Below are 72,089 nucleotides of genomic sequence, written 5' to 3' on the forward strand. Positions count from 1 at the left end.
TATTAATTGATATAACATTCAATGACTCTATTTTGTATCTTGGTGAGATTGGCATTGTAATTACTAACTTGCAATATCTCACTTGGTGACCCCACTTGAACAAAACATAAAAGGGTACAATTCAAGAAGTAACTTACCAAAGGTAAGGATTAAGGTAAGGATAAAGTATGGGTTGTATAAGAATTTATATCCTGACTATATTTTTGTTCCTCTAGATTTATTAACCATTCTGAGACATCCACATTTTCCCATAGTTAATTTTCATATTCACATCCCTAATGGAAATGCATGGTTAGATACAGATTTCCAAAATTATTTTATGAATTATTTAATTAATATTAATGTTTTATTTGAAGGTGACTTAATGAAAGCATTTACATGCTCACTACATGGAAATGACGCCTAGAAATGGCACTACAACTTTGATCCCAAAGAGATAAAATCATTCTTGCAATTTGTAAAAAGTTTTTGAAGGTGTTGGATATATGGGTATGAAGAGGTTAATGATATTTATGTGTTTGATGACATACAAGGAGGAATGCAAGAAAGGATTAGTGACTTGGTTATAGAATTTGATAAGAATCCCCCCAATTACGTCATTATAGAAATAAAAGAGAAAGAAAATGTACTTAGTTTCTTATCATACTATGTTAAAACAAAATATAATGATCCTTGTATGCATAAGCTAGAAGAAGTAGTTATTGAAGTGGTTTTTCCAAATCTGATAACTTTATTAGCAGAACAAATTAAATAATTACAAGTGACCATAATCCACCCAAAAAAAAAATGTAAGGATCTTGGAGGTAGAAAAAAATTATGAAGAAGAAATGTATCTCTATGAAGAGGTTCATCCTTCTTCACCTTCCCATGACTCACCATTGCATGATTGTTAAAATTTATAAAACAACGATGGATGGCCTATTTGAAATGGATGACACAAGTGGTAAATAAAATCTTATTGAAGAAAGAAACCAAGAGATCATAGGTATCCATCTTGATAGTGAATAATTTAGTAATTAAGAAAAAATTGCAATAGATTTGAGTGTATCACCTCAAGAGGAGAATAGTGGTGAAGAGTATCACTCATTTAGGAGGACATAGTGGTAGAATTTAAAGAACATTATTCTACTCGTATAGATAAAGAAGATGAAGATACTAAGGTGGAGAGTAGTGAAGAATAACCTCCTTCTTCTCCCATTGAGAATCAAAAATTTATTGAAGCATAAGACTATGAGGAAAGCCTTAAGGTCAATATTATTCAATAAGCCTCCCTCCCTCCTTCAAATTAAAGCCCAAGTTTAGCAATCTACACTCCTTTCCAAGGAATTGATAGTCAATAAACATTCCTAGTGATTTGGAAGATGAGGATTCAATAAACAAGCATACCCTTAAAGAGGATGGGAACCATAAACAAATTGGGATTTTAACTATTCTTTTTGCATCGATGATCTTATATATGACACAAACAATGTGGGATGTTAGATTGCAATATTTTGGCCTGATATGCAACCAAGTTATTCCATGGATTATGAGTGCCCGTATCAACTCATACAGGATTAGGCATATTTCCAAGTGTATAAAGGAGACTTCTACATTTAGGATACAAGAGAGTTTTTTTATAAATTAATTTCTTTGACATGTGTTTCTCATTTCTATAAATATCCATTGTAAACCTTGTAGTAGTGGGAAATCCACAACATCTTTATTTCAAAGGTATTTTCTTCCTTTTTTCTTGTGAATGTTAATCCATCCCAAGAATTTGTTGGGAGAATATGATATGGAGACAATGACTACATTTCCTTCAGGCATTTCCATTTCTGGAGCATCTACAGTAATGGTTTCTTCATTGTTATTATCTGAGTGATTCAATTTGTGAAGATGTTTATGTCAACCCATGGAAAAAGCTAAGATCATGGTTTTATGTCTCTCTTCTCCCTCTAATAGATCTATATGAGAGTGGGGAGATTGTGTTAGACCCCTATAATACTAGTGTAACCCCTTATTGTTATTAGTATAACCCACTTATTATATTGATGTACCCATGTAGTGCCCATATTGTTACTATTATGCCACATAGAAGCCCACCATTGTTACTGTTGTGCCCTACAATATTATTGTTATGTAGGCTTTGATTGTATTGGGACCACTTAGACTCCTATATATAGAAAGGAGGTATTTTCATTTGTATCATCCAAGAATTTTTCATTTATGTAATGTAAAGGAGGTTTCCCCCTCGAAGAGGCTGAATTCTAAGGCGTGGATCTCTCTTTTCTATCTTTTTGTGAGCTGGTTTCATAACATTTGGTATCAGAGCTTTGGATTCTAGGGTTTCGCTGCTCCAAACAGGTCATCGTGGCATTTTCGCTATAAATTTTTTTCTGTGACGTTTCAGAAGTCGCAAAAAAAAACCCATTTGAGAAGAATTGGCTCTGAACCTTGGGTCTGAATTTCAGATATTTTCGCGCGATATTTTCGGAGATATTATCTGCGGAAGTTGGTCTTTTTGGAGACTCCTGAATTACACTCAAAACAGGTGACCTGGGGAAAATCGTCATAACTTTCTTTCTGAGCATTGGATTGAAATTTCGTAAGAAGGTACAGAAAGAGGACGAACTGTAGTTTCTTTTTATATATTTTTCAGAGTCAAAGGTTGAAACAGTGACACGTGGCACTTCATACAAGTTCACTCTACTGAACTAGTCTATAATCAGGTCACTGAGGAAGATTGTGCATAACTGTTTCTTGGAGAATCCAATTTGGATCATACTTGTGGCATTGGAAAGAGGACACATAGAGCTACTACAGATCACAAGTTCATAACTTAAAGATCCTAAAGGACAGAGTTACAGTCGTTTCAAGGTAGAGCTCCTAAAATCAAGAAAAAGCAAGATGAGGAAGTTTGATGGCAAGGATCCGGTAAATTGGATACTTCAGATGGAGCAATATTTTGATATACATGGTGTACAACTGTTACAAAAGGTATGTATTGCATCTTCATATTTAGAACCAGATCAATTTTTATGGTACAAAGGGCTTTGTTCTCGTAAAAAACTTGTTACGTGGTCAATTTTCACGGAGGAAATGATAGCACATTATGAGGATATAAAGAGCAACACCTTCTTTAGAGCAACACCACAAAAATTGGAAAGAGTAAAAGGGATTTGTGACATAATGGAAAGCAAAATTATGGAAACCAGGAAGCATACCCCTCACAACTATAAAGATGGAAGTGTTGTTTCTCCCAGCCTTCCACAACCTACAAGGGTTACACCACAACAATTGGAAGAAAAAAGAGAAAAAGGGCTTTGTTACAATTGTGATAGCAAATGCACTAAAGGTCATAGGTGTGTTGAGAAGAAATTATTTTACATAGAATATGAAGAGGAGGAAGAAAAGGATCAAGAAACATCAAAAGAAGAGGATATACGTCAGGACACCACCCCAGAGAAAGAAGAAATGAATCAGACCATATGTTGTAAAGCATTGGCAAGAATTACCACTCCTCAAACTCTCAAGATAGAAGGACATATCAAGAAGAAAAAGGTGCAAGAAGTGAAAGATCACATCGAGAAAGAAGAAATGAATCCAACCATATCTTGTAATTCAATGGATAAAATTACCACTCCTCAAACTATCAAGATAGAAGGACACATCAAGAAGAAAAATGTTCAAGAAGTGAAAGATCACATCGAGCATCAAGAAATGAATCCGACCATATCTTGTAAAGGACTGGAAGAAATTACCGCTCCTCAAAAGATAGAAGGACATATCAAGAAGAAAAAGGTTCAAGTAGAGAAAGATCATATCGAGCATCAACAACAAGTTCTCCAACTTTTAAAGGATAACGCCACTTCGGTGCAAAATCAAATGAAACAACAGGTAGATCAACATCGTAGTGAAAAATGTTTTGATGTGAGTGATTGGGTATTTTTACTCCTACATCTCAAGCAAGCTGTTTATGAGAAGGAAATGTTGGCAATACTACATGCACTTAAAAAATGGCGACCTTACCGAATGGGAAGATGCTTCAAGGATGAGGATGTGGAAGCATTGTTTTGTGCTATTTATATTATCCAACCAAATTGGATAAACGAAGCAACGGATGAATGGAAGAAGAACGAAGAAGTATGGCCACTTATTCAAAAGTTGCAAAGGATCCCAATTCAAGCAATATTGCCAGAAATTGAAGAGGAAGGAAAAATCATATTGGAACCTGGAGCAGTCACAGAAACAAGAACCCGACAGCTACGAATCGATCAATTTTAGAGTATCTCATCAAGTGGAAGAACTTACTCGCTGAATATTCCACATGGGAGGACAAGAATTTTATATAGAAGCATCAAGAACTACTCAAGCGTTGAGGACAACGCTTTTTGAAGGAGAGGGGCATGTTAGACCCCTATAATACTAGTGTAACCCCTTATTGTTATTAGTATAACCCACTTATTATATTGATGTACCCATGTAGTGCCCATATTGTTACTATTATGCCACATAGAAGCCCACCATTTTTACTGTTGTGCCCTACAATATTATTGTTATGTAGGCTTTGATTGTATTGGGACCACTTAGACTCCTATATATAGAAAGGAGGTATTTTCATTTGTATCATCCAAGAATTGTTCATTTATGTAATGTAAAGGAGGTTGCCCCCTCGAAGAGGCTGAATTCTAAGGCGTGGATCTCTCTTTTCTATCTTTTTGTGAGCTGGTTTCATAACAGATTGAAAAGGAGGTGGAGGGATTTCAAAGTCTATGTGATGAGTTGAAACTATAGGGGGTTGAGTTGAGGCCAAAGGACTATATTTGGTTGCAGTTCCTTTTTGTTGTTGTTGGGTCCCTATAATACTAGTGATTACCCCATTACTATTGTAGTTATACCCCTTATTTATATTGTTGTGCCCCCATTGCCCCGATATTGTTATTAATGTGCCCATAGAATCCCTCTATTGTTATTTTTGTGGCTTTATATTATTATTGTTAGGTCGGCTGGATTATATTGTGACTCCTTAGACTCCTATATATAGAAAGGAGGTTTTGTCATTTGAATCATCCAAGAATTGTTCATTTATGTAATGTAAAGGAGGTTCCCCCTCGAAGAGGCTGAATTCTAAGGCGTTGATCTATCTTTTCTATCTTTTCTTGAGCTGGTTTCATAACATTTGGTATCAGAGCTTTGGATTCTAGGGTTTCGCTGCTCCAAACAGGTCATCGTGGCATTTTCGCTATAACTTTTTTTCTGTGACGTTTCAGAAGTCGCAAAAAAAACCCATTTGAGAAGAAATCGCGCTGAACCTTGGGTCCGAATTTCAGAGCTTTTCGCGCGATATTTTCGGAGATATGATCTGAGGAAGTTGGTCTTTTTGCAGACTCCTGAATTACATTCAAAACAGGTGACCTGGGGAAAATCGTCATAACTTTCTCTCTGAGGATCGGATTGAAATTTCGTAAGAAGGTACAGAAAGAGGACGGACTGTAGTTTCTTTATATATTTTTCAGAGTCAAAGGTTGAAACAGTGACTCGTGGCACTTCGTACAAGTTCGCTCTACTGAACTAGTCTATAATCAAGTCACTGTGGGAGATTTGCATAACTCTTTCTTGGAGAATCCAATTTGGATCAGACTTGTGGCATTGGAAAGAGGACATAGAAGGCTACTACAGGTAACAATTTCAGAACTGGATGATTCGAAATTACAGAGATACATCAGATTCAATATCAGGCTTCTACAAAGTGAAAAAAGGTGTGTAGTTTTTTTTTAAATTTTTGCATAAGCTTGGTTTGAAGGAATTCAAAGGGCATAGTAAAGCATTATTATCGGTAACTGATGCCCCGAGGAAAGAAAATGCAAACACCTAGTAAGGAACCTGAAAGCTCTAGCATGACTCATGAAGAAGAGGAAGAAATGCTACATGATATATCAAAATTACAAGAACAAGTGCAACAAATGTCACGCTCACAAAAGCTAACAGATGCTAAGATAAATGGCGTGGAATCTAAGATAAAGGGCATGGAAGCTAAGATGGATGATCTGAAGACAGATTTGAGGATAGATTTGAAGACAGACATGGCAGATTTGAAGACAGATTTGACAAATTTTCTACAAGAAATACTTACTAATGGTGAAAAGGTAGTAAAGGAAACTCATGATGAGAACAAAAGAAATGTTAATCATGATTCCATAGACTCTAATGTTGGATCGAAGACCCACCATATTCCAAAAATCGATATGAGGAAGTTTGATGGCAAGGATCCCGCCACATGGATATTACAGATGGAGCAATTCTTCGATCTCAATAATGTGCAAAACACACAAAAGGTACGTATGGCAACTTTATATTTGGAACCAAATCAGTTTGTATGGTATCAATGGCTTTGCTCTCGTAAACAATTTATCACTTGGGCAATTTTTACGGAAGAATTGATAGCACATTATGAGGATACAAAAAGCAACACTTTTTTTAGCCAATTGATAAGTCTCAAACAAAAGGGTTCAATAATGGAGCACATTGAGGAGTTCCAAAAATTGAACATAAGGGTAAAAGATATTCCAGAGGAGCATAGGATTGATGTGTTCATAGGGTCTTTAAAGGATAATATCCAACATGATGTTCGCCTTTGGGAACCTGATTCATTAGAGAAGGCATTCAGGTTAGCAAGAAAAATGGAAAGCAAAATTATGGCAACCAGGAAGCATACCACTCACAACTATAAAGACGGAAGTGTTGTTGCCCTAGTCTTCCACAACCTATAAGGTTGACACCACAACAATTGGAAGAAAAAAGAGCAAAAGGGCTTTGTTACAGTTGTGATAGCAAATACACTAAAGGTCATAAGTGTGCTGAGAAGAAATTATTCTACATAGATTGTGAAGAGGAAGAAGAAAAGGAGCAAGAAAGGTCAAAAGAAGAGGATATACTCCAGGAACAAAGCCTAGATGAAGAACAAATAAATCCGACCATATCTTGTAATGCATTGGCGGGAATTACCACTCCTCAAACCATCAAGATAGAAGGACAAATCAAGAAGAAAAAGGTAATAGTGTTGATTGATTCAGGAAGCACCCACAATTTTATTCATTGTAGGGTAGCAAAAGAATTGAATTGCTTCCTATATCCAGCACCAGAGTGTCAAGTGATGATTGCAAATGGAGGAACAATAAATTGCTCTGGAAAGTGCCATAATATCAAGCTATCCATGGGAGAATATGTATTGACTAGCCCAATGCTTTCCATTCCAATGGGAGGTGCTGATGTTGTACTAGGAGTCCAATGGCTACAATCCTTGGGTACAATAGCTTTTAATTTTCAAGAACTTTTCATCAAATTTTCTACGGAAGGAAAGGAAGTTGAATTAAGGGGTATTGCAGGGAAACCAGGAAAGATAATCAGCTCTAATGGTATGACAAAGCTTCTAAAAAAGGAGCAAAGAGGTGTAATTGCACAATTATGTTCGCTAGATGTTTCCACATTGGAATCATCTATTTCTCCAGATCTCCAAAAAGTCCTGGACAATCATTCCAAGGTATTTGAGACTCCCAAAGGTCTCCCACCTATGCGTGATCATGATCATGCTATTCATCTGATTCCAGGAAGTGTTCCTCCAAACATCAGGCCGTACAGATATCCCTATGTCCAAAAAAGTGAAATTGAACGTATGGTTGCAGAAATGCTAGAGGCTGGTATAATTCAACCGAGTCAAAGTTCTTTCTCTGCTCCAGTAGTATTGGTGCACAAGAAGGATGGATCATGGCGCATGTGTCCGGATTATAGGGAGCTCAACAAGCTCACTATTAAAGATAAGTTCCCCATTCCTGTCATTGATGAATTACTGGATGAATTGCATGGATCAATTTACTTCACCAAGTTGGATCTTCGTTCAGGATATCATCAAATCAGAATGAAGATTGAAGACATTCCGAAAACGGCATTTAGAACTCATGAGGGTCATTATGAATTTTTGGTCATGCCTTTTGGCCTTACCAATGCACCTTCAACATTTCAAGGTTTGATGAATTCAATTTTCAAACCATTCCTTAGAAAATTTGTGTTAGTATTTTTTGATGATATACTAATCTACAGCAAGTCTTGGAAGGATCATGTTGAACATGTTGACAGGGTGCTACAACTATTGGAGGAGAAACAATTATATGCAAAAAGATCCAAATGTTTCTTTGGAGTCCAGGAGGTGGAATATTTGGGTCATATTGTATCTCATGAAGGAGTTAAGGTAGACCCTAGCAAAATTAAAGCCATTAAGGAATGGAAAATCCCCACATCCATAAAGCATCTGCGAGGATTTCTTGGGTTGACAGGGTATTATCGCAAGTTTGTTAAGAATTATGGGAGAATAGCAGCACCTCTAACAACATTATTGAAGAAAGATGCATTTTCATGGACTCCGGAAGCAACAAAGGCCTTTGAACATCTTAAAGAGGCAATGTGCCAAGCACCGGTCTTAGCTACACCGGACTTCACAAAAACCTTTATTGTGGAATGTGATGCTTCAGGAAATGGAATTGGTGTTGTTCTAATGCAAGATGAAAGACCCATTGCTTTTGAAAGTCGTCCAATCAAGGGAAAGTTTTTAAGCAAAGCTATTTATGAGAAGGAAATGTTGGCAATACTCCATGCACTTAAGAAATGGCGACCCTACCTAATGGGAAGACACTTCAAGGTAAAAACGGATCATGATAGCCTTAAATACTTTTTAGAACAAAGATTATCCTCTGAAGAGCAACAAAAGTGGGTCACAAAGATGTTGGGTTATGACTTTGAAATCATCTACAAAAAAGGGAAGCAAAATGTGGTGGCAGATGCACTCTCAAGAAAGGATGAGGATGTGGAAGCATTGTTGTGCGCCATTTCTATTATCCAACCAGATTGGATAAACGAAGCAAGGGAGGAATGGAAGAATGACGAAGAAGTGTGGGCACTTATTCGAAAGCTACAACAAGATTCCAGTACGTCTGATACATTTAGCTGGAAAAATGATTCGTTATGGTACAAAGATCGCTTATACCTCTGTAAGAATTCCCAGCTAAAACAAAAGATTCTTATGGAATTGCACACTTCTCCCTTAGGAGGGCACTCAGGATTTTTAAAAACTTACCACAGGGTTAAGAAGGAATTTTTTTGGGATGGCCTTAAATCAGATATTCAAAAGTTTGTGGCGGAATGTTTGGTTTGCCAACAAAATAAAGTTGAAACAATTAAGACACCGGGTCTATTACAACCTTTATCCATTCCAAGCCAACGTTGGGAGGAGGTTTCAATGGATTTTATCACAGGTTTACCCAAGTCTGAGGGAAAGAGTGTCATCATGGTGGTAGTTGACAGACTTACCAAGTATGCACACTTTTGTGCATTATCACATCCATTTAAAGCCAGTACAGTTTCTACTGCATTTATGGAAACAATTCAAAAGCTACATGGAAACCCAAAGATTATTGTAAGTGACAGAGATCCCATTTTCACTGGAAATTTTTGGACAGAATTATTTTCTTGTCTTGGTACTCAGTTAGCTCATAGCTCATCTTATCATCCTCAATCTGATGGGCAAACTGAGATAGTAAACAAATGTTTGGAAGGATATCTTCGTTGCTTTGTATCTGATAAACAGACACAATGGGTCAAATGGTTGCCTCTGGCTGAATGGTGGTATAACACTTCCTTCCATACAGCAACAAAAATGACCCCATTTATGGCACTTTATGGGTATCAACCACCATCCATCACATCATATTTAAGAGAAAATTCTAAGGTTCAGGCAGTGGAACATCACATCGAACATCAACAACAAGTCCTCCAACTCTTAAAGGATAACCTCGTGTTGGCACAAAATAGAATGAAACAACAGGCAGATCAACATCGCAGTGAAAGAAGTTTTGATGTAGGTGATTGGGTATTCCTACGGCTACAACCATATAAGCAAATGTCCCTCAAGCAAGCTAAGAAGGATAATAAATTATCACCAAAGTATTATGGTCCGTACAAGGTGTTGCAAAAGATTGGTACTATGGCATACAAATTGGAGCTTCCTGCAGCTTCTCGATTGCACCCAGTTTTCCATGTTTCATGTTTAAAGAAGGTTATAGGCGACAAGCTCCCAGTTCAAACAATATTGCCAGAACTTGACGAGGAAGGAAAAATTATATTGGAACCGGAAGCAGTCACAGAAACAAGAACTCGACAGCTACGAAATCGATCAATTTCAGAGTACCTTATCAAGTGGAAGAACTTATCCGCTGAAGATTCCACATGGGAGGATGAGAATTTTATGCAGAAGTATCCAGAACTACTCAAGCGTTGAGGACAACACTTTTTTGAAGGAGAGGGGCATGTTGGGTCCCTATAATACTAGTGATTACCCCATTACTATTGTAGTTATACCCCTTATTTATATTGTTGTGCCCCCATTGCCCCCATATTGTTATTAATGTGCCCATAGAATCCCTCTATTTTTATTTTTGTGGCTTTATATTATTATTTTTAGGTCGGCTGGATTATATTGTGACTCCTTAGACTCCTATATATAGAAAGGAGGTTTGGTCATTTGAATCATCGAAGAATTGTTCATTTATGTAATGTAAAGGAGGTTGCCCCCTCAAAGAGGCTGAATTCTAAGGCGTTGATCTATCTTTTCTATCTTTTCTTGAGCTGGCTTCATAACAGTTGTTGTGTGTTATCTTTCTTGTGAGATGAGGAATTATTATATCATTTTGGGTCTTGAAATCCTTGATTCTGTTTCTTGGCATCAAGGGGTTAGAATGCCCTTGAAAAGAAGGGAGACCATTCTAGAGATGACCTAGCTGCTAAGAGGACCTACATTAGAAAGTTGTGTGTTTATAATCCACCAGCTACAAAACGATTATGGCATTCCAATTAATAATTATCCTATCTAAAATCCCTTTTCTAAGATCTATTTTAATACATATGTGCATGCAAAGGTTCGAATAAAACAACATAGAGAGTTTCCTACAGAAGCTAAAACATCCATAGTTAACAAATGAATGGGCATATTAGGAAGTGTAACCCAAACTAAAGTGTCCAAGGTTGTCATGGATAAAGGGTTGAACTTAGGAAACCATTGCTAAAAGGAGGGATCAGATAAGCCTGAAAACCAAGTTCCTTTTTCAAAAACTCTTTGACAATCCTTTGTATTTTTTAAAAATGCCACAAAGAATCCCTTTGAATACAAATATAGTTCCATATTCGAGGACCATGTTTGATGCACCCATTCCTAGAGTGTGAATATTGATGTCCATAATCCATTGAAATGGAAGATTATGAAATTTTGATTACAGGATAAGTTGGAAAGATAAGATCAAGGGTATTCCACCTCTAGTTTTGGAATATCTTCCACTAGTGCAAGAATGAAGGCTAGCCTTGAGAGATCTTTAGGAGTCAGTTGCAAGAGCCCTAACTTTAGATCTTCTTTAAAGGCTCATGGCTAAGAGGAAGGGGGTGCACTCTAACTTTTTGCTCCTCTATTTAGTCTTGAGACTAAGACCATTAACGCATCCTCGGTTATACCATAATATTTAAGAAAAAACCCCTCCTAAAGTTTCCTACTCCCATGTAGGAGTTGCATTGATACAAAAGAGATTCATGTTCGATCTTGAATTATGGCTACAAGTGTAGAGACAAAGTTAGCAACTCCCACCAACAGATAGAGAGTACCCCTTGAGAGCAGCCTCATGAAGGCTGAGAAGATCGAGTGATCTGAAGTGATTACATTGCCTTGGAAGAGGGAAGAACCCTACTCCAAAATAAATTCTTCATAGATTAATGGATCTCCAGTGATGGAAACACAGTGAGGGAGCTCTAGATGAAGGGAAAAATATTGAAGCTAAAAATCCCCCAAAAATATAGTAGTGGCCAAAGGCTTTAAGGCTTCCTTCATGATCCCTATGTGTAGGAGAAGGGAGACTTGTACAAGAAAAAAAAAATTTACCAAAAAAGAAATCAAAAAAGAAAGGCCTTTTGAAGAAAATAATTTGAAAGGAGTTAACATATCTTGCATACAAGCTTGAAAAAGGTTAAATTTCAGATATATAAGTTCATCCTATACTTTGAGGAATTTTTTTTCATTTATTTCATAATGTCCCTATAATTCTGTTTTTTATCCATGAATATTTACAAATTCATAATATTTTAACAAAATGGGAAAATGTACGCTTGACTTCATTTTAGTCGTTTAGCCTTCCCCAAATTTAACAAGGCAGCATAGTCCTGTCGCTTAGTTTAATTATTAAACTTTAAAAGATATGAAACAACTATTTATAACATATATTTGGAATATATGATAGTTATGCTCCAATTTAAAATATTTTTTTCTTTTGTATTATTGATTATGTGTAAAAAATAATAAAGACTTCTTTTTTTTTTCTTTTTCCTTTTTTTGTTAAACATATTATACAAAAATCATTAAGGTCATCGCATATTATTTCATGTTCTTCATCAATAAGGAAAGAAATTTATAATACATAATAAACTTACCTACATTAAAAATAAAATAAAAAATTGGTAGCATTGTTATCATTGACCACGATAAATTTCACTGATCTTCACAAAATAAACTAAAAGAAATTTATTGTGTATAATATTAGTTTTAATATGAAAATAAGATTTTCATCACAACTTTGTGATGAAAAGGAGTAGAATTTCTTTTATAAAATAAAATAAGTATTGCATGTAGCTACATGTCCGCAGAATAAATTTAAATATAAAAATTCTTAGTAAATTATCTCCTCATTCTTCTAGTCCTCATGTTAATTATAGTTCTATATGCCACCCAAAAAAATATTTTAATTTCTTGAGAAATTTCCTATCAAAAAAAGAAAAATTGGGTTGATAAATGCATTCTCCTCAATATATTTCTATTGACTACTCAATTTCCCAAATTCAAGTTTTGGGCTAAAACTTATGGCCTGTGAAAGTTTTGACCAAATTTACCCAATTTTCTTTGTTTTGCTATGACAATATTCTTCTAATTTCTTGGAATGCTATGCACCCAATTTTCAAATATAGTTTCATGGTGATTTTTGGTTGTCCAATAACTTTATATTAGCTACTTCTTGGTCCCAATATGAGCTCTAGTTTCAAAGTTGCACCTACCAAAATTGAATTTGTACCTTATTTTTCCCCTATATTGTCTCAGTCATAACTCCCTCATATTGGATCATTTTGACATTTCTAATATGTATTTAGAAAGCTCTCTATGATTTCTTTCATTTAAGTTGAAAGTAACGGTGTGTACCAATGATATACACAATTTTCATGGGTTTTTATTACTAAAAAAGGATGTTTAGGGCCTAAACAATTCCCTGAAAGTTGGTAACTTGAAAAATCAATGAAAATTTATGAGATTTTACTAATTTTTACATTATTTAAGTAGTATGAACCAATCAAAACCACCTAAAACTATAATTTGTATATGTTATACAATTTTATGGATAATCTTTGTGCATTGACAAGAGAGAGAGAGAGAGAGAGAGAGAGAGAGAGAATGAGAGAGAATGAGAGAGAGAGATCCTTTAGTTGTCATTAGACACAAATTGACATGCCCTCCCTTAAACACTTGGGACATGTGTAACTACCTTTTTTTTCCTTTTTATCCCACCTTAGCTTGATCATTCACGTGGTATATTTACTAAACTATAGAAAGATGGAAGGGTCCCAATTCATCTACCACCTTTCCACGTGGCATTCTTTTATTGGTTTTAACTGCATATAGGGTCCATTCCCCATTTTCTCCCACAACACAAGATTTTCATAGTCACAGATCCAATGCTTGATCTTGGAGTATATAAATGACCCACAATTTATATTGGGATGCAACTTACATAATGGTTTATGGTGAGATGCACTCTTGACGGATCCAAGGGTTTCAATTACCCTTAGTTGTCGATCCATATCTATATAGGATGTTAACATGTGTGAAGGTTAAAATCAACTTGCACCTTCAATGGAATGAACAACTACAATCAACTCTATCCAATGGCATAGATCCCATATTGGGTTTCAACATGCATGGAGGTTAAAAGAAATTCGCACCTCCTGTTAGGTCCCTATACTACTAGTGTAACCCCTTATTGTTATTAGTACAACCCCCTTATTATATTTTTATGCCCATGTAGTCCCCATATTGTTATTATTGTTCTCCATAGAACCCCACTAATGTTATTATTGTGCTCTTGCATTATTATTGTTATTTTGGCTCTCATTATATTATGACCCCTTAGAATCCTATATATAGAAAGGAGGTCTTGTCATTTGTATCATCCAAGAATTGTTCATTTGTGTAATGTAAAGGAGGTTTCCCCCTCGAAGAGGCTGAATTATAAGGTGTTGATCTATCTTTTCTATCTTTTTGTGAGCTGGTTCCATAACATTTGGTATCAGAGCTGTGGATTCTAGGGTTTTGCTGCTCCAAACAGTTCATCATGGCATTTTCGCTATAACTTTTTCACTGCCACCTTTTCATGTGGCATTCTTTTATTGGTTTTAATTGCATATAGGGTCCATTCCCCATTTTCTCCCACAACACAAGATTTTCATAGTCACAGATCCAATGGTTGATCTTGGAGTATATAAATGACCCAAAATTTATATTGGGATGCAACTTACATAATGGTTTATGGTGAGATGCACTCTTGATGGATCCAAGGGTTTCAATTACCCTTAGTTTTCATTCCATATCTATATAGGATATTAACATGTATGAAGGTTAAAATCAAGTTGCACCTTTAATGGAATGAACAACTACGATCAACTCTATTCAATGGCATAGATCCCATATTGGGTTTCAACGTGCATGGAGGTTAAAAGAAATTCGCACCTCCTGTTAGGTCCCTATACTACTAGTGTATCCCCTTATTGTTATTAGTACAACACCCTTATTATATTGCCGTGCCCATTTAGTCCCCATATTGTTATTATTATGCCCCATAGAAGCCCACTAATGTCATTATTGTGACCTTACATTATTATTGTTATGTCGACTCTAATTATATTATGACCCTTTAGAATCCTATATATAGAAAGGAGGTCTTGTCATTTGTATCATCCAAGAATTGTTCACTTGTGTAATGTAAAGGAGGTTTCCCCCTCGAAGAGGCTGAATTCTAAGGCATTGATCTATATTTTCTATCTTTTTGTGAGCTGGTTCCATAACATTTGGTATCAAAGCTGTGGATTCTAGGGTTTTTCTGCTCCGAACAGGTCATCGTGACATTTTCGCTCTAACTTGTTGTTCCTCATCAAGAGTTGAGGACAACATTTTTTGAAGGAGAGGGGCATGTTAGGTCCCTACACCACTAGTGTAACCCCTTATTGTTATTAGTACAACCCCCTTATTATATTGTTGTGCCCATGTAGTACACATATTATTATTATTGTGCCCCATAGAAGCCCACTAATGTTATTATTGTGCCCTTACATTATTATTGTTATGTCAGCTCTAATTATATTATGACCCCTTAGAACCCTATATATAGAAAGGAGGTCTTGTCATTTGTATCATCCAAGAATTGTTCATTTGTGTAATGTAAAGGAGGTTTCCCCCTCGAAGAGGCTTAATTATAAGGCATTGATCTATCTTTTCTATCTTTTTGTGAGCTGGTTTCATAACACCTCCAAAGGATCTAATGGATGTATTTCACCTATTTTGATAACCTAGATAAATATAATGTGCTAATATGCATTGATGTTACAAGGGATTTTCAGCTTTGATGGATCTAATGACTATAATCCACCTAATCTGATGTCCTAAATCCATATTGGTTCCCAAAATGCATGCGATTTAACTCAAAGCCACATTCTGATGGATTTAACAACTCACATCTAAGTAGATCAATGGATCATATTAATATCAATTGTTATGATCCTTGTGACTTAGAGATGAAAATAAACCAATAATTACAATCCTCTCTATGGGGAACCTCCTTTTACAATGAATACAATGTACAAGACAATATTTTGATGATATTAAGATGATGTATCCTTACTGTATATATGGCCGACAAAGGGTACAATTATAGTCAAATGGGACCATGAGGGTTCTAGCCTACATAAAAATATAACAATAGAAATGTAATCATTTAATAGATAGGGCTTAATAAGGGGTTTTTGGGTTAACATGGGACTTATATAGGGGTTAACATTCCCCACCCATTCAAAGAAGTTTTTTCCTTGACACTTGCGTATTTGTGGTATTTTTATCTGAAAAACTCATCTTCCCATGTTGCTTGTTCCACTAGTAGGTTCTTACATTTGATGAGGTACTCAGTAATTTATTGATTTTTCATATTCTTATATCTTGTTTCCAAAATTATTTCTAGTTCTAGTATTCGCCCCACCTTCATTAATTTATGGTAGAGTAGTTTGGAATACACTCTTTTCATTGATTACCTTCTTTAAGCAAGCAACATGGAAGAATTCAACTCCAATTTGAAGATGGTGGAAAATCCAATTTGTAATCCACACATATAATCCTCTACAACACATTATATGGTCCATAATACCTCAAAGATAATTTATTTTCCTTATTTTGTTGCTTAAGGGACATATATGGTTGTAGTTTCACAAATACCCAATCCCCAAATTCAAATTCTCTTCATCCTATTATGTGCCATAAGTAGGTTTTCCTTCAATAGTTTGAGAACTTCTTGTTGGTGTTGTATATGGTAATCTATTTCTCAAGCCTTTATAGTCCCTTGCAAAGGTGATGTGATGGATGAAGGATGATATCCATAAATTTCCATAAATAGTGACATTTTTGATGATGTATTGAAGAATGTTTTGTTCCACCATTCTTCCAAGAGAAACCATTTGACCGATTGTGTTTTTTTATCAGATGCAAAGAAAGGTAGATATACTTCTAAAAATTTATTCATAATCTCAGTTTTCCCATCAGATTGAGGATGATAAGATGAGTTATGAGCCAATTTAGTACCCAAACAAGAAAATAATTTAGTCCAAAAATTTCCAGCAAAAATTGGATCTTTATTGCTTATAATAATATTTGGTATTCTATGTATCTTTGGATTGTTCCCATGAATGATTCTGCCACAATAATTATTTTAAAAGGATAAGAAAGAGAGAAAAAGTGGGCTTACTTTGTCATTATATCTATCATTACCATATTGACACTCTTTCCTTTAGCTTTGGGTAAACCTATACTAAAGTCCACTGAAACTTCTTTCCAATGTTGCCTTGGTATGGCTAATGGTTGAAGGAGCCACGTGGTCTTGATAATATCTCCTTTATTTCTTTGGTATACCACACTTTTTTCCACAAAATGTTGTATATATACTTTAAGCCTTCCGAAAAAAATATTCCTTGATTCTATGGAATGTCTTCAAGAACCCAAAATTTCCTCCGTCACAGGAAGTGTGTAATTCTAAAAGGGAAATATGTTTGAGTTGATAATTCTTACATAAGTATAAGTGATCTTGTTACCACAACAAATCATTTTTCCACATAATTTTTTCTACTACATTAGGATATTCTTGTAGCTCTTCAATGATCTTTCATATCTTCTCATCTTTCTACCATTCCATCATTGCTTCTTCCATCCAATTAGTTTGTGGAATGGAAATAGCTTATACGAAACCATTTGTATCTTCCTCTTTCCTTGAGAGTGCATTTTCCGCAATATTTTGTTTTCTTTTTTATAGATAATTTTAAAGTGATAACCCAACATCTTTGTGACCCATTTTTGTTACTCCAAGAAGTACTTCATACTATCATGATCTGTTTTTACTTTGAAGTTTATTCTTATTAGGTATGGATGTCATTTCTTAATTACATGTATTATGGCCAATATTTCTTTTTCATAGATGGGTCTAAGTTATTTATTTATGTTTCTATACTTTCAAAGGAAAGGGGCCTTCCTTCTTGCATTAAAACTGCTCCAATGGCATGCCCTGAGGAATCACACTCCATAATGAATATTTTTATGAAGTCATGGTTCACCAAGGTTGGAGTTGTACACATAGACTCTTTGGGTTCTTCAAAATATTTGATTGCTTCTTTAGTACAAGAGAATTATTCCTTCTTCAATAATTTTGTTATAGGTGTCACTATTTAACCATAATTCTTGACAAACTTATAGTAAAATCCTATCAATCCTAAGAATCCTTTGAGTTTCTTCAAGGTATTGGGGATTTTCCATTCCCTCATAGCTTTTATTATTTTAGGATCCACCTTGACACCATCATGTGATATAATATGACCCAAATATTCCACTTCTTCGACCTCAAAGGCACACTTGGAAGGATTTGCATATTGTTGTTTCTCTTACAATAGTGTCAAGGCCCCTGTCAACATGTTGCAAATGTTCTTCCCAAGATTTGTTGTAAATTATCATCTCATCTAAAAATTCTAGTACACATATTATAAGGGTGGGTTTGAAAATAGAATTCTTCAATCTTTTGAAATGTTGAAGGTGATTTTCCAAGTCCAAACTGCATAAATAAAAGCTCATAATGACCTTCATGTGTTCTAAAGGTTGTTTTGGGAATGTCTTCTTACCCCATTCTAATTTTATGATATCCAAAATGAAGATCCAACCAATTGAAGAAAAATTCTCCACACAATTCATCTAATAATTCATCAATGACATGCATATGAAACTTATATTTGATTTTCATTTTATTTTGTTGTCTATAATGTCACATACACCATGAACCATCCTTTTTTATAATCATCAACACTAGCGAAGATAAAGTGATCTGGCTAGGTTTAATGACACTTGCCTCTAACATTTGTTGAATCATATGCTCAATCTCACTATTTTGTGCATGCAGATATCTATAGGGACTAATGTTAGGTGGTAAAATTCTAGGTTGCAAATGAATAACATGGTCATGATCTTGGATATGTGTAAGACCCTTAGGCATTTCTCCAAATACCTTGGCATGATTGTTGATAGCTTTTTAGAGATCCACTCGAGAAGAGTCTAGACGTGTTTAAATATCTAACAAACAAAATTGTGCAACTAAACTTTAGTGTCCCTTTTTTAGCAATTTTCTCATACTATTAGAGCTTATCACTTTATTGGGTTTCCCTTGGATACCTCTAATCTCAACTTTATTTCCTTCTAAGAAAAATCTTATGAAAATATCTTGAAAATTAAGGGTCACTAGTACCAATGATTGTAACCTTTGGACACCTAATTCAACATCAAAACCACCCATTTGGATTGAAATCATGGTACTAACCAATAAATATTCCCCCATATTCAACTTAATATTATGGCACTTCCCTGAAAAAGTTATGGTACTTGCATCTATAATCATCACTTGAAATTCTAGTTTTGGATATACAAAGTAATTAAGAAGTTTTTACAATTTGTAATTGATGAATTTATGGGTACTACCCAAATCGATCAATACTATTACTTTTTTCTTTTTTATATATCCTTATATCTTGAGGGTTTATGGAGTATTTATGTCGGCTAATGCATGACAATAAATTGTTGGAGTAGTCTCTTCTAGCTCTAGATCTTGTGAAGCTTCTACTTCTTGATTTTATTCATCTTCATAGTCTATTGAGAATAATTTATTCTCACTGCATTTATGCCCTATACAATATTTGTTGTCATAGTTGAAACATTTTCCTTTTTCTCTTCTTTCTTCCATTTGTTTAGGAGTAAAACTTATTGGTTTAGGAAATGGAGCATGATTTTCTCTATATTATTAGTGACCATTTTTCTAGTGGCCATATTTTTAATTTCAAATTTCCTTTTCACAATGAAAGAATTCTATAGATATTTAGGTTCAAAGAGACATACCTCGTGCTAGATGCTTTCTTGAAATTCCCATAAATAGGTCTAACAAATTATCCTCTAGAATATTATTTATTCTGAGATGAAACTTTTAGAATTATTAAATTTTCTTTGTAACTAGACATTTTTGTTGAAGATTTAAGGATTGACTAAAGAATGTGATTCTCTTAATAACCCCATAATGTGATACAAACACTCTATTAAAATGGGCTAAGATAAAGCATAATCATTTTTTATTTTACAAAGCCATAGATACCAGACATGTTGGTCTTGTTCTAAAAACATGGATGCAATATTTTCCTTTTATAAGGATTCCTATTGTTATAGATAAAAGTATTGAACTATATGTTGGCATTATGATACATATGTTGACTTGATGGCAACCCACTCATCTCAGATAATAAATTATAATGTAGAGAAAAATTCACGCACTTATATGCAGAGAAAAGTTTATTTCATGTAGAGAAAAGTTCACGCACTTTTATGCAGAGAAAAGTTTATTTCATGTAGAGAAAAAGTTCATGCACTTTCATGCAAGGAAAAGCGTGTATATGTTGGAGAACTTACCTTTGGTCCATGGTAGTTAGTCCTTGGTATTTGAACCTATGGTTTTGGACCATGGTACCTCGTCAGAAGTGTTGATCCCAAGTATTGGGTCCGTGGTATTGGTTTATTATGGTTTTGGTCCGTGGTATTGCATGTAGAGAAAAAGTTCACGCACTTTCATGCAAGGAAAAGCACATATATGTTGGAGAACTTACCTTTGGTCCATGGTAGTTAGTCCTTGGTATTTGAACCTATGGTTTTGGACCATGGTACCTCGTCAGAAGTGTTGATCCCAAGTATTGGTTCATGGTATTAGTTCGACAGTTTTTGATCCTATGGTTTTGGCCCGTGGTATTGCATCCAAAAGTGTTGATATCACGCACTTTCATGGTTGGTTCATGGTATTAGTTCGACAGTTTTTTATCCTATGGTTTCGGCCCGTGGTATTACATCCAAAAGTGTTGATCTCACGCACTTTCATGGTTGGTTCATGGTATTAGTCCAACAGTTTTTTGATCCTATGGTTTTGGACCGTGGCATTGAGAAAGGACTAAGGCTATAAAAGAGGAAGGAGATCATTTGACAAAGCATCTTCTGAACCATTGAATATCTGATAAAGTGCTAGATCTGGAATATTGTGATTGGGTTATGGTGCAGATCTGGATTTGAATGAAGAAGGAACCTGAGCGTAAGGAGAAGGATAAGTTCTATTTATGGGTCAAAATCTTAAGGCTGGAATAGTGGTATCTCTATATGATTTTGATCTGTGATATGTGGCATATGCTTGATCTATAAATCTAATAATCTGGGTCTAAATTATTGATGCATGTTTTATTTTACACATGTTATGATCTCGGTATGTCTGATGTATGGAACAACTGCAAAGTTATAAGGAAATATTTGCAGATCTATATGCGGGTTGGCTTTGGTGAAATCAGAGATTAATGATGCAAGTGTAGTTGATGGTTTTTTTTATGTTCTTGGATCCAGTCTGAAAATTAATGAAAAGTGGTCCTTGAAAGAAAAGAAGTAGGGGGTTGTAGCTCCCTTCCAGGAGAGACTTGAAAACGAGAGAGAGAGTTGTAGCTCTCTGCAGGTTGTAGCCTGCGTACTGGTAAAGGACTGCACCAGTACAAAATCATTGTAAAAGGAGTTTCTTATTAAAAGAAGATAGAGACATATTGCAGCAGGTGGTTTTCACCCACATTGGGTTTCCACCTTATATCTGGTGTTCTTTTGTGTGACTATTTACTTTTCTTGTTCCTGCTCATTATTTTATGATTCTGACATACAAAGTAATGATCAATATTTGAAGAATTATTCAAAGTATAAATAAGGAAGATATATTGAAAAGAATTTGATAATACCGATTCACCCCCCCTCTCAGTATTATTTCCAACAATTGGTATCAGAGCAGGTCCTTCTGAAGAAGCTTGATCGCTTGAAGGAAGATCTAACATCATGAGCAACTACGAGAGGGAAGCATCAATCAGGCCACTGATTTTTGATGGGACAAACTTCGTATATTGGAAGGTAAGAGTTACTGCCTATATTCAATCTTTGGGTACAGAAGTATGGGACATTATAGAAACAGGGTATACTTTTCCATCAGCTACTCCTACAGATTCAGCTGAGAAGAAGAAATATGAAACAAATGCAAAGGCGGTTAATACTCTTCTAGGATGTCTATCTCAATTTGAATTCGTGAAGGTTATGCAATATAAATCTGCAAAAGAAATAAGGGACAAGATTATTTTGAGCTACGAAGGAGATGAACAGGTAAAACATGCAAAACTTCAAACCCTCCGGATTCAGTATGAGAATCTCAGAATGTATAATGATGAAAGTGTGGCTAACTATTTTCTTCGTGTGGATGAGATTGTTAATTGTATGAAAAATTTGGGTGAAGAAATAAAAGAGGTTGTTGTGGTTGAAAAAGTTCTAAGATCTTTGTCACCTAGGTTTGAATCTAAATTTTCTTCTATAGAAGAAAAGGAGAATCTACAACATCTTAAAATGTCACAACTGTTGGAAATAATACTGAGAGGGGGGGGGGGGGGGGGTGAATCAGTATTATCAAGTTCTTTTAACAAATCTTCCTTATTTATACTTTGAATTATTTTTGCATATCAGTACCATAAAATAATGAGCATGAACAAGAAAAATAGATAGTCACACCAAAGAACACCAGATATAAGGTGAAAACCACCTGCTGCAATATGTCTCTATCTACTTTCAAATTAGAAACTCCTTTTACAATGGTTTTGTACTGGTGCATTCCTTTACCAGTTCGCAGGCTGCAACCTGCAGAGAGCTACAACTCTCTTTCGTTTTCCAGTCTCTCCTCGAAGGGAGCTACAACCCCCTACTTCTTTTCTTACAAGGACCACTTTTCATAAATTTTCAAACTGGATCCATAAACATCAAATGATCATCAAGTATAAGAAAATCACCCAGTCAACTGTAGTAACCAGATCAACAATAACATAACTAAACCCAGAACACCTTATCAACAGAAAAGTACAGCCAAACAAAAGGTCTTAAGACAGATACGCAGTTTTTCTTTCTCTGGTCTGCGTGCGTACGCACTTCACCTTCTGCTCCCCTGCGTATACCCGCAGAGACCCTTCTGCCGCACTGCGTGTCCACGCACTGTTTCTTCAACCGCGCTGCGTACTGTTACTGTAGGTACGCACCCAGAGACACTATCGCGCCGCGTACTTTTACTGTAGGTACGCACCCAGAAATACTATCGCGCCGCGTACCATTACTGAAACCACGCACTCAAGGATACTATCGCGCCGCGCACTTTAGCTGTGTGTACGCACCTGAACCTCTGTCTCTCTGCGTACCCACGCAGTTCTCCTTCTTCTGTTCTGCGTACCCACGCAGCTCTCCTGTTTCTGCCCTGCGTACCCACGCAGCTGTACCGTCAAACACCTGCGTACTTCTGATTAGGGCCGAATTGGCAGTCCACCAGTGTGGCACAGTTAGTCGGATGCCCAGATCTGATCATGCGCTCGAGAGATCACCCTTCACAGATTCGCTTTCCACTTCTCTTACATATAGATCAAGCTTTTAACCCAATATTTTAGATCTTAAGATATTCAATTGCAAAAGATACTTAGCCAAGTGATCTCCTTTGCTTTATATAGGCAAGCTCCTCCTAAAATCATGGATCAATACCACGAGCCAAAACCATAATAACACAAATACCGTCGGCTAACTACCAAGGGTTAAACATAAGAAACCCCTCGTGAGCTTTTCTCTGCCTTGAAGTGAGTGCACTGGGGGTACGCACCTCCTGAATGGCTGACCTGCGTGTCTAGCCGCGGTCCCTTCACGGTGTACCTGCGGGTACGCATCTTCTGAACTGTTCTCCTGCGTACTTCTTAATTTTCAACAAGTTGAGCGCCTTGCCATGGGAGTTGCCATCAAGTACAACATCTGTAACATATAGCCATACCAGAAACATAATGCCAACAATATCCCCCTTTTGACTTGATGGCAACCTTAAAAACTTCAGCGTCATTCTCCCCCTTTGACATCAAGGGCAAAGGGTTATGCTCCCCCTAAGAACATGCTCCCCCTGAATATGAACCAGATCTGCAAAGAAGAACCATAATCCACCAGACACCATCAATGACCAAGAAAGAGATAGAGACATATTACAGCTATATTCAGACCAGCTTCCATGATCTCCTTTTGTACATCCTCCATAATGCCAACAATGCATTATATGCTCCCCCTGAACATGTGCCGCAACCCAGCACATGTACGCATATACACTAGATGAATCATGCATACAACCATCAATCAGAAGAGTTTCAACAATAAGATGATGCATCAACAACCCCCAGCTTTTGCCTGAGGTATTCAAAAGTCTCCCTGGGCAATGGTTTGGTGAGAATATCAGCAACTTGTTCCTTAGAAGGAACATACTCCAACTTGACTTTTTGTTCAAGCACTTGTTCCCGGAGAAAATGATTCTTGATTGGTATGTGCTTGGTTTTTGAATGCATGACAGGATTCTTTGAGATGCTGATTGCACTTGTGTTATCACATAAGATGGAGATAGGTGGTGTACAAGTGATTTGAAAATCCTGCAAGGTCTGCATCATCCAAAGGAGTTGAGTGCAGCAAGATGCAGCAGCAACATATTCCACTTCAGCTGTAGACAAGGCAATCGAACTATGTTTCTTGCTGAACCAAGATACTAATCTGGAACCCATAAAGAACGCACCACCACTTGTGCTCTTCGTGTCATCCATGCTTCCGGCCCAATCTGCATCTATATAAGCATGAAGTGTGAGATCTGTATCTCTAGGATACCATAAGCCATAATTTTGTGTCCCTTGAAGATATTTGAAAATTCTCTTCACTGCCTGAAGATGAGTCTCCTTTGGATTTGCCTGAAATCTTCCAACTATTCCTACTGCATGCATGATGTCCGGTCGGGTACCTGTCAAATAAAGTAGACTTCCAATCATAGATCTGTAGGTTGGTTGATGTACTGCTGCAGATTCATCATTTGCACTGAGGCTACATCCTGTGACCATGGGTGTACTTACTGGTTTTGCATCTTCCATGCCATATTTCTTCAAAATCTGTTTGAGATACTTGGTTTGAGATAAAAAGATTCCTCCTTCTTTTGTTGGATTTGCAAACCAAGGAAATATGTTAGTTCTCCTAGCAAGGACATTTCAAATTCTTTCTGCATGACCAAGGCAAAGCTTTGACTCATAGCTTCTTCATTGCTACCAAAAATAATGTCATCTACATACACAACAAGTATTAGAAATTTGTCATTTTCAACTTTTATATAAAGATTGCTATCTGCTGATCCTTTTGAAAAACCTTGTTGATGAAGATATTTGTCCAAACGATAGTACCAAGCCCTTGGAGCTTGTTTGAGACCATAGAGAGCCTTTTTCAATCTGCATACAAGAATTGGATCATTTCCAAGAATGAACCCATCTGGCTGCTCAATGTATACTTCTTCTTCCAAGTCTCCATTCAGAAAGGCTGATTTCATGTCCATTTGAAATACTTTGAAGTTTTGAAAACTTGAGAGAGGAAGGAACATTCGGATGGCCTCAAGTCTTGCAACAGGAGCAAAGGTTTCTTCAAAGTCTATTCCTTCTTGCTGCGCATACCCTTTACAAACAAGTATGGCCTTATTTCTAATTACTTCTCCATTTTCATTTAATTTATTTTTGAAGACCCATTTTGTTCCGATAACATTCTTATCCTTTGGTCTAGGAACCAGCTCCCAAGTGTTGTTCTTTTCGATCTGCTCAAGTTCTTCATCCATTGCTTTCACCCAACATTCATCTTTGCATGCCTCTTTCACATTTTGTGGTTCAGTAGAGGAGAGTAATACCAAATAGCTTGAGGCTTCTGCAACTGTTCTTCTTGTTTGTACACCTGCTTCTTTCTGCCCCATAATCTGAGATTCTGGATGATTCTTCTAAACATATCTGGATGGAGTCTTTTCTTCTATTCTTGTCTGTTCCTCTGGTTCTTCTTGAGGTTCTTCATCATTCTGTCGTTGAGGGTAGCCTTCATCTTCTTCGATGTCTTCATGATGTACTTGCCTAGGAATGTATCCCTTCTCATCAACCACTACATCAATGCTATCAATAATTCTGCCAAGCCTTTTATTGTAGCACTTGTATGCTTTGCTATGTGGAGAGTAACCAAGAAGAATGCCTTCATCTGCTCTAGGTTCAAATTTTCCAAGTTGCTCATCAATATTCTTAATATAGCATTTGCTCCCAAAGATTTTGAATTGCTTTACCGAAGGAGTCTTACCACTCCAGAGCTCATGAGGAGTTTGAGTGTTGTTCACCCGGACATTTGTTTTGTTGAGAATAACAACCGTAGCATGTGAAGCTTCACCCCAGAAAGTTGCGGGAGTTCCTGACTCATCAAGCATAGCACGAGCCATTTGTTGGACTGTTCTGTTCATTCTTTCCACAACTCCATTTTACTGAGGAGTTCTAGCTGTAGAGAATTCTCTTCTTATCCCATGTTCTTCACAAAAATCGAAAAATTCATTTGAGGTAAACTCCCCACCTCTGTCGGATCTAAGGCACTTAATTTTGTGACCTGATTCATTTTCAACCAAGGCTTTGAAGGATTTGAATTTTTCGAATGCTTCATCTTTGTGCTTCATAAGTCCTAACCAGACAAACCTAGAGAAATCGTCAATGAATAATATCAAGTATTCTTCTCCTCGAGGTGTTCTTTTCCTGAATGGACCGCATGTATCTGTATGTACTAGCTCAAGAGGCATGCTATCTGATCCTTCCTTCTCTGGAAAGTTAGTTCTGGTTTGTTATCCAAACTGACATGATTTGCATATGGTGTTGTCAGGAATTTTGATATCTGGAAGATCGCGAACTGCCTGATATTTGCATGCTTTCCTTATTTGTGAAAAGCTTAGATTCCCCAACCTCTGATTCCATAACCAGTGCTCATCATCCTTGCTCAAATAGCATTGTTGTTGTCCTTCTTCAAATATGTACAGATTATTTGGAGTTCTTTTGCCTTTGATCAATGTTTTACCTGTATCAAGATCACGAACAAGACATCCATTTGATCTGAATATCACCTCGGTTCTTTGATCACACATCTGGCTGACACTTAGAAGATTATGCTTCAATCCATCAACATACAAAACATTTCCAGCCTTGACCTTTTCTTTTAACTGAGCAATGCCTTTTCCTTTTATAGTTGCAGGAGTATCATTTCCAAAAGAAACTTTCTTTCCTTTTTCTAGAGCAGAATATGACTCAAGTTTTTCTTTATCACCTGTCATATGCTTCGAACATCCACGGTCAATGTACCATAGATTTTCCTGTCCCTCTGCATAAAATGCTATCCCACATCTTTCTGTTTGAGGTTCCTTTATTCTCCATGTTTTGGTGCTTGAGGCTTGTTCCTTTTTCTGCTGAAACCTGCTCCTGCATTCATAATCTTCATGACCAAAGTTATTGCAAATAGAACATTCAACTTCATTTTCAAGAGCCGAAAAGTTGTTATAGGTCCTTTTTGTAATCCTGGTCATACTTCTTTGTTTTTGAGCTTCTCTAGTCATGATTGTTTTATATGCAACACATTGAGCTACTTTGTGACCAAAGTTATGACAAGAGAAACATTGTCCATTGAAGAAACTTCTACGGTTATCAAATCTACCGGCCAAGTGATTGTAATCTCTATTGTCATTCATTCTTGAACCAAATTGAGAAGATTTTACCTGTGGCTGGTTGTAGCTTTTGTTCACTCTTAAGACAGATTTCCCCTGATAGTCTTTGTTTGCAATTCGTCCCTGATTTACCTGATAGTCTCCATTGTGCTTTTGCTCATTCCTTTTTGCTGCATCAAGATAACTTTTTGAAGTGGATGCTTGAGAAGTTTCTCCATTATAGCCCAGACCTGTCTTGTTTAAAGGAGAACGTTGTACATTGATAATCTCATCCAGAGTTTCAGATCCTTTGACAAACTTAAGATTAATAGCTTTTTTTTTCTCAATCTCTTTTCTAAGAGCAACAATTTCACCTTCTAATTTTTCAAGATGTTTTTCCTTTTCATCAATTTGAAATTGTAGAGTATCAATGATCATATTCTTTTCTTCTATACATCTCTTGAGTCTAGTAATTTCTTCAAAAAGGTTATCCACATCTATAGCATCCATATAATCATCATCTTCAAAGGCCATTAACAGTTTATATTCATTACCTTGTTCATCTTCATCACTATTTGATAGACCATCACTATCTTCATGAGTGTAGTAGCTTTTCTTATTTGCACCCTGTTTCTTGTTCCATCTAGCAGGTTCCTTTCCTTTATCCTTATAAGGACATTTTGCAGCATAATGACCTACTCTTCCACAAGCAAAGCATTTAAAAGGTAACTTACCTCTGAACCTTCCAGAACCCCTTTGAAGATTTCTGACAAAATTTGATTCTTCTTCTTCTTCTTCTGGTACGTGACTTGCTTCCTAATAATCTCCTTTGCCTGACGCCTTGAAAGCAGCTTCTCTTCTGTCTGATGGACCTCCCTTTCTCATTTCATAAGCAGTTATAATTCCATGTAGCTGAGACATAGTAAGAATTCGTAGATTTTCCTTTTCTTCTATTGCAGATACTTTAGATTCAAACTTGGGGGACAATGATCTTAGAACCTTTTCAACCACAATAGCCTCTTTTATTTCTTCACCCAAATTTTTCATGCAATTTACAATCTCATCAACCCAAAGAAAAGAGTTAGCCACACTTTCATCATTATACATCCTGAGATTCTCATACTGAATCCTGAGAGTTTGAAGTTTAGCACGCTTTACCTGTTCATCTCCTTCGTAGCTCAAGACAATCTTGTCCCATATTTCTTTTACGGATTTATATTGCATAACCTTTACAAATTCTGTTTGAGATAAGCATCCCAGCAAAGTATTGACTGCTTTAGCATTTGTTTTATATTTCTTCTTTTCGGCCGCATCTGTAGGTGTAGCGGAAGGAAAAGCGTAGCCTGTATCTATGATATCCCAAAATTCTGTACCAAGAGATTGAAGATAGGCAGTAACTCTTACCTTCCAATAATTGAAGTTTGTCCCATCAAAAATTGGTGGCCTGATTGATGCTTCCCTCTCGTAGTTGCTCATGATGAATGATCTTCCTTCAAGCGATCAAGCTTCTCCGAAGGACCTGCTCTGATACCAATTGTTGGAAATAATACTGAGAGGGGGGGGGTGAATCAGTATTATCAAGTTCTTTTAACAAATCTTCCTTATTTATACTTTGAATTATTTGTGCATATCAGTACCATAAAGTAATGAGAATGAACAAGAAAAACAGATAGTCACACCAAAGAACACCAGATATAAGGTGGAAACCCAATGTGGGTGAAAACCACCTGCTGCAATATGTCTCTATCTTCTTTCAAATTAGAAACTCCTTTTACAATAGTTTTTTACTGGTGCAGTCCTTTACCAGTACGCAGGCTGCAACATGCAGAGAGCTACAACTCTCTTTCGTTTTCCAGTCTCTCGTGGAAGGGAGCTACAACCCCCTACTTCTTTTCTTACAAGGACAACTTTTCATAAATTTTCAAACTGGATCCATAAACATCAAATGATCATCAAGTATAAGAAAATCACCCAGTCAACTGTAGTAACCAGATCAACAATAACAGAACTAAACCCAGAACACCTTATCAACAGAAAAGTACAGCCAAACAAAAGGTCTTATGACAGATACGCAGTTTTTCTTTCTCTGGTTTGCGTGCGTACGCACTTCACCTTCTGCTCCCCTGCGTATACCCGCAGAGACCCTTCTGCCGCATTACGTGTCCACGCACTGTTTCTTCAACCGCGCTGCGTACTGTTACTATAGGTACGCACCCAGAGACACTATCCCGCCGTGTACTTTCACTGTAGGTACGCACCCAGAAATACTATCGCGCCGCGTACCATTACTGAAACCACGCACTCAAGGATACTATCGCGCCGCGCACTTTAGCTGTGTGTACGCGCCTGAACCTCTATCTCTCTGCGTACCCACGCATTTCTCCTTCTTCTGTTCTGCGTACCCACGCAGCTCTCCTGTTTCTGCCCTGCGTACCCACGCAGTTGTACCGTCAAACACCTGCATACTTCTGATTAGGGCCGAATTGGCAGTACACCAGTGTCACACAGTTAGTCGGATGCCCAGATCTGATCATGCGCTCGAGAGATCACCCTTCACAGATTTGCTTTCCACTTCTCTTACATATAGATCAAGCTTTTAACCCAATATTTCAAATCTTAAGATATTCAATTGCAAAAGATACTTAGCCAAGTGATCTCATTTGCTTTATATAGGAAAAATCCTCCTAAAATCATGGATCAATACCACGATCCAAAACCATAATAACACAAATACCGTCGGCTAACTACCAAGGGTTAAACATAAGAAACCCCTCGTGAGCTTTTCTCTGCCTTGAAGTGAGTGCACTGGGGGTACGCACCTCCTGAACGGTTGACCTGCGTGTCTGGCCGCGGTCCCTTCACGGTGTACCTGCGAGTACGCATCTTCTGAACTGTTCTCCTGCTTACTTCTTAATTTTCAACAAGTTGAGTGCCTTGCCATGGGTGTTGCCATCAAGTACAACATTTGTAACATATAGCCATACCAGAAACATAATGCCAACAATCTCCCCCTTTGGACTTGATGGCAACCTTAAAAACTTCAGCGTCATTCTCCCCCTTTGACATCAAGGGCAAAGGGTTATGCTCCTCCTAAGAACATGCTCCCCCTGAATATGAACCAGATCTGCAAAGAAGAACCATAATCCACCAAACACCATCAATGACCAAGAAAGAGATAGAGACATATTGCAGCTATATTCAGACCAGCTTCCATGATCTCCTTTTGTACATCCTCCATAATGCCAACAATGCATTATATGCTCCCCCTGAAACTGTGCCGCAACCCAGCACATGTACGCATATACCCTAGATGAATCATGCATACAACCATCAATCAGAAGAGTTTCAACAATAAGATGATGCATCAACAACCCCCAGCTTTTGCCTGAGGTATTCAAAAGTCTCCCTGGGCAATGGTTTGGTGAGAATATCAGCAACTTGTTTCTTAGAAGGAACATACTCCAACTTGACTTTTTGTTCAAGCACTTGTTCTCGGAGAAAATGATACTTGATTGGTATGTGCTTGGTTTTTGAATGCATGACAGGATTCTTTGAGATGTTGATTGCACTTGTGTTATCACATAAGATGGAGATAGGTGGTGTATAAGTGATTTGAAAATCCTGCAAGGTCTGCATCATCCAAAGGATTTGAGTGCAGCAAGATGCAGCAGCAACATATTCCGCTTCAGCTGTAGACAAGGCAATCGAACTCTGTTTCTTGCTGAACCAAGATACTAATCTGGAACCCATAAAGAACGCACCATCACTTGTGCTCTTCCTGTCATCCACGCTTTCGGGCCAATCTGCATCTGTATAAGCATGAAGTGTGAGATCTGTATCTCTAGGATACCATAAGCCATAATTTTGTGTCCCTTGAAGATATTTGAAAATTCTCTTCACTGCCTGAAGATGAGTCTCCTTTGGATTTGCCTGAAATCTTCCAACTATTCCTACTGCATGCATGATGTCCGGTCGGGTACCTGTCAAATAAAGTAGACTTCCAATCATATATCTGTAGGTTGGTTGATGTACTGCTGCAGATTCATCATTTGCACTGAGGCTACATCCTGTGACCATGGGTGTACTTACTGGTTTTGCATCTTCCATGCCATATCTTCAAAATCTGTTTGAGATACTTGGTTTGAGATAAAAAGATTCCTCCTTCTTTTTGTTGGATTTTCAAACCAAGGAAATATGTTAGTTCTCCCAGCAAGGACATTTCAAATTCTTTTTGCATGACCAATGCAAAGCTTTGACTCATAGCTTCTTCATTGCTACCAAAAATAATGTCATCTACATACACAACAAGTATTAGCAATTTTTCATTTTCAACTTTTATATAAAGATTGCTATCTGCTAATCCTTTTGAAAAACCTTGTTGATGAAGATATTTGTCCAAATGATAGTACCAAGCCCTTGGAGCTTGTTTGAGACCATAGAGAGCCTTTTTCAATCTGCATACAAGATTTGGATCATTTCCAAGAATGAACCCATCTAGCTGCTCAATGTATACTTCTTCTTCCAAGTCTCCATTCAGAAAGGCTGATTTCACGTCCATTTGAAATACTTTGAAGTTTTGAAAACTTGAGAGAGCAAGGAACATTCGGATGGCCTCAAGTCTTGCAATAGGAGCAAAGGTTTCTTCAAAGTCTATTCCTTCTTGCTGCGCATACCCTTTACAAACAAGTCTGACCTTGTTTCTAATTACTTCTCCATTTTCATTCAATTTATTTTTGAAGACCCATTTTGTTCCGATAACATTCTTATCCTTTGGTCTAGGAACCAGCTCCCAAGTGTTGTTCTTTTCGATCTTCTCAAGTTCTTCATCCATTGCTTTCACCCAACATTCATCTTTGCATGCCTCTTTCACATTTTGTGGTTCAGTAGAGGAGAGTAATACCAAATAGCTTGAGGCTTCTACACTGTTCTTCTTGTTTGTACACCTGCTTCTTTCTGCCCCATAATCTGAGATTCTGGATGATTCTTCTGAACATATTTGGATGGAGTCTTTTCTTTTATTCTTGTCTGTTCCTCTGGTTCTTCTTGAGGTTCTTCTTGAGGTTCTTCATCATTCTGTCGTTGAGGGTAGCTTTCATCTTCTTCGATGTCTTCATGATGTACTTGCCTAGGAATGTATCCCTTCTCATCAACCACTACATCAATGCTGTCAATAATTCTGCCAAGTCTTTTATTGTAGCACTTGTATGCTTTGCTATGTGGAGAGTAACCAAGAAGAATGTCTTCATCTGCTCTAGGTTCAAGTTTTCCAAGCTTCTCATCAGTATTCTTAATATAGAATTTGCTCCCAAAGATTTTGAAGTGCTTTACCGAAGGAGTCTTACCACTCCAGAGCTCATGAGGAGTTTGAGTGCTGTTCACCCGGAAATTTGTTTTGTTGAGAATAACAACCGCAGCATGTGCAGCTTCACCCCAGAAAGTTGCGGGAGTTCCTGACTCATCAAGCATAGCACGAGCCATTTGTTGGACTGTTATGTTCATTCTTTCCACAACTCCATTTTGCTGAGGAGTTCTAGCTGTAGAGAATTCTCTTCTTATCCCATGTTCTTCACAGAAATCGAAAAATTCATTTGAGGTAAGCTCCCCACCTCTGTCGGATCTTAGGCACTTAATTTTGTGACCTGATTCATTTTCAACCAAGGCTTTGAAGGATTTGAATTTTTCGAATGCTTCATCTTTGTGCTTCATAAGTCCTAACCAGACAAACCTGGAGAAATCGTCAATGAATAATATCAAGTATTCTTCTCCTCGAGGTGTTCTTTTCCTGAATGGACCGCATGTATCTGTATGTACTAGCTCAAGAGGCACGCTAGCTAATCCTTCCTTCTCTGGAAAGTTAGTTCTGGTTTGTTTTCCAAACTGACATGATTTGCATATGGTGTTGTCAGGAATTTTGATATCTGGAAGATCGCGAACTGCCTGATATTTGCATGCTTTCCTTATTTGTGAAAAGCTTAGATGCCCCAACCTCCGATGTCATAACCAGTGCTCATCATCCTTGCTCAGATAGCATTGTATTGTCCTTCTTCAAATATGTACAGATTATTTGGAGTTCTTTTGCCTTTGATCATTGTTTTACCTGTATCAAGATCACGAACAAGACATCCATTTGATCTGAATATCACCTCGGTTCTTTGATCACACATCTGGCTGACACTTAGAAGATTATGCTTCAATCCATCAACATACAAAACATTTCCAGCCTTGACCTTTTCTTTTAACTGAGCAATGCCTTTTCCTTTTATAGTTGCAGGAGTATCATTTCCAAAAGAAACTTTCTTTCCTTTTTCTAGAGCAGAATATGACTCAATTTTTTCTTTATCACCTGTCATATGCTTCGAACATCCACTGTCAATGTACCATAGATTTTCCTGTCCCTCTGCATAAAATGCTATCCCACATCTTTTTGTTTGTTGTTCCTTTATTCTCCATGTTTTGGTGCTTGAGGCTTGTTCCTTTTTCTGCTGAAACCTGCTCCTGCATTCATAATCTTCATGACCAAAGTTATTGCAAATAGAACATTCAACTTCATTTTCAAGAGCCGAAAAGTTGTTATAGGTCCTTTTTGTAATCCTGGTCATACTTCTTTGTTTTTGAGCTTCTCTAGGCATGATTGTTTTATATGCAACACATTGAGATGCTTTGTGACCAAAGTTATGACAAGAGAAACATTGTCCATTGAAGAAACTTCTGCGGTTATCAAATCTACCGGCCAAGTGATTGTAATCTCTATTGTCATTCATTCTTGAACCAAATTGAGAAGATTTTAACTGTGGCTGGTTGTAGCTTTTGTTCACTCTTAAGACAGATTGCGCCTGATAGTCTTTGTTTGCACTTCGTCCCTGCTTTACCTGATAGTCTCCATTGTGCTTTTGCTCATTCCTTTTTGCTGCATCAAGATAACTTTTTGAAGTGGATGCTTGAGAAGTTTCTCCATTATAGCCCAGACCTGTCTTGTTTAAAGGAGAACGTTGTACATTGATAATCTCATCCAGAGTTTCAGATCCTTTGACAAACTTAAGATTAATAGCTTTTGTTTTCTCAATCTCTTTTCTAAGAGCAACAATTTCACCTTCTAATTTTTCAAGATGTTTTTCCTTTTCATCAATTTGAAATTGTAGAGTATCAATGATGATATTCTTTTCTTCTATACATCTCTTAAGTCTCGTAATTTCTTCAAAAAGGTTATCCACATCTATAGCATCCATATAATCGTCATATTCAAATGCCATTAACAGTTTATATTCATTACCTTGTTCATCTTCATCACTATTTGATAGACCATCACTATCTTCATGAGTGTAGTAGCTTTTCTTATTTGCACCCTGTTTCTTGTTCCATCTAGCAGGTTCCTTTCCTTTATCCTTATAAGGACATTTTGCAGTATAATGACCTACTCTTCCACAAGCAAAGCATTTAAAAGGTAACTTACCTCTGAACCTTCCAGAACCCCTTTGAAGATTTCTGACAAAATTTGATTCTTCTTCTTCTTCTTCTGGTACGTGACTTGCTTCCTAATAATCTCCTTTGCCTGACGCCTTGAAAGCAGCTTCTCTTCTGTCTGATGGACCTCCCTTTCTCATTTCATAAGCAGTTAGAATTCCATGTAGCTGAGACATAGTAAGAATTCGTAGATTTTCCTTTTCTTCTATTGCAGATACTTTAGATTCAAACTTGGGGGACAATGATCTTAGAACCTTTTCAACCACAATAGCCTCTTTTATTTCTTCACCCAAATTTTTCATGCAATTTACAATCTCATCAACCCGAAGAAAATAGTTAGCCACACTTTCATCATTATACATCCTGAGATTCTCATACTGAATCTTGAGAGTTTGAAGTTTAGCACGCTTTACCTGTTCATCTCCTTCGTAGCTCAAGACAATCTTGTCCCATATTTCTTTTGCGGATTTCTATTGCATAACCTTTACGAATTCTGTTTGAGATAAGCATCCCAGCAAAGTATTGACTGCTTTAGAATTTGTTTCCTATTTTTTCTTTTCGGCCGCATCTGTAGGTGTAGTTGAAGGAAAAGCGTAGCTTGTATCTATGATATCCCAAACTTCTGTACCAAGAGATTGAAGATAGGCAGTAACTCTTACCTTCCAATAATTGAAGTTTGTCCCATCAAAAATTGGTGGCCTGATTGATGCTTCCCTCTCGTAGTTTCTCATGATGAATGATCTTCCTTCAAGCGATCAAGCTTCTCCGAAGGACCTGCTCTGATACCAATTGTTGGAAATAATACTGAGAGGGGGGGGTGAATCAGTATTATCAAGTTCTTTTAACAAATCTTCCTTATTTATACTTTGAATTATTTTTGCATATCAGTACTATAAAATAATGAGCATGAACAAGAAAAACAGATAGTCACACCAAAGAACACCAGATATAAGGTGGAAACCCAATGTGGGTGAAAACCACCTGCTGCAATATGTCTCTATCTTCTTTCAAATTAGCAACTCCTTTTACAATGGTTTTGTACTGGTGCAGTCCTTTACCAGTACGCAGGTTGCAACCTGCAGAGAGCTACAACTCTCTTTCGTTTTCCAGTATCTCCTCGAAGGGAGCTACAACCCCCTACTTCTTTTCTTACAAGGACCACTTTTCATAAATTTTCAAACTGGATCCATAAACATCAAATGATCATCAAGTATAAGAAAATCGCCCAGTCAACTGTAGTAACTAGATCAACAATAACAGAACTAAACCCAGAACACCTTATCAACAGAAAAGTACAGCCAAACAAAAGGTCTTAAGACAGATACGTAGTTTTTCTTTCTTTGGTCTGCGTGCGTATGCACTTCACCTTATGCTCCCCTGCGTATACCCGCAGAGACCCTTCTGCCGCACTACGTGTCCACGCAGTGTTTCTTCAACCGCGCTGCGTATTGTTACTGTAGGTACGCACCCAGAGACACTATCGCGCCGCGTACTTTTACTGTAGGTACGCACCCAGAAATACTATCGCGCCGCGTACCATTACTGAAACCACGCACTCAAGGATACTATCGCGCCGCACACTTTAGCTGTGTACGCACCTGAACCTCTGTCTCTCTGCGTACCCACGCAGTTCTCCTTCTTTTGTTCTGCGTACCCACGCAGCTCTCCTGTTTCTGCCCTGCGTACCCACGCAGCTGTACCGTCAAACACTTGCGTACTTCTGATTAGGGCCGAATTTGCAGTCCACCAGTGTCGCACAGTTAGTCGGATGCCCAGATCTGATCATGCGCTCAAGAGATCACCCTTCACAGATTCGCTTTCCACTTCTCTTACATATAGATCAAGCTTTTAACCCAATATTTCAGATCTTAAGATATTCAATTGCAAAATATACTTAGCCAAGTGATCTCCTTTGCTTTATATAAGGAAGCTCCTCCTAAAATCATGGATCAATACCACGAGCCAAAACCATAATAACACAAATACCGTCGGCTAACTACCAAGGGTTAAACATAAGAAACCCCTCGTGAGCTTTTCTCTGCCTTGAAGTGAGTGCACTGGGGGTACGCACCTCCTGAATGGCTGACATGCGTGTCTGGCCGCGGTCCCTTCACGGTGTACCTACGGGTACGCATCTTCTAAACTGTTCTCCTGCCTACTTCTTAATTTTCAACAAGTTGAGCGCCTTGCCACGGGTGTTGCCATCAAGTACAACATCTGTAACATATAGCCATACAAAAAACATAATGCCAACAACAACTACATGGAATTCTAACTGCTTATGAAATGAGAAAAGCAAGTCCATCTGACAAGAAAGAAGCTGCCTTCAAGGCTTCATGTAAAGGAGAGTACTATGAATCAGGACATGGGTCAGAAGAAGAAGAAGAATCAAATTTTGTCAGAAATCTTCAACGGGGTGCTGGACGGTTCAAAGGTAAGTTACCCTTCAAATGCTTTTCTTGTGGAAGAGTAGGTCACTATGCTGCCAAATGTCCTCATAAGGATAAGATCGACAAGGGAAAGGAACCTATTAGATGGAACAAGAAACAGAATGCAAATAAGAAAAGCTACTACACTCATGAAGACAGTGATGGTCTATCAAATAGTGATGAAGATGAACGAGGTAATGACTATAAACTTTTAATGGCATTTGAAGATGATGATTACATGGATGCTATAGATGTGGATAGGTTTTATGAAGAGATTTCTAGACTTAAGACATGTATAGAAGAAAAGAATATGATCATTGATACTCTACAATTTCAAATTGATGAAAAAGAAAAATATCTTGAAAAGTTAGAAGGTGAAATTGTTGGCCTTAGAAAATAAATTGAGAAAACAAAGGCTATTAATCTTAAGTTTGTCAGAAATAACGAGGAAAGGAAAGGAAATGGGTTTCTGCGGGCCGACGATGAACCCTAGCCAAGTCGTGGCCGCCTCCCCTGTTCCGGACGCCGCCTGGCCCATGCTCCGCCCTGCAGCAAACGATAATGCGAGATCAATACAGAGAACGCTGCTCTTGAAGTTGCATTCTTCAGCCGCCGCCGTCTCAGCACCCTCGGCCTCCGTTTTGCTTCGGTCCTCTGCCGTGGACGAGGAAGATCCTGCTCAGCCTAAACTCAAACGGGGGCTTCGATCTCCACCTACGGCAGCGCGGGCTACTACAGCCATCCTTCACGCTAAGCTGCCCAGACCTCAGGATGGCTGCAGCAAGCACAGCCTGAGTTCCCCACGCCTTCACGGAAGATTTGCTCCTGCCGTCAGGGTCTCGGTCTGTCAAATAACTAAGGGCTTTTGCCATGAACCAGAGCAGTGGACCTCATCACTCGCATGGTCTCCACTTGGTTCTAGGGCGAACAACCACTCTCAGAAAGGCATTCGTAGCCTCAGATCTGACAGCGATGGGCCAGATCTGATCACCCAGCAGGCAGAGCAAGCCATGCTCTGGCCAGATCCAGAGATCTGTAATCATTTTGACATGGGATCCAGGCCTATATCTGACCCCTTTCAGATTCTTATTTCTCAGCCTTCAGGCAGAACCAGCATGCAATGGGTGAGCCCTTCAGATCTGGTGCAGGAACTCAAACTGCAGCTTGAATGCAGATTGTGGATTCCATCCAGCCTTCTGCGACTTCTCTCTCAAGGTAAACAACTTGAAGACCATCTTCCTCTCTCTGCTTACAGCATTTCCAGGAACAGCGTGGTGGTGGCGAACCTTCGTTTAAGAGGAGGTGCAGGGGGGCAATCTTCCTCTACCCGACCTTTCTCCTACAAGGATGCAGTTCACTCTGAGAACCCCAAACCACCGGAAGCCCCTAAATCTAATGTCTTCCTGGTTGACAAGATCGAAGAGGTTCCCTTTGTTGAATTCATTCATGAAGAACTGGCTTCCCAGCAACAAGAGTTTGCTGAAAAAGCCATCATCTGCAGATTCAACGGTTTGTGGCCGCGTTCTCAGGATCTCTATGCATGGATACATGCAAACTGGACACATCACTGTAAGATCTTTTTCTGTTCGAAAGGCTATTTCATTGTTTTATTCAAAGACAGTAAGCACTATGAAAAGGCCTTAGAAGAGGGCCCGTGGTTCATGGGAAATGCAGGGTTATTCTTGACTCCTTGGTTTCCAGACTTCGATCCAGCTACTGCAACCATTACCAAGACTCCGGTATGGATTCGGCTTCCAAATTTTCCTGCCCACCTATGGAATACTCGTGTCTTCAGAGTTATAGGAGACACCTTGGGCAGCTTCCTCTGTGGAGACTTATGGCGAGAATCTAAAGGTCTCTACTCATATGCAAGAATATGTGCGGAGTTAGACCTGAGCAAAGGTCTTCCAGAACAAATCAACCTTAAGATAAACGACCTTGTCTGGACCCAGACTCTGGACTACGAGAATACAGTTTTTCGGTGCCGCCATTGCCATCAATCTGGGCATTTGCAGAATACATGTCCATCTCGACCGGCAAAAAAGAGCAAAGCCAATGCCTCCAAGCCCAAGCCCAAACGCTGGACTCCCTGCTCTCCTCCTCCAGTGGTGGATCATGGTTCCTCCAGCTCTGAAGATGAAGACAGCGATGAAGAATTGGAACAGGTCCCATCGCCCGTGGCCCCCGCTACTGATGGTTTGGCGCCTTCCTCTGACTCAGCCATTGCTCAGAAACGTGTCCATTTGTCCTCCTCCTCAGATTCAGAAAAGGAGAGCTTCCCCAAGGAGGGAACCCCGGCGGGGGATCCCAATCTTCAAGTTGTAATCGCTCATCCACCTCAAAATGGTTGGGTTGCAGTCAAAAATTGAAAAGGGAAAAAACCTCGTGTTGAAACCTCTACCCTCGCAGGGTAGTTCACTTTGTTTCTCTCAACTTCTAGTGTCTTGTTGTAGCTCCTTGTTTGCATAGCTCCTTCTCCGGAACCGAGGTTGATAGGTCTGTCATTTCCGGTTGCCGGTTCTTGCTTCTTTGAGATGTACCCTCTTGTACAATATTTTCACTTAATAGATTTAGTCTTAATTTAGAAAAAAAAAAAAAATCTTAAGTTTGTCAAAGGATCTGAAACTCTGGATGAGATCATCAATGTACAGCGTTCTCCGCTAAACAAGATAGGTCTGGGGTATAATGGAGAAACATCTCAAGCATCCACCTCAAAGATTTATCTTAATGCAGCAAGAAGGAATGAGCAAAAGCACAATGGAGATCATCAGGTAAAGTAGGGACGAAATACATCAAGAACGAACAAAGACTATCAGGTAAACCAGGGGAAATCTGTCTTAAGGAAGAACAAAAGCTACAACCAGCCACAGGTAAAATATTCTCAATTTGCTTCAAGAATGGATGACAATAGAAATTACAATCATTTGGCCGGTAGATTTTATAATCGCAGAAGTTTCTTCAATGGGCAATGTTTCTCTTAAAATAACTTTGGTCACAAAGCAGCTCAGTGTGTTGCATATAAAACAATCATGACTAGAGAAGCTCAAAAACAAAGAAGTATGATCGGGATTACAAAAAGGACCTATAACAACTTTTCGGCTCTTGAAAATGAAGTTGAATGTTCTATTTGCAATAACTTTGATCATGAAGATTCTGAATGCAGGAGCAGGTTTCAGCAGGCAAAGGAACAAGCCTCAAGCACCAGAACATGGAGAATAAAGGAACCACAAACAGAAAGATGTGGGATAGCCTTTTATGCAGAGGGACAGGAAAATCTATGGTACATCAACAGTGGATGTTCGAAGCATATGACAGGTGATAAAGAAAAACTTGAATCATATTCTGCTTTAGAAAAGGGAAAGAAAGTTTCTTTTGGAAATGATACTCCAGTAGCTATAAAAGGAAAAGGAACAGCTTAGTTAAAAGAAAAGGTTAAAGCTGGAAATGTTTTGTATGTTGATGGCTTGAAGCATAACCTTCTGAGTGTCAGTCAGATGTGCGATCAAGGAACCGAGGTAATATTTCGATCAAATGGATGTAGCGTTCGTGATCTTGATACAGGGAAAATAGTGATCAAAGGTAGAAGAACTCCAAATAATCTATACATATTTGAAGAAGGACAACAACAATGCTATTTGAGAAAGGATGATGAACATTGGTTATGGCACCGGAGGTTGCGGCATCTAAGCTTTTCACAAATAAGGAAGGCATGAAAATATCAGGCAGTTTGTGGTCTTCCAGATATCAAAATTCCAGACAACACTATATGCAAATAATGTCAGTTTGGTAAGAAAACCAGAACCAACTTCCCGGAGAAGGAAGGATCAGCCAGCAGGCCTATTGAACTAGTCCATACAGATGTATGTGGTCCTTTCAGGACGAGGTCACCTCGAGGAGAAGAATACTTGATATTATTCATTGACGATTTCTCCAGGTTTGTTTGGTTAGGACTTTTGAAGCACAAAGACGAAGCATTCGAAAAATTCAAATCCTTCAAAGCCTTGGTTGAAAATGAATCAGGTTACAAAATTAAGTGCCTCAGGTCCGACAGAGGTGGGGAGTTTACCTCAAATGGATTTTTTGATTTCTGTGAAGAACATGGGATAAGAAGGGAATTCTCTACAGCTAGAACTCCTCAGCGAAATGGAGTGGTGGAAAGGATGAACAGAACAGTCCAACAAATGGCCCGTGCTATGCTTAATGAGTCCGAAACTCCCGCAACTTTCTGGGGTGAAGCTGCATATGTTGCGGTTGTTATTCTCAATAAAACAAATGTCTGAGTGAACAACACTCAAACTCCTCATGAACTCTGGTATGGTGAGACTCCTTCGGTAAAACACTTCAAAATCTTTGGGAGCAAATGCTATATTAAGAATACTGATGAGCAACTTGGCAAACTTGAACCTAGAGTAGATGAAGGCATTCTTCTTGGTTATTATCCACACAACAGAGCATATAAGTGCTACAATAAAAGACTTGGAAGAATTGTTGACAACATTGATGTAGTGGTTGATGAAAAAGGATACATTCCTAGGCAAGTAAATCATGAAAATATCAAAGAAGATGAAGACTACCCTCAAAGACAGAATGATGAAGAAGAAGAACCTCAAGAAGCACCAGAGGAATAGATAAGGGTAGAAGAGAAGACTCCATCCATGTACGTTCAGAAGAATCATCCAGAATCTCATATTTTGGGGCAAAAAGAAGCAGGTGTACAAACAAGAAGAACAATTGCAGAAGCTTCAAGCTATTTGGCATTACTCTCATCCACTGAACCACAAAATGTAAAAGAGGCATGCAAAGATGAATGTTGGGTCAAAGCAATGGATGAAGAACTTGAGCAGATCGAAAAGAACAACACTTGGGAGTTGGTTCCTAGACCAAAGGGTAAGAATGTTATAGGGACAAAATGGGTCTTCAAAAATAAGTTGAATGAAAATGAGGAAGTAATTAGAAACAAGGCCAAACTTGTTTGTAAAGGGCATGCACAGCAAGAAGGAATATATTTTGAAGAAACTTTTGCTCCTGTTGCAAGACTTGAGGCCATCTGAATGTTCCTTGCTCTCTCAAGCTTTCAAAAGTTCAAAGTATTTCAAATGGACGTGAAATCAGCCTTTCTGAATGGAGATTTAGAAGAAGAAGTATACATTGAGCAGCCAGATGGTTTCATTCTTGGAAATGATCCAAATCTTGTATGCAGATTGAAAAAGGCTCTCTATGGTCTTAAACAAGCTCCAAGGGCTTGGTACTATCGTTTGGACAAATATCTTCATCAACAAGGTTTTTCAAAAGGATCAGCAGATAGCAATCTTTATATAAAAATTGAAAATGACAAATTGCTGATACTTGTTGTGTATGTAGATGACATTATCTTTGGCAGCAATGAAGAATCTATGAGTCAAAGCTTTGCCTTGGTGATGCAGAAAGAATTCGAAATGTCCTTGCTTGGAGAATTGACATATTTTCTGGGCCTGCAAATCCAACAAAAGGAAGGAGGGATCTTCTTGTCTCAAACCAAGTATCTCAAGCAGATTTTGAAGAAATATGGCATGGAAGATGCAAAACCAATATGTACACCCATGGTCACAGGATGTAGCCTCAGTGCAAATGATGAATCAGCAGCAGTACATCAACCAACCTACAGATCTATGATTGGAAGTCTACTTTATTTGACAGGTACCCGACCAGACATCATGCATGCAGTGGGAATAGTTGGAAGATTTCAGGCAAATCCAAAGGAAACTCATCTTTAGGTAGTAAAGAGAATCTTCAAATATCTTCAAGGGACTCAAAATTATGGCTTATGGTATCCTAGAGATACAGATCTCACTCTTCATGCTTATACTCATGCAGATTGGGCCAGAAGCGTGGATGACAGGAAGAGCACAAGTGGTGGTGCATTCTTTATGGGTTCCAGATTAGTATCTTGGTTCAGCAAGAAACAGAGTTCGATTGCCTTGTCTACAGCTGAAGCAGAATATGTTGTTGTTGCATCTTGCTGCACTCAACTCCTTTGGATGATGCAGACCTTGCAGGATTTTCAAATCACTTGTACACCACCCATCTCCATCTTATGTGATAATACAAGTGCAATCAGCATTTCAAAGAACCCAGTCATGCATTCAAAAACCAAGCACATACCAATCAAGTATCACTTTCTCCGGGAACAGGTGCTTGAACAAAAGGTCAAGTTGGAGTATGTTCCTTCTAAGGAACAGGTTTCTGATATACTCACCAAACCATTGCCTAGGGAGACCTTTGAATACCTCAGGCAAAAGCTAGGGGTTGTTGATGCATCATCTTGTTGTTGAATCTCTTCTGATTGTTGGTTGTACGCAAGGTTCATCTGAAGTATATGCGTACATGTGCTAGGTTGCGGATTGGTCAAAGATCGAATGGCACAGGTTCAGGGGGAGCATATCATGCATTGTTGGCATTATGGAGGAAGTACAGAAGGAGATCATGGATGCTGGTCTGAATTTTGCTGCAATACGTCTCTATCTCTTTCATGGTCATGGATTATGGTTCTTCTTTGCAGATCTGGTTTATAGTCAGGGGGAGCATGTTCTTAGGGGGAGCATAACCCTTTGCCCTTGATGTCAAAGGGGGAGAGTGATTGGTTGTTGTTGCCATCAAGTCCAAAGGGGGAGATTGTTGGCATTATGATACATATGTTGTACTTGATGGCAACCCACTCATCTCAGATAATAAATTATAATGTAGAGAAAATTTCACGCACTTATATGCATAGAAAAGTTTATTTCATGTAGAGAAAAGTTCACGCACTTTTATGCAGAGAAAAGTTTATTTCATGTAGAGAAAAAGTTCACGCACTTTCATGCAAGGAAAAGTGTGTATATGTTGGAGAACTTACCTTTGGTCCATGGTAGTTAGTCCTTGGTATTTGAACCTATGGTTTTGGACCATGGTACCTCGTCAGAAGTTTTGATCCCAAGTATTGGGTTCGTGGTATTGGTTTATTATGGTTTTGGTCCGTGGTATTGCATGTAGAGAAAAAGTTCACGCACTTTCATGCAAGGAAAAGCGCGTATATGTTGGAGAACTTACCTTTGGTCCATGGTAGTTAGTCCTTGGTATTTGAACCTATGGTTTTGGACCATGGTACCTCGTCAGAAGTGTTGATCCCAAGTATTGGTTCATGGTATTAGTTCGACAGTTTTTGATCCTATGGTTTTGGCCCGTGGTATTGCATCCAAAAGTGTTGATCTCACGCACTTTCATGGTTGGTTCATGGTATTAGTCCGACAGTTTTTGATCCTATGGTTTTGGCCCGTGGTATTGCATCCAAAAGTGTTGATCTCACGCACTTTCATGGTTGGTTCATGGTATTAGTCCAACAGTTTTTTGATCCTATGGTTTTGGACCGTGGTATTGAGAAAGGACTAAGGCTATAAAAGAGGAAGGAGATCATTTGACAAAGCATCTTCTGAATCATTGAATATCTGATAAAGTGCTAGATCTGGAATATTGTGATTGGGTTATGGTGCAGATCTGGATTTGAATGAAGAAGGAACCTGAGCGTAAGGAGAAGGATAAGTTCTATTTATGGGTCAAAATCTTAAGGCTGGAATAGTGGTATCTCTATATGATTTTGATCTGTGATATGTGGCATACGCTTGATCTATAAATCTAATAATCTGGGTCTGAATTATTGATGCATGTTTTATTTTACACATGTTATGATCTGGGTATGCCTGATGTATGGAACAACTGCAAAGTTATAAGGAAATATTTGCAGATCTGTATGCGGGTTGGCTTTGGTGAAATCAGAGATTGATGATGCAAGTGTAGTTGATGGTTTTTTTGATGTTCTTGGATCCAGTCTGAAAATTAATGAAAAGTGGTACTTGAAAGAAAATAAGTAGGGGGTTGTAACTCCCTTCCAGGAGAGACTGGAAAACGAGAGAGAGAGTTGTAGCTCTCTGCAGGTTGTAGCCTGCGTACTGGTAAAGGACTGCACCAGTACAAAATCATTGTAAAAGGAGTTTCTTATTAAAAGAAGATAGAGACATATTGCAGCAGGTGGTTTTCACCCACATTGGGTTTCCACCTTATATCTGGTGTTCTTTTGTGTGACTATTTACTTTTCTTGTTCCTGCTCATTATTTTATGATTCTGACATACAAAGTAATGATCAATATTTGAAGAATTATTCAAAGTATAAATAAGGAAGATATATTGAAAAGAATTTGATAATACTGATTCACCCCCCCTCTCAGTATTATTTCCAACACTATCTAAAATATACATTTTTTGAGATCATTACCATCGAATTTCCTCATATCAATCTTAATAATGTATTAGTTCCATGGTGCTAACTTGAAGCCTATATGATAGGGATCATGGATTGAGAATTCATGATTATGGTTCTGTGATTTAAAATTTGTTCCCTCCAAATGTGATAACATACTCCCCATATGAGATTGATTCTCAACAACATGTGTCTCTTTATTTTCATGATTTCATTAGGTCTCCACATCAATTTTAGGAAGTATTTCCAAGAGAATATTTTCTATGAAAATCATGGATATTTGTATTTCTTCCTTATTTTCATTTACCCTTTTTTATATTCCTTCCTTATTTTCATTCATATTCTTTTCCATTTGTCTTTTAATTTTTTCTTAAGAACCTGAGAAGTCTACCTTTTTCAACATACTATCATTCATTTCTTTAAATTTCTTCTCTAATTAAGATAACCTAAACTCTAAGTCTTCAATTTATTTGTGAGTCAATGATGAGAATTTTGGTAGATTCGACTGGTGTAGTCGATTTATTTGGAGTAATGTTGGAAAATACTAATAGAACTCTTTATTACAACTGTTAGTCACCAAAAAAGGGATCTTCTTATCAACAATTAGGTCACCAGTAAGTTATGTAACTTAATTTGGAGAATATAAAAATGGATGGAGTTTTATTGGTATATGTATGAGATTTTAGTCCTTATGGATATGAAATTTTGTTATATAATACTCTAGTATGTCTTTTCTTTAATTCCACAACTATGAATTGAATTTGATGTGTCAAGTGAAATTTATGGTAACTTTTCCAAAACTTGTCCTTTTTTGGCCTCTTCCCACGGACACATTTGTATAGCTTGCCACATGTTCGACTCTTCAAATATAATTATGAAATTTGTACCTGAGGAACTTTCATATGTCTATTAAAATACCTGAATATTTCACAACCTGAAATGACCTAGATAGGGGGATATAACAAACACATGAAGTTGGCCTATTTAAAACGTATTTCAAGATTGTTCACAAACCCTAACTTCTATAGGGCAGATCTATGAAAAAATAGAAAATAAATTCTAAAAATTGAAATGAATGTTCCCCAATATTTATTCTTAATATGGTCTAAGTTTCACTATCTGAAACATCACAGAAAAATATTATTGCGAAAATGCCAAACTAACTTGTGGGAAATTGATTTTAGGAGCATACATGAACGTGTACTTCCTTAGAGAATATATTAGAGAATATATATGAAATTATAGTAAAACACCATATAAGTTTTGAACTAGTGATTGGACGTTTTTGAAATATAGCTATGGAAAGGTAGAATTTGTTTTAATCCAGAGCTCGCAGGCGGCTACCATGGCGGAACCCTAACTAGGGTTTGTTACAGGGACCCCTTCTCATGGCGACTTGCACTGGGAGCTGTTGGGTATTGACAGCACGGACGGCCTGATCACCGACAGAGATTTTGGTTTTCAAGGAGCCCTTTGTTTTATTCTGCGGTCCCCTCTCGATTTCCGCTGGCGCACTGACTCCTCCCTTCTATCCGCTGACGGTTCCCGGATCGATTCCTGTACCGGCTCATTCTGCACCGACAGTTAGCATGGGCGATGAAGACTTGGTAGACTACGAGGCGGACCCCACGCCTCACCAGGACATCTGGGCACACTCAAATAGGCCTCACATGATTCCGCGGAGTGTTGCTCTGGGTTTTGAGACAGGTGCTTCATCGCAGCAGCGGCACTTGCCGAGTTCGGGGAAGAACAAAACTACAGACTACAATCTTGCGGACGCCTCACCTCTTGAATGCCCACCTCTATCCCCTGCGACGATACAGCTTCTGGGTACATGCTTCCTGAACTCGCCTACTCTGGACGCTCCGCTACAGCTTCATAATCGCCCTGCATTACCTCCGCCCCCTCCGCCTCCGCCCCCATCAAGCTCACATTCACCCTCAGTTTCCTTTATGCCGCAGGCCCAACGGCTCCCCCTCCACTCCTCCCTTCACTTCCTTCCGGGCACTAGCTCCTCGGCTCCTCGCTCCCCGATACGCTCGGGCTGCTTCACTACCCCGCCGATACCAGTTCGATCCGCTGGCTCCGCACAACATAGCTCATCTGATCCCTGTCGCAAACTTCTGAAGGAGACCCCCATTGGCAAGCGTTCTGAAAAGGTGACGAAAGGCAGATGCCTGAGAGCTATTGATTCGGATTTTAGCGTATTTTTTGGGCCAGAAGCTCCACTGCCGGATGTGATGGATGCTTCTCGCAAGGTACTGGTTGGCAGGGTTCGTGGACGCATCTACACTGTGGAACGACTCAAGGCTTGGGTGGAGGAGATATGGGGTACATTGCTTAAAGAATTACCAGAGGTAATGGTTCTCACAAGGGGCTGGTTTGCCTTACACTTCCATCGCCCTGAATACACCCAATGGATTCTCTCACAGTATTGGCACATTGAGCTAGCTCCAGTCCTGCTCAAGCGATGGGATCCTCTATTTGATCCAGAACGAGAACAATTGGGGGCTGGACCCATCTGGGTTCGCCTACCTGGTCTGCCATGGCAATTCTGGAGCCCGTATGCCTTCAAGAGAATCGGGGACACACTTGGTACATACTTGGAGCACGACAGATCATACGAGAAAACGGGCACCAGGACTATGGCTCGAATCCTAGTCCACTTGGACACCAGACCTGGTCTAGAGGAAAAAATCATACTGCACCATAACCATGTCTCCCGCAAACAGCTACTGGACTACGAAGGCGTTCCCTTCCGCTGCCGAAGATGCCATAAAATTGGCCATCTGTATAAGGATTGTCCGTTGATTTCGGGGGTGACTTCTGCGGAGACTAAAGGACCTCGACAGAAGACTACTATGGAACAAAATGCTGGAGCAAACATCACGACAGAAGGTGAACAGGCTCAACAGGAGACTCCTAACAAGAAGACGGGTGATAGTGCTAAAAAGAACACTCGAAGGAAGGCTGCGCCTTCATCAGGGCCGCCGCGCACACGCTCAAAGACAGCAGAGGATGCTCCCAAGTCGGCGGAGGCTGCACCTTCTCATCCGGGTAATGCATCCACTCCTATCTGTACTCCTTTTTTTCTGATGAATTGCAATCAATTTTGCACTCTTCATATCGGACTTCCTTCTCAGAAAATGTCTCCCTCCCATCCATCTTGTGCACCATTGCCCCTCCTCCACCCACTTTCTCCACCACTCCCCCCTCCCATAATCCGGTTTTGGGTTGTCCTGACTCCCCACCCTCTCCGGTCGGATCCGGCTCTCATCACTACCATCTGAGATCCCAAGCTCGCCCTAAATATCTGGGTCTGGGATCATCCCCTGGTCGGCATCGCAAGCAAAAGCGCGGTAGACCATCCAATATCTCCTCTGCTAAGCTTAATGCAGTTGCGGATGTTGCCATGGGGCGACAGTTTACTATTGAACGGGCACTTAGAGCTAATGAGCCCCTGACCTGCGGTTCCCCATGATCTGGCTCTCCTACAACTGCAGGGGACTAGCCAACCCCAAAAAACGATTGGCTCTGAAAAGACTCTTGCAAGAGTCTAGATGTGACATCATTTTCCTTCAGGAAACCCTCTGCACTACCGAGGTGGCGATGAATAGTCTTCAAGCCATGCTCCCGGGATGGGTTTTACATGGACTGGATGCCTGTGGCAGATCTGGTGGTCTACTCATTGGAATAAACCCCAGAAAAAGTAGGCCTCTCTCTGCTTGGGGGGGCAGTGGCTTCCTGGGGATGGACATTATCATGGGAGAGCTGGGCATCCCAATCAGAATCATAAATATTTATGGGCCTAATCAGAATAGACTTGCATTCTGGCAAAATTTCTTAACTGGCAACCATATCACTCAGAATACAGTAATTGGGGGCGATTTCAATTTCTCTCTGGGGGTGGGGGAATCCTGGGGTCATCATGCGCAGTGTGACCCTTTGGCAGAGCAAATGAACATGCTACTAGATGCTCACCATCTTGTGGATATCCCCATGAACAAGAAACTCCCCACTTGGCATAACCAGCGTACAGGAGAGGCTGCTCTAGGAAGGCGATTAGACAGATATATGATGCATGAGGAATTGATACAATTATTTCCCTTATACAGACAGTGGGTCAGCACTGGGGGTCTATCAGATCATCATCCGATTCTTCTACAGATCAGTGACAATAAATTCAAGCCGCGCTCCCCCTTCAAATTCTTTGCGGGCTTTCTTCAAGAACCAGACTACATCAAGCTGGTTACGGATTTTTGGGCATCACAACCCCCGCTGAGAGATCAGAGGAAAGCTTTGGATTTCTGCGAAAGACTAAAGATGCTCAAAGTGATGACCGAGATCTGGGCAAGATCTAAGCGGAAAAGAGATGACCAGATACTGAAGGATACTGAAGAACAGATAGCTCTTTTGACTGATGAAAGAGGGGCTGGCTATCAAACCGATGCCACAAAAACACTTCTGTGCCAGCTGCTTGGGCAAAAATCGAAGTTATTACAAGAAAAGGAGGAACTATGGAGACTCAAAAGCAGAGCCATTTGGCTCAAAGCCGGGGACAGCAATACAAAGTATTTTCATAACCTCGCCAATGGCAGAAAGGCATCAAATACCATTTGGAAGCTACCAAGGGAACCGGATGGCTGGGCTACCACACACCAGCAACTTGCGAGAATGGGGGTTTCACATTTCAAGAGACTCTTCACGGCACCAAATACAGTAAATCTTCCAGACATTATCAGACTAGCAGGAAAGTTTCCTCGGTTTGTTGGGCAGGAAGACATTGAAGACCTCAGTCAACCAGTCACTACTCAAGAGCTGGAAAGTACTCTCAAATGGTTCAAAAAGGATAAGAGTCCGGGACCAGATGGTTGGCCAGTGGAGTTCTATCTGGCTTTTTATGAATTGCTGGGAGAGGACTTATTGGCTGTCGTTGAGGAAAGCAGGATCACAGGGCACATTCATCCTCCTATGAATCAGACCTTCATCGCCTTGATTCCTAAAACTGATGACCCCACATCCTTCAATGATTTTCGCCCTATCTCCCTCTGTAACTGCCTCTATAAAATAATTGCCAAAATCATTGCAAACCGCATTAAACCTATCCTGTCCACACATATCTCTGCGGAACAATTTGCTTTTCTCCAAAATCGCCACATCCAAGAGGCCATAGGCACTGCCCAGGAAGCCTTACACTCCATAAAGCTGAAGAATCTTAAAGGTATCTCATTAAAGATCGACCTTGCAAAGGCTTTTGATAAAGTAAATTGGCTCTACCTTAAGATGATCCTCACTCATTTGGGTTTTCCCCTTTTGCTCATAAACTGGATTATGGGATGTGTTTCCTCTGTTTCCTTTGCTATCCTTATCAATGGTGCAGCCTCGGACCGCTTTAATATAACTAGGGGGATCAGGCAAGGTTGTCCCCTTTCCCCACTACTCTTTCTCATTGTTATGGAGGGATTGAGTAGGCTCATTGCGGATGCAAAAAGGAATGGTGATATCAGCGGCCTCAAAATCACTGAACAGTACTCTCTCACCCATTTACTGTTTGTTGATGATATCTTAATCTTTCTTAATGGAAGTATTCGAGACATCATTGCTTTAAATGATATTCTGCTACTCTTTTGTAAAGCCACGGGCATGGAAATCAACAGGGACAAATCCACCAGATCTATGATGCGATGCTCTCAACAGGAAACTCAGATGGCGACCCAGCATTTCCCCTACTTGGAAAGTCATATGATGGATGGTATTAAATATCTTGGCTTCATATTAAGGTCGGATTGATATAAAGTGACACATTGGTCTTGGCTCATCAATAAAATTGAAAAAAGGATCATATGCTGGCAGCATCGACTACTGTCAAAAGCCGGCAGACTTTTACTGATCAAATCTGTTCTCGAGGCTACCCCTGTCTATTGGATGTCACTCACATGGATTCCAAAGGGCATCCTTCAAAAAATTCAACAAATATGTAATAGGTTCCTGTGGAATGGCAATAAAAAGGGAAAGATTTTTGCTTGGACCAGATGGTCCCTCGTTTCCTTGCCAAAGAGATGGGGCGGATGGGGTATTAAATCCCTCTCTGATTTTGCACAAGCTTTAACAGCGAAACAGGGTTGGTCACTCCTCAAGATGGACAGCTTATGGGCGGAAGTAATTCACCAAAAATATATTTGGCCTTCCAACATTATTGAATGGCTTCGCAGACCTACTTGGAACCACCAGGGCATATCCGCGATCTGGCGGGCCACACTAAAAGCTATGCCTCTGATCCGTGATAATCTGCTTTGGAAAATTGGGAATGGTGCACAGGTCCGCATCGGTTTAGACCCTTGGCCTGGTTCAGGGAACGCTCACCTTCTGCCGGATGGCCTGATCCGACATCTCAACAACGGGGGCATTAAATATCTGGCACAGATCGGTGATCCACATAGATCAACTATCTTTACACAAGCATGGGTCACGGATCCGCAGTGGCATCTACCTGATGATTGGACTGCACATTGGCAAGGATACATACAGGCACTTACCGAAACACACATTAAGCTACATGAGGAGGATGATGAACTAATTTGGGCGCCAGCTAAATCGGGTTCTTATGCACCAAAGCTCGGCTACTTAAAGCTTATTGAAGCTAAGAAACCTGACATTTTAAAAAATTGGTGGAGAGACATCTGGCAGCTACAAGCACAGCCTCGAGCCAGACTTCTAATGTGGAACATAATAGCTGACAAGCTTCCAACAGGTGCCAATCTCAAGAAGCGAGCTTTCAATGGACCAACTTGGTGCGTTCTTTGCAACAAAGAGGAGGAAACAACGCCTCACTTATTCCTTACCTGCGTAGTCACAAAGGACATTTGGCAACAAGTCACACGGGCCCTCAACATTAACACAGTCTGGCACGGTGCTGATATACCCTCTGCCTGGGATCATTGGTGGTCTGCGGTGCCATCCGAAAAGGCCAGGAACCTACCACCTGTGGTGTCCTGGTTTATTTGGAACAAACGCAATGCTATAATCTTCGAGGATTACAGAGTCAACTGGCAACTTCTTCCGCCATCTATCTGCGTGGCCTATACAGAAATCCCCTTTGAGAATAAAAACAACACACCCAGGCACATCCTGCCTGAAAACATCAACAAGGACATGCCTTGGGCCTATTTTGACGGTGCAGCACCAATGCAAGGATGTGGGGGGGGGTATTGTTTTTCACCTCACAGAAACTCATTATTATCACCTGAGATTGGGACTTGGGACAGGCTCAAACAACCATGCTGAGCTTATCACACTGAGACATCTCCTCTTCTTTGCTCTATCCAAACATTGCCGACAAATACAAATTTTTGGGGATTCAAAGATTGTGATTGATTGGGCAAACAATAAATCTATATGTCATGCATATTCTTTGAAACACATCTTGGAAGAAATTGTTTTTTTAAAAACACATTTTGACCAGATCACTGTTTCTCACATCTACAGGGAAAGAAATGCACTTGCTGACCGGCTCTCGAAAGAAGCGGCGGATCGCCCTATAGGAGACTGGCTGATTGAAGAATACACTCCTGAAGGGATGCACAGGTTCTATCATCGACCATATATCGACGGCCAGCAACAGGGGGAAATCCCCCCCACCTAGATTATTTTTGATCTTCATGTTCATATTTTTGTATATACTCAGCATTGTACTGATCGGCTCTATTTACTGCATGAGGGCTCATAGACCTCAAACTCTGTCTATTTATGGTTATATGTGAGACACTGTTTTTGTTTCTTTTTGGATGGATACAGATCCACCGTATCCTCAGTTGGACTTACAGGATTTTTTATTGTAAAACTTCTTTTGTACAGTGGTAAAACCACACTACTGCATATGCCTTGGCATCAACAACATGTAATCTCTATTATCTTCTTTTTAATAGAAATTACGAACTCTATTTTCCTCGGAAAAAAAAAAAAAAAAAAAAAAAAATTGAACTAGATGTTCATCATGATTTTTTCTCAATGTGGTCCATGTTTCATGGTCTGAAAGCTCATAGAAAAAAGTTATAGTGAAAATGTTGAACTTACCTACTTGAGGTAGATTTCTGGAGCATTTAGGAACCCAAAATTCCTTGGAACATAACTATGAAAATAAGTGAAACAAGATTTGAAATTTGGACCAAATATTTCTGAACATGTCTTCTATTCTCCAAATTTTAAAGTCTGAAACCTCCAAAAAAAACGTTATGGCGAAAATGCCACGATGACCTTTTTGAAGTTATAAAACTCCAGGATCATGAGCTCTAGTATTAATTTTATGGTCCTTGTGACTTAAAGACGATAAGAAACTAATATTTACATTCTTTTTCAAGGGGGAATCATCCTTTTATAATGAATTCAATGTACAAGACAATATTTTGATGATCCTAGGTCTAGTTCTTCTAAGTGTATATATAGGAGACCAAGGGTACAATTATAATAAAATAGGACCATGAGTGGTTCTAGCCTACATATCAATATAACAATAGAAATGTAAAAATTTAATATCTATGGCTTAATAAGGGGTTTCTAGTTTAACGTGGGGCTTCTATGAGGCTTAATGACCCATGATTCATATCGAGCTAAACCCTACACAATGTTTTATGGTGAGATTTACTCCCGATGGATCCAATAGTAGATATTTCCCTTATTTGACGGTCCATATATATATAATATCTTAACATGTTTATAGGTTAAAGTAAAGTTGCACCAATGTTAAAAGCAAGTTGCACCTCAAATATATCTAATGGAGGTTATTAACCTTATTTTATGGCATAGATCCATATCATATGCTTTCATGTGTGAAGGTTACAAGGGAGTTGCACCTCCAATGGATCTAACAACCCCAATCCACCTGATCTGATGTCATAGATCCATATCATTTCCCAACATGCTCATGATTTAACTCAAACCCACATTCTAACGGATCTAACGACTGACATATGAGTATATCAATGGCCCATATTGACATTAGATGCATCAGATCCAAAGGTGTAGGGATGTTTAGAAACCCATTAAATTCTTATGTTATTAAATCATGCCACCTATCCTCCTCCACATGCCAACTTTGCTACCACCTAGCATTTTCACTTCACTTCTAATATCTCTCTCTCTCTCTCTCTCTCTATATATATATATATATATATATATATATATATATATATATATATTATTAGATGCATCAGATCCAAAGGTGTAGGGATGTTTAGAAACCCATTAAATTCTTATGTTATTCAATCATGCCACCTATCATCCTCCACATGCCAACTTAGCTACCACCTAGCATTTCCACTTCACTTCTAATCTCTCTCTCTCTCTCTCTCTCTCTCTCTATATATATATATATATATATACATATATATATATAGATATATCATCCTCCACATGCCAACTTAGCTACCACCTAGCATTTCCACTTTACTTCTAATCTCTCTCTCTCTCTCTCTCTCTCTCTCTCTCTCTCTCTCTCTCTCTCTCTCTCTATATATATATATATATATATATATATATATATATATATATATATATATATATATATATATATATATATATATATATATATATATATATATATATATATATATATATATATATATATATATTATAATTATTTTTCTATTAATAAGGTTAATTTTTCGTTTACACAAAACTGGCATCTTTGCTGCTATAATTTATCCATCGCACTGATTCTAGCCATTTAACCAACTAGACTTTTAGTTCTATCATTCCTAGAGGATATTTTCCTCTATATTTGCTTTAAATTGAGAATTTCATCTATTTATATTCCCTGTAGAATTTTATCAAACAATTGTCATGCAACTTGTGATTCTCCTCTGTAAGTGAGGTTGGAACCATACGACCAAAGTGTTGCTATATAGGGATCTAATACCACTTTTTAATGCCCCTATCCACCTATTGTGTTGTATCAATACCTTTGTAACCAATTTTTTATGCAATTTCTTCTTTTAATCCATTCTTTGTAGCAATTGGTAAAAAATGGTTAATGCATTCTATCGTGCGATGAACTCATATACAATAATGCAATTGCATGATTATACTCATTTAATTTATATGTATACATATCACATGAAAATTACATGTATAATTACAACGAAATCATTTAAACATAAAAATTGAATCCTTATATTTTAAAAGGAAGCACTAACTGGTTGTAGACCTCATATGTTCCATCCAACCATAGACCATGCTACTCATAATCTCTCATTAATATGAAACCTTCAAGCTAGGGATTTGACTCCATAGGGACAATGACTTACTTAGATTCATGGGGGATTCACTCAATGAACCTCTGACATATCACGTGTGTTCGTGGCATACTAAAAATTACCTTTAATTCGAGTAAATATCAGAAAATACCTCTAAAAATCACATCATTTAACACCCTACCAATACGAACCCAATACACCTTTCCAATTTAAAAAAACATTACTTTAACTAGATATTAGAGGTATCCATTTTTTCATTAACATTTTTTATACCCCTTTATATTTTTTCAATAACCTTGAGCTCCATTTTTTATACCTGCCAATATCAAAACCATTTATCCCTATTATGTGATCAATACATCATGTCATTTTTTCCTCAATATATATCCCCCAATATGAATGCATGTGGTCTAGTATTTCTCCCCCAGTGAAGCCCTGATACCTAGAGTCGGGTATATATATCCAGTACCATCATAACTAGGCCAAAGTACCAAACCTAACAGCCTCCTAACAACAATCTCACATCCCCCATCAACCCCAAAACTTAAGTAGTGCATCCACAGTTCATTGAGCTATGCCAATAATCTTCCAGGGTGTCTAATTCATCCATCTAATGATGTTACAAATCCTTGTAGTTTCCCAAGAGTTCCAACTGCTCTCAAGCGTTACCAAGTACCTCATTGACCTTACACTAGGGAATCCATACATTTTTCCACAAATTCGTTTGGATTATACTAGGTTCCATCATGTCATAGGGTTTCCTTTGCTTCCTTTCCAGAGATTTCACTCACCTCCTATCCATCAAAATGATGTATTGTGTGTGTTTAATGTCACTGAAAACGTTCACTTCTATGTTCATGTCGCTCTCTAAAGTTACTTTATGGACTTGGATAAAAACATGTGCACTTTTTGACTCATGACTATTTTAATAGCCAGCTATGCTTAATCCTTTTCATTACTTATCCTCAGCCCCCTTCACATTCGTGGAGTCTTAGCCTCCCATACTATCTTTTCTATCATGGTATAAAATAGTGGTGTATTTTATTAAGATGCATGTGATTTCATATTTACAAAATTAGGCTTTCTAGCATTAAAACATATAAACTTAAGCATGCTAGCCTAAAAGACATATGTACATGGGCACATTCATCCCCAAAGTAGTCCTCGACTCACCAACCTAAACATGATATGTACATCACACATGGATCATATTAGGGGTGTTATAACTGGTTATGTATTACTTACCAAGGAAGACCAATATTGGATGGATTGTTGGCATTACAAGGCTTTGTTGATGTATACTAGGCTACTAGACATTTGGATCATAGAAGATATACAAGTGGTTGTATGTTTAAGAACATTGGAAGAGAAATCAAGTAGATGAGAAAGAGACAACTTATACTATTACTCTTAACTCCAAAATATGAATACAAGGTTTCAACTCATGCAAGTAAGGAAGTAGTATGGTTATATATATTATATCCAAGTATTGAGTCAATACAACAAGCAATCTCAACTACAAAATATGAATATAACATAGCAACTCATGCAAGTAAGGAAGTAATATGGTTACAAAGATTATCTTAAGGTATTGAGTTGATACAAAATGCTATAAAGATAGTTTGTGATAATCAAAGTGTAATATTTCTAGTGAATAACCTAACTTATCATTGCAAGGCAAAGCATATTGATGTTTAGTATCACTTTTTGAGAGATATGATTGAAGTCGAGAATGTGCTACTGGTAAAGATAAACGCTTTTAAAAATGTTTCATATTCATTAACAAAAATTGTGAGCGCTAAAAACTTCTCTTAGTGCAGAGAAAAAATGGGGATTACTACCCTAAACTATTTATAATGTACTCTTATATGTAAATGAAACAACAAGTGAGAGAATGTTGGGTATGTGTTATAATCTTTGCATAATTACTCCCAACATTGTGTCATATACATATCCCTAATTTGTGCAGATTTTTGTGTTATTTTTGGTGGTTTTTGGTAAATGGATTTCACTTTTAAGATGTTGTAGTGCATGGGGGTTCAAGATGTTGAAGAAGGATTTTTTTCAAGATATGCAAAAGAACATCCTATGTAAATGAGAATCTTAATTCCTTCTCAAGCATATAAATATACATATACTATATACTCAAGGGTCCATTCAAAATGGGGGGAATATTGATAGTTAATAAAAAGGGAATCTATAGCTCTTAGATCCTAGAACATTCACATAATCACATAATCACATAATCAAAAATATCATCTCACATTTTAAATGGTAAAGGCTACTACTAGATCAAAAGCGTGCCATAATTGTACCTTTTGTCTACCCATGACAGTTGCAACCATTGCGATAACTAGCACTTATTTGTGACAAGCTTCAATTGTATAATTTACTAGCTACAACTACATATTTTATTTATGCATTCCCTAATCAAAATGGGTTAAACATACTTAATAAGACAATTGTGGTAGCATGCAAGTTCCATTTGCAAGAAATACATTGGCATACATGAAGTAGATCACTACTCACAAATAGTTATTATATTTGAGACGATCCTTTCTTCATCACATAAGTCATAAATTAAAATTTCACGCCTCATAATATATGCATTATTTGATATATAATTATTTTCTCATTGCAAACAAAAATGAACTAAAGTAAACGATCCTTTATCGTTTCATAATGAAAATACAATCCAATAAGATGCATATTTTTAATCATATGCATAAATAAATAGGAAAGAAACACTTATCTATTGATTCTTAAATTGATAGAGGTAAAACCACATTCCACCTAACCATAAGCTTTGTTGCACATGTTCTTTTTGCAACATTCCATCCTTGAGTTGGGAATTGACATCTCAAGGGTGAAGTAAGATCCTCACATGGCAGTCACTTTGTCTCACGTTTACCAGAACTCCACTCCAAAGGACTCACCATTGAGTTATCTTAGACTAGTATGACAATGCTAGCAGCCCATTAACTATCCCAAAAAACACAAGGAGAAGGACTTATTTCTCTCTTTCATAGTCCCTCAGAAGCCTCTCCCTTCAATGATATTTAGTGTGTATAGAGTTTCATTGTTTTCCACTACTCCAACATAGATCTCCCTCTTGTATAGGTTTTGTGGGTCTCCTTGCTTGGTTGTTTAAACCATAATGTGGTAACCTTCATGGCTTCATCTCTAGCTAATTTTCTTTAATCATTTTCTTCTCTTCTTATCTTGTCATATGTTTTAGTTCTTATCTCGATTTACATTCAGATCACACTCTATATACCTTTGTAATCTACCCTAAAGATTATTATTTCACCTAAAATACGTGCAATTAACCATCAAGCTTACCTAAGAATGTTGGCTTAGTGGGTCTTGACCCAAGTTCAGAGTTAGTTGTGCCAAAAAAACCCCTACACTATTGGCACTTTCAGCATCAACCCACGTAGCGTGGACTAAAGTCTCACCCGAAGTAGTATGGGAGGATGCTGGAACCAAGTTTCTGCATCCAGAGATCAGTGTGATGTCTTTGTTATGTCCTAGACCTGCCTTCACATAGATCTCTAAGCCCTTAGGTCTTGGCACTGTAGTTTCCTTCAAATGGCCTCTAGACCTCCGCGAAGGTCTACGACTAGCTTCTACGGACTTTTAACAGATAGATTATCTAATTATGTGCATCATAGACTAGCCTCAGATCATAATCCACACAGATTTGCTTAAGTGCTTAATAAACTTAACAGAAATTATTATAACCTTTGTGTAAATACTTAACATGTAGTGTGTTCAATTAATAATACTTATCCAGTAAATTCGCGCATCAATACATCATTATTTCACAAGACAATATCTCATCACAACATATATCGCAAACATAAACAACAAAAGGAAATAGATAAAACATATCAATTTATCCAACAACCCTCTTTATTGATCTTTAGTAAAAGGTTACAGACTCAAAACTTCTATACCCACTTAGTTGCAGGGGTTCGCACACTCAGCCGCAGACACTACTCTAGGCCTCTGTGCACTCAGCTGCAGAGCCTTTTCCTCCTCTAAGACTTACTTCTCTGCGCTAACTCTCTAAGACTCCATTCATTGTACCCATAGAAAAAAACATAGATCTGCCTTAGACTCTCTAAGACACACCTATTTATACAATCCCATGGTTCGTGGACCAAGGGTAGATCTCAAAACCGACTCAATATTTTACATAAACGAGGGTAAAAACCCTTTTTGACTCCTATCTACCTACGTGCTCCGCATCCACAATTCGTGGAGACTTTACATCTTTTTGTCAAAATTTACATCAAAACTTGGGTTTTTAACCCAAAACTGACCTAGGGGACCCCATCCCAACAGGCCCCCAACACAAAGGTCGTGACTCGCCCTCAAGTCACTTGGTTGGCATGGTGATCTTACTGCGAAGATCCCCCAGCTCCACCTGCACAACTTCTACCTCAGTAGTGCTTTGTGTAGCTACCTACTTCACTTGTTTGATGAGATACTCCATAGTTGGTCCTTCACCGGCTAGCTTGATCTTTTGTTGTGTGAGCTGCAAGTTCGTCAACTTCTCCTGAATTTTGGTTGAGACTTGGTAGGATTCTTCCAACCAAGGATCCAACTTGGCCTTAAGTACTACCTCTTTTTTCTGAGCTGCTTCCACCTATACGAGGAGATGTTTCCCCTCCTACAACTTGGTGAGGCGTTGCGCTGTAGAAATTGAGCGCGTTGTCGCCCTAACCTCGTCATACTACTTTTGGAGCTCATGGATCTCTATGTTCAATATTTGCAGTTTGGGGTCTTCTTGTAGGGTTTTCACCAACTCCATTGCCTGTTCAAACAAATTTGTGCAGTCAACGACTATGACATCCACAATAGCCATCCCTTCCTTAATGGCGGCTCTGCTCTATTCCCTGACCTCGGTCGGAGTTGAGGGCTGTGATTTGAGCTGTAGCTCTGTGATTTTCATGTTGATTTCAAATTGAACTCTTACCACCTTTTCTTTTGCATCACGAACACCTATAGCTAGTTTCTGGATCTTGGTCTCAGGCTATGCATCCTCAGGTATGTGCAAATCTGGCACTATTCTACACACCTCTGGAACCGTGGCCTCCAACTGGGAGCTCTGTGCCTAGATAGTATCCCTTTCCTTCCAAGTTTGTGTCTTCTCGACGAACATTTTTTCACGTTCACCCTGTACTCGCTTATTAAACTAAGAGCACGCTTCTCCCGAGCTCTCAGTTCCGTTGTCACTCCTGTCTGCAGCGCATGAAGAAATTCATTAGGTAGTGCTGCAATATTGAGGTCAATGTTCTTTAGGGTACTTATTATTATATTGTCATCAACCGATTCTGCGCTCAGGGACCCTTCTGGTAGAGTAACTTTTCTAAGGTCCACTGTCATTACCATTTCTGCACCCTGACTTGTCCCGGGTGCCAGGCTCGTCTGTGCAGTGCTCATTTGACTAACGCCGACCTGGATTCTGCTAGTTTTGATCTGAATTTTACGCATATCATTCTTGAGATTTCCCAACGACTACATGTGTTGTTTCTCGAATTTCTGCAACAGTCCAGTTGTAGTGTCGCGCACCTTATCACCGATATCGTCGAGATCACCCTCTGTCGGGGTGATGGGATCCATCTGCGTTTTAGCCAAATTTGTCTTTTTGTGGGAACCCTCGTGCTTTGCCGCTCATCGTCGTCACTGCCCTGCGCAAACTACTCTTCCTCTTCAGTTTTGGGTGAAGGGGATTTTCCGCTTTGCTCAGAGTTGCGTTGTTCTTGTTCAGCCTGTTGCTTTGTAGCACGCTCCTTTTCCATTCGAGCCTTCTCTTCGGCTTCCTTATTTTGCTGCGTGGCCAACTTCTGTGATGTCTATTTCGCTGCATCCTTCTAATTATTCTCAGCTAAGCTCTCTATGCCTTTGTTGGTGCCTACATCTAATTTGGACGAGGTGTGCCAATCTGTCGGCTAGTGCTTGATCACTTCCTGTATGGCATCATCGGTGACCAAATACGAAAAATCAAACCACTTCTGCTGTGGGTCCTTTCGCACCCGAATGTAGACGTGGTGGAAATTTGCCTTGAACTCAGCATACACGGAAAACTACTCATACAAGGTTGGGGACAACCTTGGGCACTGGTTGATGGCCATGTGGAAGCTCACTTCCATCAATACCCAAAAAATCTTCATTTCTGTGACCTGTGTGGGGTCCTTGGTGGCTTAGAGGGAGGCGAACTACGCAGCCTCTGGCAATCCTTCCTTCAATGGAGGAAACTGGTTGCCCTCCAGCAGATCCCACGCGACCAACAAAATGGAGAGCAACATCCATGCATAGTGGAAGGGCTTAATCTCATCTTAGGCCTCACGACAATTTGCAAGAAATTCACTATATAAATACTACAACCAGTTAAATTGCATGCCCTATGCACATTGTGAAGCTAACAATATCATAGGCGCTCGAACCTCATCCATGCGACACTTTCTCATAACCTTTCCAGCCAGTGTTTAGGTAGCAATCTTCACCGCGAGATCGTTGATGGATGTGATGGAATGGTCGTGTGGCTTCTTGATAAACTTAGACAAAATGGAGAGCAACATCCATGCATAGTGGAAGGGCTTGCTCTCATTTTGGAACTCACGACAATTTGTAAGAAATTCACTGGATCAATACCGTGACCAATTAAACTGCACATCCTATGCACATTGTGAAGCTAACGATATCACAGGCGCCAGAACCTCATCCATGCGACACTTTCTCATAACCTTTCGAGCTAGTATTTGGGTGGAAATCTTCACCGCGAGATCGTTGATGGATGTGATGGAATAGCCGTGTGACTTCTTTATAAGCTCAAACTTGTTTTTCATCTTCTTTGCCAAGTCTCTCTCGCCTATCTTTCTACCAAAATCTTTGGCCGAATTCAAACCCTCATGCGGCAAGTGTGTGATCCTGTGGATGAGAATATCTATGATGGGTATAGACGTGCCAAGCCATAAGCACCCATCGTGCACTAGAGTAAGTAGCTTCCACACAAAGGTGGTGTTAATCTTAGTGCATTGGTAGTGGGGCACCCACAATAGGTTCAACAACTTGAATTGTTCCACTCCGTGGATCCATTCAATTGTCTCCAACTGAGTGACACCTGAGTCTCGATAATACACACGCCTCATATAATTTTCTGTCACGAGGTGAAGGAACCGCTCATGGTCAGCCAGGTCCCAATCCTCCATTTTTAATAGGGGAACCCGTGCAAGGTGCTATCCTTCAAAAGTTATCTTCTTCGAAAATAGGGGTGTGTGAATGAGGAACTTGTCCGAGTCTAGGTACTTGGAGATCTTCACCTTCCCTTTTCATAGAGGGATATATTCATGATATATTGATGGCCATATTTGAAACTTTGTAACCATTTCTTCCTCTACTTTGTGTGCATGGTGCATAGGAAGCATGAATCCCTACTTACTGTAATTGACCACATGTCTTGTTTCCTCTGCATGTCCTTTCTTCTATGACACATGTAGGTGGCCATGCACAACTTCTTGAACAAATCCTTGATGGGATATATTGTTGCCTCTCCATAATTGACCCACTTCTTCTTCAATCACACTTTTGTTCTCTTCCACACGTGTGATTGCTCATAAGTACTTCCACAAAAGAACAAATGCCATTTCCCATCAAGTGTGGCATGGATTTCCAAGGACATGGGAGTATTTCTTAAGTTGCTTTGGAGCATGATGGATCAATACTCTAGGGTTCTATGTTTCAGATTCTCTAAGCCCACTGCCACCACCACGCTTTGAGCTTATGCACATAATTGTATCATCTCTAGTCATGGTTTTCTTATATCCTTCCATGTCTGTCGTGAGGTATATGAACAAGCTTGGACATGATCGATCGATTTTAAGAATTTTCCCCAATGGGTGGGAGATGGAAATAGATGGCATGACTCAATGGACACCCTCTTTCTTGTGGCCTCATCTTCGTATTTTATTTTCTTCATTTTTTCCTCTAGGTGTCCTGCAGAATGCAATGTTGGCGACTTTTTATGTTAGCTTGGACGATGGGTGTTGGGCAATTTATTGGGCTTAAATTGCTGCATTATCAACCAGGGAAACTCGTAAGCTTGTGATGGTGCCAGCAATATATATGCAAGAGTAGGAAACTAACTCTATGTATAGCTAAATTATTTACGATTCAATATAATATGCAAGGGAAGAGGCTCCTAACTAAGGAGGTCCTGGTTGTCCTTCCCTACAGTATCATAGAGAAATCATTGATTACATGAAACTAAAAACTTGAAATGAAGACAAGAGAATGAACTTTAATTGTTGTTCAGATTCAAGTAGAGAGAGAGACTAACTTAGTCTCTTGATTGTCCTCTCATGTACTAATCCAAACTAAACTAAGATTCATTCATAAGCATAAGAAATGAAATGACTTGAAACATAAAAGCACAAAAGAATGAATTTCAATTACCATATAAATCAATGGAGAGAGAGCCTAACTTAGACTCTTGGTTATCTCCTCATATGATACTTGAAACATAAAAGCAAAAGAATGAATTTCAATTATCATGCAAATCAAATAGACAGAGAGCCTAACTTAGACCCTTGGTTTTTCTCTCATATGCTGATATGATTCTAATTTAAAACTCATTCATCAATCTCAAACAAATCCTCAAATATCTAAGCAATTAAATGAAATAATATCTAATATGAAATAAAATGTTTCTCTCATCCTTTTAGAGTGAGCTCAATTCTCTTAAGAACAAGACAAATTATTCCATATACTACATTAAGGAAAATTAAATCTAAAACTACATAATGGAAATATATGTACAACTTATATCTAAAACTACATAGTGGAAATATATGAAAAATGAAGCTTTATTCTATTCCATCATAAGTTTGGATACATGCTCTAAGGGTCCTCCCCTTGGAATGGAGGAGGTACTCCTATTTATACAATAAGATGAGATAACAAACTCATAATGATGATCCACTAATCTCTCTTTTAGTTCCATACATTTCTCAACCATCTAGACACATAACCCTATCCTCCATGATCTCCTCCATGAGGTCCATGATTTTCTCCATGATCTTTTCCATGAGGCTTATCTTATCAAATTCGAATTTGATCATTCAAGGCCACATAAAGATGCCCTGGAAGCTTCCTTTGTACCTACACATGTCAACAAACTCATTCTAATTGTTAGGTATAAGTATAAGCATATTATTTTCTAAAGTTTAGCCATAAATTCACTTAAAAATGTTAAGAATTAATAAACTTTGGAAAAGCATAGTTATAACCCAATAATGAGGTAAATGGAATGATGTGGAGGTGGAATGGAGGTGACATGAAGGTAAAATGTGAAGATATTGGTGAATAATGGAGTGAAAATAGGGACCATTTTGAGGCCCAACATCTGCCCCAAACTGAAGGTATTGCATGTCCTCATGCAATCTATTACATTACTTTTTGGTACTTGAGCTTTGGCTTAAACTCTGCATGATATCATTTACATAACTTTTGCAAAGCGTTATTTTGATGAATTACAACTTGGTTGGTTCTTGTGTTTCAACCATATTTTGTTTGTTGCATTCAATGTATGATCTTTGCATATTGATAATGTGATTTTTGTTGCAGAGTATTTTTGTAGGAATGCATCATGGTTGGTTCTTGTGTAACAACCATGATTGTATTGGCATCCAATTATCTTTTAAATACTTTTGTCAAAGCCATTTGTATGCTCATGTAATAGTGAATATATTTTGAAGGTAAGTGGGGTTTAGAATGTGATATATGAATGTGAATATGAATGTGACAAAGCATGTATGTAAATGTATCCTTCCCCTTAAACGGATGGTTTGGGCAGTTATGTGAAATGGGGAAAAGAAGGGGAAAGGAAGTGAAGTTTTTCCAAAAAATATTATTCTAACTTTTCAAGGAATTTAATGGTTAAAAGTTAGAAAATATCATACCTTAACTTACCCTTCCAAAAATGGATGAGACTTGTGCGCGTGTGGCTGCAAAAATGTCGTTCATAGTCCTCCTTACTTGGTTGTGAAAATGGTGGATGAATCATGCATGTTTAGCTGCCACAATTCTGCTCTGAAGCTTCTTCTTCAAGTTGTGGATGAAAGATGGATCTGTATTGTCGTATCGGCTGCTGGATCCTCTGCTACTAGATGATGAATCTGAGGAGTCTGCTGAATATGGCTGAAAGTCGTATCTGCTGCTGGATGATGAATCTGATGAGTCTGTTGAATATGGCTGAAAATCTATAAGGCTTGGAAGGTATACAAAATATATAAGTGACATTTCCCTCCCAGCCTTATTGATTGACTTGTCCTCAAGTGATGACAAACTGATGAAAGGAAATTGGCTTCATCTGCTACAAAATATGGGTCTTCAAGTCTTCAACGCTCGATGGCACAAATCTTACTATGTGATTAAATGTGTCGATGTCGAACATAGCAAGAAATTGTTGGCTTAGTGGCCGTTAATGAATGCCCCTAGCCAACACAAGAGCTACCACCATTGATTCCAATGGGAGTCGAGATGCCTAACACATCTTTGTAGGTACGAATAAATTTGTCGTGGTCGAGTCACCTACAAGATCCAACGAACAAGGGATATTAATGTACTCCCATTGTTCATTGGCAAGAGTACTTGCCATTAAGGCATGCAAGCCTCTAGGTGTTTTTTCAATGATACTTTAGACTCTAGGACTTTGACTCAAGCAGGGTTTTATTGGCGGAAATGAAGGGGAATGGTAATGACATGGAAAATGACAATATGCTTGTAAGGAATGGATGTAAGGAAATGCATGGTGTATGAAATAAGAACTCTTGCTGTGAAAAATGGATATGGAAGTGTCACGCCTTATGGATGTACGATTGGTGGAATTCAAAATCTTTTTCAGAAAGGGAGGTGGAAGGTAGTGGTTGTGGAGATGGATTTGTCTTCAGAATTTTTCATGAATTTAGTCTTTGGAAGACTAATTGTCGTCACAATGTAATCTCTTGAATGATCACTTTGTTATCCTGTAACCTGTAAAAAAACTTGGCAGAAAGAAAACATAAGTTTGTTCAAGAAGAATTGCACATTTCTTCATGATTCTTACGCAAAAATTTCATACCAAATAAAACAGATTGAAGAAAATCAAAGTGTTGAAAGTAACTCAATTCATGATATTAATTTAAATCCATTCTTATAAATAACCTTGAAAAATAATACTCCCTGTTTGTGTTAGATAACTCATAAAATGTGCTTCGCAATTCTGTTCTGCATATTAGTGCATCGTAAAGCATACAAGAACCATGTGATGAGTTTATGCCATCTTAAAGCTATCAGAAATAATTATCGTCTTTAGAATCCTCCAATCGATTTTCGAAATGTGTTTCCAAGTATCCTATTTTTTTATTTTCAAAGCTGTGTGAATTTTGTGAATTTTTTTATTTTTTTTTGTTATTATTTATTTATTTTTTATTTTTTTCTAATTTTGTTTTTTTTTTTTTTTAAACAACAAATTTTAAAAAGAAAATATTAAAAGTAATAAGTAAAAGCTTTTTTTTTATGTTGATTTTATTTAGATTTTTCTTTAAACAATAAATTAAAAACATAAATGTTTTTATTTAAGTTGAAATATATATATATATAAACAACAAATTAAAAACATAAAATTTTTAATTTATTACTTAAGTTGAAATCAACAAAAATTTATTTATTAAAACCCACTAATAGAAAAAAAAAAACTATCACTAAAATAAAATTAGTTTTTTTTTTTTTTTTTTTTTAATTAAAAATACAATAAAAATAAGAAAATCTTTTTTTTTTATTATCACCACACAAAATATTTTTTATTTTTATTTAAATAAAATAAAAAAACAAACACACAAAATTTTTTTATTTTTATTTAAATAACAAATTAAAAACAATTGTTTTCAATTTATTATTTATGTTGATTTTTTAGAAAATTTTTAGTTGTAAATAATAAATAAAAAACTAATTAAAAAACAACAAACCGTAAGCCAAAATCGCAACCGCGGGCAGTAATGATGGATCTGAACATGATATTGTCTTTGAGCGTTGTCTTCATTTGTGCCCTTGATCCAGGAGGATCCCTACGCCACCGATACAATCAGAGAAAGCCAAGATCGACTTCCAAAATAGTTTTGGATGTTTCTTCTTTGTTTTGTTCATGTAACCTCCCAAAGTCCAGGAGAGCAGTTTGATTGCTTCCAAATTTAGTGAACAAAAGACCCCCAAGATGCGACTTTTCTTTTCTACTGTCAGCCTGTGTGTGTGACCCAATAACTGCAATGCTATCAGCCAGCGTCTCGAGTTTACTTTTTAAGGCGGAATGAAAATCTAAATTGCTTACAATTGACTTTTCAACATCTTTCATGAAAAGAATCAGAGGCCCATTCTTACTTCCGCTCGTCACAACCTCAAAAAGTGCATTGATCACTAGCTTGTCCATATCCTCTGCAGCAGAACTTTCTAACCGAAGTTCAGAAACCATGATCTTCTTCACATAGACCACCAAGGTCAACACCCTCTGGAATTGGACTATCAAATCGTACACCAAGTTTAGATGATCCATTCTCTTCAAACGCCAACAGCACTTTCCCTCGAGAGCCATAAGATGGACCCCTGGAAGGAGGTTGGAGAGATGAAGGATAGCCTGAATTTTGAGGAAAGCTAACATATTTTACGTGATCACCAGTGCTGGGCTGAGAACAACATGCTATATCAACTTCAGTGCCTGGTGAAGCCCCACTTTTTGATTGCAAATTATCACCATGTACTGGGCGTTGCTTGAAGCATACACATTTACTTTCAGATCTTAAGCCTTCCTTCGAAACTTCTGCATCCTTCATTGATGAGCCCAATGGCATTGAACTGCTATAAAAAAATAAGCAATTTTGCATCAAAATGATTCGCTAAAGCCTTTATTAGCATCTCCTGATATTTCTCAGAGCCTGCAGGGCCAGATAACAATATTCTGGGACTTACAGTAGGCAGCGCTATTGCAAATTTTGTGAATTCTTTACACTTCAAATGGATAAAGGTTGATGCAATCAGCACACTCTTTGTGTTCTCACTCAGGTAATACGGGAAGCTATCAAATGAGACATTAGTGTCTTTTCCATCAATAATCCCTCTTCGTAAATATTCCTTCAAAGCTTGGCATTTAGCAGATATGACGGACGAGTCAACATCTCTTCCACTTCCGCTCCTCTCTTCACAAAATTGTTTAAAAATATGTCCACTTAAATCCATGTTGTCGCAGTGGTTTGATGCTGACAGAAATTTTAAAAGAGGTCTCAATGATTCATTGAACCCATACTTTCCAATATCTGATGCGGCGGCTCTGATGGCGTTGACGTGTGGATTTCCAGAGGCACTGGCTAAGTGACGAGGTCGATGATGTTCTAACACATCCAACGGGATTCCATCCTTGTCAAGGTCTGCCCCGTCCAGAATGGCATAACTCTCAAGGAGATGGAGCCAGGCACAAGTTCCATGATATTTTGGCAGAATAGTTACAGAAAACCCTCGGATTGAACATATATTCGGTGTTCAAGGAAGGATTGTTATTCAAATCTATCGAAGCGGTGTACCGTTGAAAAGATAATGACAAATCCTATCCACGATATTATCCATACTTTTCAGAGAATTTTATCTGCATAGGCCACCACATCGCTAATTCCAACTAAAATCCCCGCAAATGGGGACTCCACTTCCGCCCTTATCGGACTGTTATAGAGTGGTTTGTACCAGAATGCACCCACAAATAATAACCAGCAACGCAAATTGCAATCCTTAATTGGACTAAGTTGTATTCCTGTGGACAGCGCTGATTCGATGAATTGTACATTTTTAATGACATTTTAGTGGTTTTGCTTTAATACCGCGATTTCTGCTTTGTTCGCTGGCTTCTGGATAACTTCCACACTTCAAAATAAATAGCGAATCGCTTGATGCGAACCATTTAGCACATGGCAGTGTGGGCAGTAATAGTTACTTTCCTAGCCAAACCATTGTGCATGTGATAGTTACGACAAATCAACTCTGATGGGAAGAGCTACGCATGACTGTGTTTGAACAAGGGGCACCGTGGTAATTCTTTCCATTTTGCTCGACAAACAGGACAGATCAAGCTCCACTGACGGACATTGGAAAGCTACAGTCCTGTGCCCACCATTCAGCGCCTACAATACCAGTGAACAAATGAAGCACATAGATTAACATTAGCCCTTCCGTTGGGCCATTGATCTCAGGGAGAATAAGTGTGTTTGTAAAGAAGCTCCCCATGTTTCAAAATAAAACGGCACTGCAGCAGCAACCCAAAACCATATACTATGTCTTCCACTCATGACAGAATTTCCAAACGCCATGTTCTCAAACACTCACGTAAGTGCATCACAACCATGATCAAAAGGCTCTCCCAAAGGACTTGATGAATTTGTCCTTCTTGCTTGCTCCCCATCCACGGCATCAAATGTCACTTTTCTATTCAGAGAGGTACTCGCGCTCTTCACCCGGGACTCCCGATCCGTCAACTGCATCGGCACCGACAACGACATTGTTGTCAAGACCTCGACTGCCTTCTCCACTGTTCATGAAAAACAAGAATGAAAGTCAAAAATTTTTATTTTTTTTTAATAATTATATATTTTTTTTTTGTGTTAAAATAAAAAATCTAAAAATGAAAATATGAAAACATATTTTTTTTCTATCTGTTAATTTTATTTATTACTTTGGATTTTTTAAACAAAAAATTAAAAACAAAATTTTTTAATTTGTTATTGAAGTTGAGAGATTTTTTTTAAGTTATAAAATCAACAAATTTTTTTATTAAAACCTAATAAAGAAATATTAAACAATAACTAAAATGAAGTTAGTTGTTTTTTTTTTTTTTAAATATCGAAAAAAAACAAAAGAAATGGTTATTTTTTTATTTTTTTTAATAATAATATGTATATATGATACATATATTATTAAAAAATTTATTTAAATATAAAATTAAAAAACTAAATTTCATCTAAAAATTTAAAGATGTTTTTTTTATTCACAAAATTCTTTATTGTCATGTTGCACATTAATTCTCCAGCAAGAGTAGTTTTATTCAAACGAAATCAATAGATTTTCTGATCTTCCTGATCGCACGAAGCGCAGAAAGAGAGCATACTAATCGCTTGATTCGTTTTTTATTTATGCGCGGGGGGTTTTGAAAAGATGAAATTTAAAACTAGCTTAACACTAAAACATTAGAAAACTCAAACTTAAATTCCTTTGTGAAGATCCTGTTGTCACCAGGTTTCACAAATTATTTTGTCTAAAGAAAAATACTAGTATTGAATTAAATTCCTAATGCCTAATCCCTTAGCACCATCCCCGGCAACGGCGCCAAAATGTTGGGCAATTTATTGGGCTTAAATTGCTGCATTAAATTATCAACCAGGGAAACTCGTAAGCTTGTGATGGTGCCAGCAATATATATGCAAGAGTAGGCAACTAACTCTATGTCTAGCTAAATTATTTACGATTCAATATAATATGCAAGGGAAGAGGCTCCTAACTAAGGAGGTCCCGGTTGTCCTTCCCTACAGTATCATAGAGAAATCATTGATTACATGAAACTAAAAACTTGAAATGAAGACAAGAGAATGAACTTTAATTGTTGTTCAGATTCAAGTAGAGAGAGAGACTAACTTAGTCTCTTGATTGTCCTCTCATGTACTAATCCAAACTAAACTAAGATTCATTCATAAGCATAAGAAATGAAATGACTTGAAACATAAAAGCACAAAAGAATGAATTTCAATTACCCTATAAATCAATGGAGAGAGAGCCTAACTTAGACTCTTGGTTATCTCCTCATATGATACTTGAAACATAAAAGCAAAAGAATGAATTTCAATTATCATGCAAATCAAATAGAGAGAGAGCCTAACTTAGACCCTTGGTTGTTCTCTCATATGCTGATAAGATTCTAATTTAAAACTCATTCATCAATCTCAAACAAATCCTCAAACATCTAAGCAATTAAATGAAATAAGATCTAATATGAAATAAAATGTTTCTCTCATCCTTTTAGAGTGAGCTCAATTCTCTTAAGAACAAGACAAATTATTCCATATACTACATTAAGGAA

Source organism: Pinus tabuliformis, chromosome 7 (genome assembly GCF_031772625.1).
Source record: "Pinus tabuliformis cultivar Carrire ecotype Pingquan chromosome 7, CPIR1, whole genome shotgun sequence".
NCBI lineage: Eukaryota > Viridiplantae > Streptophyta > Pinopsida > Pinales > Pinaceae > Pinus > Pinus tabuliformis.